Source organism: Acomys russatus, chromosome 8 (genome assembly GCF_903995435.1).
Source record: "Acomys russatus chromosome 8, mAcoRus1.1, whole genome shotgun sequence".
Classification (NCBI taxonomy): domain Eukaryota; kingdom Metazoa; phylum Chordata; class Mammalia; order Rodentia; family Muridae; genus Acomys; species Acomys russatus.
In genome coordinates this window covers 71,724,082-71,796,170 of record NC_067144.1, presented here as the reverse complement: position 1 = coordinate 71,796,170, position 72,089 = coordinate 71,724,082, and positions in this window count along the sequence as shown.

The window sequence follows — 72,089 nt, the reverse complement described above, 5'->3', positions numbered from 1 at the left end:
GTTGTCTTCTGCCCTCTACAAGCACACACACACACACACACACACACACACACACACACACACACACACACACACACACACGCAGATTAGCTAACCCTTTATCGTACACATTGTGCCCTGTTTTTTAGTTGTCTGGTCCTTTGATCATTGCCATCTGTACGGAGCTGTGGGTGGAAGTCAGGAACTTGTCTGGAGAACCTGCGCCCTTTGCCTCCTCCATCACCTATTTCCTCCCTGATAAGACGTGTGTCTCGCAGCAGCGGAGGCCGCACTGTGTCTTTAAGGCCCTCTTGAAGCATGGGAGCTTTCATGGGCTCTAAGAGGACCTGATTAGCTTGCCGTTGCCCGCTGAGAAAACACTGTTTATATAGAACCAGCTTGTTGCTAACAAGAGTATATATTAACACATAGCCCGGGAAAGAGCACGGTGTGGGTCTTGTAATTATTTTCTCTCACATCTTTCTCACTCCAGCTGGTGCTACGAAGTCAGGACAGGACACACAATCAGTCACTTCTCTACTTACTGGAAAAGGCAGCAGATTTTTATGAAGATTAGAAAACTTCCCCCGCCCCATTTGTCTCTCCTGTCCCACATCCCCCTTGCAGTCGCCCCTGCGATGGTGAGATGGTAAAGAGTTCAGATGTTTCCCTCTTCCTGTAAGAGTCATGCATATGCCTGGCTCGTGTGGCTCCCGAGCCTCATGAATTTGCAGAGTGGCATTGCGGAGGCTCCCTCTTGTCTTGGGGACAGTTGCCAAAGTTGATGACCCTAGGAGAAAGAAATCACGGAAGAGAAGGATCGCTGTGCATCATCTAACACATCCTGTGCTGGTAGCTTTTGGTCACGTGCCCCTACATCCTTGTCCTTCGCTCTTTTTCTTACGCAGTGTGCCCTGACCATTGGCTCATCCTCACGGGCATGCCTCTTTTTGGATCAGCACACACCTTGTTCTCCATGGCTGCTGAGCCCAGCTCTGCCGTGTTAGTGGGGGGTGACATGGGGTAGTGGGCAGATCTGGTCTCCACACTCCTTTCTTGGTTTTCTAGGATCCAAGTGATTATTAGTGGGTAAAAGGCAGAGGGGAGAAGAGGACTTCAGACGTCGCTCTCTCACATCTGAGAGCACCAGGTTAGGGATCCCAACCTGTGACGTGTCAAGTGTCAAATGTGCAAGAATGTCCCCAGCTCTACCGTCCTGATGTCTGGCTGCCTGTACGTATGGGTGGGCACAGAGGGATTCCTCCAGGCGCTGGTCTTCAGCCTAGGCAGAGGCCCTTCTTCACAGGGAGGCCCTTCCAAAGGGGCTGATGCATCTCTGCTGGGCTCGATGCCCTGGAGCCTGCATACATTGGTAAGTAGCCGAGTGGCTAGTCTCAGTTTACCTGACAGTAATTATGGATTAGGGTGCCAAGGGCAGCAATGATCCAATGGTCCTGGGGGAAAATCAGCTGTGAATCTCCATGCTCCCTTTTCATTTGGCAATGTCTAAATAGGCAAAGGAAAAAGGCAGCAGAGGAGAGGCAGGCTCGGGAGTCCGGGAGACCATGAGGATGGCTCTGATCTGCTTAATGTACTCTCGCCAAGGTCTTCACTGTGTGCCTGACCTCCTGGGAGCCTCCCTGGCTTGCTGTCCCAGCTTTCCCACCATGTCTTCTTCCTGGAGTTATCTTTGTCACCAGTCCCTTCACAGTCATCCTCCCACTGCTCAGTGCTCCCAGCTTTGCATCCAAGAAGCCCTTCGTCGTGCTAAGCTGAGAATGGCCAGAGTCTAATTTTCTACAGAGCATCAGTCTAACATCTGTCTTTGTTATCACTAAAAGTCCACGATCAGCTATCACAAGTGGGACTCGACTTCCGTAGTCTTGGGAGTGAAGGTACCTTAAATGCCTGCCGTCATCTGTTAGCTCTCCAGCTGCATGCTGGCCTCAAGATGGGCCTTCCCCATTATCTCCCAGATATTTTTCCTGTGATTGGCCACTATTAGAAGTAGAAATGAGAAATAATTACTACCTCGCAGGCTTGAGCTATGCCTGGGATATATTGACAGAGTGAATAATTTATTTGTGCCGTCATCGGAGTGTGCAAGAACAAATATCACAAGCTTCATCGACAACTGAGATGGTCATAAATGAGAAAGTGTATTCAACAGGCTGGCCCTGATGCTCGCTCACATTTGTGCGACATTTGATTGTGTTTTGGGTTTGTTTCAGTAGATGTTTGATGGAATGCCCTGAAATCTACACAAAAGTTCAGTGGGGGGGCTCAACTGAAACAGAGTTAGACATGGCTGAGAGAATAGCCCATTGGAAAATTCCTGTTTGAGCCTTTTGAATAGTTTGGTTTGCCTCTCCCAGGTGTTTTGTGTTTGGTCTTATTCTACAAGCAGCTCCCGCTTCTCCTACTGCCCACTGGGAGCAAGTCTATGCCCACAAAGCCCTCTGTGACATGGCCCTTCCCTCCCCCATCTTCTCTACTTAGAAAAATGGGAGCACTGTAGGGCTTCGAGGAGTGAGTCATCTCAGAAGCCACCCTGTCCCATCCGCATGGGTGATGCTGGGCACTAAAGGATGTTGACCACTGGGTGGACTCGAATGACTTTACGGAGAGTTTGGTTCCACAGCTACTCTTAGATTTGTCAGCTATGAGTGTAGAGCATGTGAAACAAGTGGCCTAGATATTATCACTCAAAACCAGAAAAAAAAAAAAAAAAAAGAAAAAAAAAGAAAAAGAAAAAAAGAAAAAAGAAAAGAAAAAGAGGCAGAAGTCTTTTACTTCATGAACCTGAAGTAAAAATATTTTAATAAAACTTAGTTATTTTATAAACAGAATTTAGGCAGATACATTGTTTCTACTCTTCCTGGTGACCCTCAGTCTATGAAGCACCACCTGGATACATCTAGGGCCAGCATCTCTCTCTCTCCCATCCTCCGGCTCTGGGCTGCCTCTGCAGGCCTCAGGGCTGGGCTCTGCCCCCTGGTCTCCTCCGTTTTTTGAGCTCCACATTAACAAGCTCTGGTTCTCATCTAATGACCCTACCCTGCGGGCACAAGGAAAGCTTAGGTCCAAGTTTTCAGAGAGTAGGCAGCAATAAATTTCGCAGGATTTTGTTGACATTAATTGGCTTGAGTTGGTGTGAAACACTCTAGCTCCTGGCTCATTCGTCTTCTGCAGTCTTTGAATTGGTCAGGTCTCGGGCCAGCCAGTCATGCGGCCATGCAATCTGGGGCTTAACACTATCTCAGAGTTGTTGGTGACTCCATCACACTTTCAGTTTATTGCTCAATTACATAACAAATAACAATAAGTTTAGAGTGTTAACCAGGCTGCTTTTCTCCAGGGAGAATATAAAGCTTTCAGAGAACTGAGTCCAGCTGCCCTCCAGCTCTAACAAGAGGCTCTTTCCAGAGGTGCAGCTACCCACACCCCAGGGCAGCGCTAGGAGCTAGCTTAGAGCTGCAGACCAGATGCAGAGAACACGGGGTGGTTGCGGTTCCTGTAAGGGAGAGACGCACATATGCAAATACAATCACTTTGTAGCTCTAGTGTTAGCATCGAGTTTGAGTCCACTGTTGTCCGTGATGTCAAGATGATGTGTGTGACAAAGTCTTCATATTGCAGGTACCTGTCTATACAGTGTGTCTCTGTCCATCCCACCCACCCACCCCTGCCATGTGGTGTGTGTGTGTGTGTCTGTGTCTGTGTGTCTGTGTGTGTCTGGCTATACACAAAGCTGCAAACTAGTTTGCCTGGGCCCTTTATATCTTTGAATTGGTCACAAAATCATTGCTATCTGTAGTGGAGGGACATTAAAAAAAATGACAGCAACCGAGAACCGGAGCTTCCTTAAGGAACAGTGACGAAGATTAGAAACATCACTCAGTTAGTAGAGTCCCTGCCCTTCATGCAGAGTGCCTGAGCTCAATCCTTAGCACAGCTGACTGAGGATCGTGGTAAGGGCCGGAATCCCAACACTCAGGAGGCAGAGGCAGGAGGATCAGAAGTTCAAGGTCATCTTCAGTTATACCATTAAGGCCAGCCTGTCCTGTACGACCCTGTCTCTAAAAACTAATTAGATAAAAGAAAAGAAAATCCAAAAGTAAGATTGGTGTGGTAGTGCTCGTCTGTAATGCTGACACTTGGGAGACGGAGGCAGGGAAGATAGGAATTCAAGGCTGCCTTGAATCTGCCAGCTTGTAGTCTCTGTTTCTTAAAAAACAACAACAACAGCAACAAACAATACAAAACAAAAAACAAAAAACAAAAGAAACCTTACATGAAACCAAACCAAATGAACAAGAAGGTCGGTGACAGTGACTAGAAAGCACTCTCGAACTTAGATCTCATGCCAAAGTCATATTGCTGTCAAATTTCCAAGCATAAGACTTGCAGTCTTCGCATTTAGTTGTATAGACTAGTGATACATAGTTGTGATCACACCCGACACAGGCTCCTTTTCACCCACGCCACAGCAGACTGCTCAAATGCAGTACAGCAGCAAAGGCAGCTGCCAAGGGTCCTATTACATAGTCACCTCAGGAAAGTTTTCTTCCCAGACAGATTTCACTACAGGTGACTGTCCCATGTGTGAATGGATGGTGACTGCCTTCAACATCTAGTTTTTTAAAAATCCCCAAATTTCTTCTTAAAATCCCGCGAAAGGTGCCTGTTCTGTTATACCATGTCGTCTCCTCACACGGCTCTCTAAACCGTGCTGCTTGGACATCGCTCTTTACGCTCTCCCTAAGAGTACCTGTGCAATGCCTGCCAGAGCTCTGGGAGACATTGGCCACCCCTTGTATTTTTGACTTTGCTTGTGCTGAGAGGCTGGGCCAATGACTCTGGTTTCCTGAGCATGTTGCTTATGTGTTTAGACCCAGAGTCAGTGTGGATCTCATATTAACTGTTTTGTTCATTGCTGTAACCAAGAAAAACAACGTAGGGAAGGAAGAGGTTATTCAGGCTTACATTCTGAAGTCACAGTGGGAAAGTCATGGTCCCAGGGATGGGAAGCGCCTGGTCACATGGCTCCAGCCATCACTAGGCAGAGAGACGTGAGTACTGGCTTTCATCTTGTTTTCTCCTTCTCACTCAGCCCAGGGATCGCAGGCTAGGGATGGTGCTGCCCACAGTCAGAGTCTGTCTCCCCTCCTTGGGAGACCTCCCTGGAAACCTTCTCATGTATACACCAAAAGATGTGTTTCCATGGTGATTCTAAATCCCATCGAATTGATGATGGCAATGAACTGCCCCAGCCTTTGAGGCACCCAGGCATCCAGTGATGCTCTGACTTCCCAGAGAGCAGTTTGGTCCAGGATCAGTAACAATAGCCTTGCCACTGTGAGCCATGGGACAGTTTCTTAACCAAAAATGAAGACAAAAGGTTTAGCTGGTATTTTTATAGATCTAGCCCTGAGACCCCAGGACACCTGTTGCAGTTTCTAGTAAGCTGCACCAAGGACACACCATTAGCTATAGAAAGAGAAAGACTGTTTATTAAGTAAAAACACTTCTGAGAGAGGAAGTCGCTGGCTACTGAGTGGGGAGAGAGCCAAGTATGGCTGCAGGAATGACCCAGTAATGGAACCCAAGAACCCCAGTCAAACCACCACCAGGGAAAGAATTCCAGGTGTCTTTGCATATTTATCCCAGAATCACATCTTGCAAATGAACCCAGTACACTTCCCTGGTGACAAGTGGCTTGGGGGCAGGGTGACACCTCCCTCACTTTCTCCAGCCCTCCCTGGATATTAAGGAGAGTGAAGTTTTTACTCCACCCACATCTCTCATGGTCTGCTTGCCCCAAGGCCCTTGGGCAGCTCTCAGACACCTATGCATCCACCCTGGCTTCTTGTTTCCTTTTCTTTTCTTGTCTGGGGAACTGTAGGCCATGCTCCTCTGAGGGTGAGCCTGTAGCCAACAGAAAGCACTGGGAAGGTTCACCTGCCATAGAGAGTTGCTTCTCGGACTACACCATAGGCCGTGGTAGCTACCTGCTGTCAGAGTGGAAGCAAGGGTCTCTCTCTCTCTCTCTCTCTCTCTCTCTCTCTCTCTCTCTCTCTCTCTCTCTCTCCCCCTCTCCTCTCTCTCTCTCTCTCTCTCTCTCTCCCTCTCTCTCTCTCCCTCTCTCTCCCTCTCTCTCTCTCTCTCTCTCCCTCTCTCCCTCTCTCCCCCACACACTTCTTTCCCCTCCTCTCTTTCCATCTTCCTCTCTCCTTTGGCGTTTTATAGAAACTTTATTCATACAACATACCTACATGGAGGAGGGAGAAGCCAATGGCCACTGCTTGCAGAGACTCCTCCCCACCAGCGAAGAGATATACTGGGGACACTGGTGCAATGAGGCTTTTGCTTAAACTTTTGGTTTGGCCTTGCTTCTTTTTAAAGTTTAAATCCTAGATATCTTTCAGGATGGAATCTATCTTCAAGCAGGAAGTTATCCTGATGTGCTCCAGGAAGCTGAGAGGTCAGACTTAGAGGCCTTGTGTTGGCTGCACATGGGAAAATCCCACTGAAAGAAGCATTCAACTTTGATGAGAACAGAGAATCAGAGGGCACAGGAGGAAGGAAAAGGGGCCCAAGAGGACAGAAATGACCCGAGAAGTCACGAGCAGGCCTGCTGCAGCCGTGCAGCCGTGCAGCCGTGCAGCCGTGCAGCCGTGCAGCCGTGCAGCCGCCACTCCTACGCTTTCAACAAGGACGTTTTGTGATATTAGATTAGAAGGTGCAATTAGGTATCAGGAAGCAAAGCTTTTCCAGAAGAAACACAAGCACTAGTCATGTGACTCAGTTGGTGGAGAGCTTGCCTGCGACAGTCAAAGTCCTGAGTTTGATCCCTGGCTCCGTATAAACTGGGTTTGGTGGTGCACACCTGTAATCTCAGCACTCGCCAGCTGTAGGTAGGGAAATCAGAAGTTCAAGGTCATCCTCAGCTAATATACAGTTCAAGTCCAGCCTGGGATACACAAGGCAAAGCTCCATAAGCAAAGGATGAAAGATATGCACACACGTCTAACGCTCAGTCAAGATGGTTGCATGGCTGCCACATGCATGGCTGAAGTGTGCTTGGCTGCAGTATGCATGGCTGTAGTGTGCATGGCTCCAGTGTGCATGGCTGCAATATGAATGGCTGCAGTGTACAGGGCTGCAGTATGCAGGGCTGCGGTATGCAGGGCTGCAGTGTCAATGGCAGCAGTGTGCATGGCAGCAGTGTGCATGGCTGGAGTGTGCATGGCTCCAGTGTGCATGGCTGCAGTGTGCATGGCTGCAGTGTACAGGGCTGTAGTGTACAGAGCTGCAGTATGTATGGCTGCAGCATGCATGGCTCCAATGTGCATGGCTGCAGCGTGCATGGCTGCAGTGTACAGGGTTGCAGTGTGCAGGGCTGCAGCATGCATGGCTCCAAATGCAACCCCAGAAAAGGCAGTTTCAGGGGAGGATGAGTTTGTATAAGTGTTCTCTCAGGGTGGGAATCTGGGAAGGAGTGATTTTCCATGCTTGGGTTACTGTAGAGTGGATGGACACAGTGCACTCTGGGGCTCAGAGCTGGAAGAACACAGAAGAGAAGACCTTGCAGAACTTGTAGAAACCTTGGGGATACTGGTGATTTATATCCTAGGGGTTTACCTCGATACTTATAGCCAGGAGTGAGGTTTCCGTAGAACAGTTTTCTACCGTATTTCTTGGTGTTGACAGTTATGGCATGTGACTCTCACAGCTGTGGATATACTGTCCTCATTCGGCTTATCCAAAAATACATTCCTGGGAATAAGAACTAAATATTTGCAAGGAGAGAAAAAAAAAGATTAGATGGTCAAGTACATTTTAGGACAGAGTATAAACCATCCTGTTATGCTCTATAAAGAGGATGTGGTGGGGTGGCACCATGACGGGCCTATGCCAAGGTGTACCCCCTGAGGAGTTACTCCATGTAACATATCTGGTATAAAGGAGGTTTGCTGGCGGCAGAGGAGAGGGCCTAGGGAAGAGTTAGGGATGTGAGTGAACCATGAGGGCAGAGAGAGGAGGACAGAGAGGGAAAGAAAGAGAAACAGACAGTGGGGAGGGGGAGGGGGCGTGGAGCAGGGGGGCGGGGAGGGCTGGCTGGAGTGTTAGGGATCCTAATATTCAGCAGGGATGTGGCACACCTGGTGGCAGTGGCAAGTGATGATGTAAGCAACTTGCTAGGACCCTGAAAGCAGGCCAAGTGAGTTGCCTGTACACTAATATTTATCCCATTTTGTTTAATTAAAAACTGAGGAACTAAGAAAGGATGGTGAGGCAGGAATGAAGGTGTCCCTGTCTTCTTTAGACTGCTTCCTCTTCCTGCTGGTTAGGGATGAAGACATCTTTTGGGGGCCCTGAGAAAACTGGGATGCTAGCCAAGTCCTGGGAGAGCTGCCTGTTTCACTGCTATCCAGGACCTGTGAGAACATCTGTGGCTAGGAAGGACCATGCAGGCCCAGCTGCAGCAGTCTGTGAGGCTGGGCCCCAGCACCTGTGGGTAGCTGCTTTGGAGCTGTCCTGGATCCAGGACACACCTGGGCTTGGAAGGATACTGGGAAAGATATATATTAAGGGCAGAAAACACAGTTAAGTAGGTCATGGAGGAATTTTTTTCTTAGGTGTATATTTGAAACTTTTAGCCCCATGGTCTTGATAGTTGTGGGGAGGGGAATCTCAAAACCAGGGAAAGGGGGAGAAATCCCACCTCCTAAAATTGGCAACAGGTGGGAAACTGAGGCTGTTAATTGACAGTACTTACCTGAAATGCATTTTACCTGAAAGGTGGATTCAAGTGTAGTTCAAGTAACTAAGACATGTGGAATATAAGCATGTAATGGCTACATACTAGCAAACACATAAATTAGCTTGTTAATCTGAATGGACATTTATAATCCTGAAATTTAATCATCATATAAAGAATATTTTAAGCCAGGGTTGAGTCACGTATACAGTATGTTGTAAAAATATAACTTTGAATGTTTATAAAAACCCATATAAATTTAAAATAAGACTTGTTGCTTTCTTAGTCTAAAAGGAGATAAAATAATGAATAGAGAGATCATTAGGACCAAAAAGTTTTATAAATGTTGCTTTATGCCACATGGTCATCTTAAGATGGTGAGATCACATGGCAGATTGCAGGTCATGTGGTTGACATGGTTGCTGTTTAAAAACATTTATGTTTTCATAGATATATGTCTTTAAATGTGAGTTGCATTTAAGTTACATGCACATATACACATATGGAGTTAGAGTTACATATACATATCTATGCATACGTATGTCCTAAGCAAGAGTTGAATCATATATACATATATGTATATATTTTAAATTATGAGTCTTTTGTTATAAATTTATACTCAATTATTGCTGTAGATTATATAGATTTTAAGCCATACCCAATGAGCAAAGCATATAAATCCTAAGATAAGAGTTTACAGTATAATCTTAAGATTTCTTTTTTGAGAGCAGAGTGCAAAGGAATCAGGATAAAGGGTTTTTTGAGAATTGGGAAGTAGAGCCTTAGAGACAAGAGACTTTGGGAGCATAGAACAGAGCAAGATTAGATGTTTGGGAGTCATTTATCTGTGGCGGTGAGAATTTGGAAATCTGGTGTGCCAATTTCTAGCCCATGAAGGGAGGGGAGAGAGTGCTTGGCTTCCTGGAGGGGTTTGCAGGAGGAGGTGGGGGTGAGCCATCCACAGGGGCAGGCCGAGAGTGAGAGCCACGTGGAGGGGTCGGACTCTAGCTAGAATTTGGAATCACATCCACAGACTAATGGTCCACTCAGGAGTGGGCCTGAGAGCAGCTGTTTGCAGCGGGAAAGATTTGTGGGCACATTGCAGCTGCTGCCTCACCCGCCCTGACCTGTTGTAACTTACCGACAAGACAGAGGGCTAAGCAGCGTAGATAGGAAGACCAGAGAGAATGAGACAGAATTTTGAGAAAAAGAGGAGAGTTCTGGAATAATATTAGAAATTTGATTAGAAAGGCCCTGCAGGCCGGTTTCAGGAGTAGAGAGCTGGAGGTTTCCCAGCGGCATGAAGACAGTGTTCCTGTGGAGGAGGAGAAGAAAATTGTACTGCAGCCTGTACGGACTCTGTGTGACTCTGTGGCACAGTGCTCACGCTAACCTTCAGTTTGTAACTACTCACTTCTCTCCTCAGGTTTGGCGAGCTTTTGGCTTTAGTCTCTCTGCACTATATGTGAGTGGTCCTGTCAGGATCCGGGAGCCTACGCTGGCTTCTGTTTGTCAAAAGCAATAAAAGATTGAGTGATGATCTCACTCAGCAACCACAAGATGTGTCCAGGGGATTGGCACTGTCAGACCAAGATGTGAGTCTTGGTGGCCTCGCTGTGGTAATTAAAACCTAGTGCTAATGCAAATGCTAATGAAATTATCTAGGAGGCTGCAATTAACGTGGCTCATGCACATATCCACAAGCCTGTTGCCTCTGGCAAAGCATCTTAGTTAACAGCAGCCTTTCTTTAGAATACTAGGTACTGTGGTGGGGTGATTTTTCTAGGTGGATCCCTGCCTTGTGCTTAGTAATGGCTGCTGTCACGGAACCATTGTGAGCTACTCTAGTATTGACTTTTGTGACTTCTAAACGATTGTCACAGATACAACCAGTGCTTCAAGTTGAGTGGAGGGCTAAAAAAAAAAGTAGCATGGGGTGTAACCATAGCCAGTGAGTAGCCTGGCACCAGCCTGGAGCCTGGAGGAGGTGGATATGCAAATCTCCAGAGCGTGGAAATCTGGTTCTCCTCAGTCGGCCTGTTACCTGTGTTTCTTCCTGTCACTGAGGCCCAGATCATATTAAGACGTTACCGCTTTGTGCTGTGAGTCTTCTGCAGTTCAAGCAACACGTAGGCTGGTGGGGGCTGCCCGTGGAGACGGCCACTGGGACATCTTTAAATGACAGGTGGCATGCAGGAACATTCTCTGGTCTCTTCTTAGCCTTTGCCTGGTCCTCACCACTCTTGGTCACATTGTTAATCTCTCCTCTAGAGCTCTCCCCACCTCCCCGCTCTGGGGGAAGCTCCGCAATGTGGGTAGGACCTGGATGTCTGATTAGTCCATGTAATTGTTAGTGCGTTTTTTTTTTTTTTTTTTTCATGAAGAGGTTAGATCAATCTTTCGAAGTGTGGCATTATTAAGATGACCTTTCCTGGGGAGGGGTGGGGGGAGAGAAGGGACCACAGGGTGGGCTCATTAGGTGAGCAGCGAGGAATGGAGCGTCTCCTAATGGCTTGTGTAATGGAATCGTTTAATAAAAATAGGTACAAAATACTGGTGTAATTAGACGAAAAGGTCGCAGAAATCATCAATTTAGATGGAGGTGATATGAGAAACAGGACTTAAAACTTCCAGGAAACTCTCTCCTTGAGATGATTTGAACCACAAAAAGTGGTTTGCATTCCCAGCTTAATAGCCCTAGGCACAGTGCCACCTGCGCCCTGCAGGAGTGACTGCCCAGTGAGCACCCCTGGCCCCTGTCTGGAAGTGCGCACAGTGGCTCCTTCCCTTGTTGGTGAGACAGAAGCTGGGGAGCTGGAGCCCCCAGACAGCTGTCTCCTGACACAGTGCAGCTGAGTTTCTTTGCAGAATTGTCCTGATCAGTTCCAAAGTCAAACTGGTCAACTTTTCTATAACTAAATAAGTAATGGGATGGTTTCAGCAAGGGGTTCCTCAAACTGGCCTTTAAGGGAAGGGCTTTGCTTTGAAATCCTTTCCCAAGTTGTCTGCCCAGGTGGCAGCCCCCTATTTCCTTCTGTCTCTTTCTGACCATAAAACTTTACCACACCAGAGGAAACCAGGGAAGCTGCTTCCATGGGAAGAGACCCCCAACCACCCCAGATGCCACTTTTCACTCAGATTCTCTCTGAGAAGGGGCTTGTCCGTTTCTGCTGAGGGCAGACAGCTCTGTGCTCAGTTTCCTGCCTGTCCTTCTCTGCTGTTGCTTCTCTGCAGCTGATATGGTCCAGGCGGCATAGCGTGTCCCTCACAGGGTCTTAGGGATGGAATGAGAAGTGAGCAGAGAGCAGCATTGCCTCTGAGCACTGGGAAGAAGAGCAAGCAGGCCTAGGAGGTCGCTGAGCAAGCTTGAGCCTCTGAGTTTGAATACTGGACCATATGTAAAAGTCTGGGCATTGCTAAACATGCCGATAACCCCAGACAGTGGTTGGTGGAGACAGGAGCATCCTTGAGGCTTGCTGGCCCTCACCATAGCTCCAGGCTTAGTGAAGTGACAAACCCTGTCTCAATGAAATAGAGTAGAGACTGCTACAAGTGGATACTTGATGTCCTCCTCTGTACTACACAAACACACATAGACACACACATCCCAAACATATACACCATACACACACACATACACACACACCATACACACATACACACACACACACACCGAACACACACACACACACACACCATACACCCACATATACCATATACACATACACACACACTACACACACATACACACACACCATACGCACATACACACACACACCATACACACACACATACTGAACACACACACACCACACACACACACATACCATATACATATATATATACATATGTAAGACACACACACACACCACACACACACATCGAACACATGCACACCATACACCCACATATACCGTATACACACATATACACCATACACATATACACACATTATGCACTTACACTGAACATGCACACCATACACCCACATATACCATACACACACACACCATGCACACACACACTGAATACACACACAGACAACATATATACACCCACACTCACACACCGAGCACACACACACACCATACACTCACGTACACCTTACACACACACACACACACACACCATACACACATATACCGAACACACACACACCATACACACACACCACAGGGACATGCACAACTGCACATGCATGTGTGTGGTATGCATTCACACCCCCCCCCACATACATAAAATGTGTGAGGAATGCTCCATGTATCGGGCAGATGAAAAGAACACATGAGGGCCGGGCGTGGTGGCGCACACCTTTAATCTCAGTATTAGGAGGCAGAGGCAGGCGGATCTCTGTGAGTTCAAGGCCAGCCTGGTCTACAGAGTGAGTTCCAGGACAGCCAAGTCTACACAGAGAAACCCTGTCCCAAAACACCAAAAGCAAAAAGGAAAAAAGCACATGGAAGTCTCTGTCTCAGGCTCAGCCCCTGGCTCAGGTGCTCAGTGACCTTCAAATGTCCCCTCAGTGACTGACGGCCGTTACGTCCTGGGGACGCTTCTCCACATCTCACTTTCTTATCCTCAAAGAGAAGGGTCATTGAGTGGAAATTCCTGGAGGACATGGGGCTCTACTGCCAGCAAATACAGGTACGCACTGAGACTGAGTCGCACAGTGAGTAAACATTTAGTCTACGTGTGCCCCAAGTGTGCAGTTGTGTATTCCTCAGCTGCCTTGTCTCTTGTTCTTCCTTCTGTTGGGGAGGGATGCAGTGTAAGGGGGGCACTTGTGTGCTTTGCTCATCCTCCTCTAGGTTCTGAAGAAGCCATACGGTTTGGCACAGTGAGTTATCAGTTTTCTGTAGATCCAGGGAACTGTATTCAGGCTGTGACACTGGAGAGGCTCGTGGGACAGCAGACTGGCTTGCTGTCATCAGGAGCCACTTGTGTAGTTGAGAAATAACTTTGCCTAACATAGGCCTATTATCATTCTTAAATATGTATCTAGGAGCATTTGGAGTAGCATGTGAGACATGTTTTATATATTATAGAAAATGTATTTTAATATATATTATATATTACCTGCTGCTTTAAGAAACATTAAATATCCATATAAACTATAATGGCCTATATGATAGAATTAAAATATGTTGTATTATTTTTTATTTGAACACAATATGTAAAATCATATATTTGTTTAAAGTTTTAATACTGTTTAAATGTGACACTGCAGCCAGGGGTGGTAGCACATGTCTTTAATCCCAGCACTTGGGAAGCAGAGGCAGGTGAATCTCTATGAGTTCAAGGCCAGCCTGGTCTACAAAGCAAGATTCAGGACAGCCAGAGATATACACAGAGAAACAGTATCTCAAAAAAACAAAAACAAAAACAAACCAAAATAACCCCCCTGACATTGATGATATCATTCCTTAACAATTGAAATTAATAAAAATTAACAAAACCCCACCTCAACTCCGTTGGCCCTCATGTTAATACAAAACAGTCTTATGATCCTTTTGGCTACAAGGTTATTTGAAATGAAAGCAAAAGTAATTCCCATGGGATGGGTATATAGTTAGTTTCTTTTCTTTTATTTTGATCTAGCTACAGAAACATCAGGCGTACGTAGGAGTAACATCATGGTTTGCAGGCTCATGTTCTTACAGACCCCGAGTTTCACACATTTCCTTGTTATTATAAAGGTCTGATTGGCGAGATAAAAGGCTAGGTCCTATTTTGGGATAGTTTGCTTTATAGTACATAGATATTTGGACAGAGGTAAGAGGGTACCTCAGAGCCTGCCATGGCCCTGTGGGTGGCAGAACAGGATGTCCTCTGTCACATCTGTCTGGGGTTGTGTTGACTCATCTGGGCTCCAGGGAATAATTGAAACTTCCCACCTCATCCTTCCAGTGGGAAATCAGCACACATATTACTGTGTTTGTCACAACTAGAGGGCCGATGTAACAGATCTGTGTGATCTGAGTGCTAAGACACGGAGGTCTGGAGTCATGACATGGCCAGTTGGGAATTTTGGGTGCTGTAGGTCCAGCGTCTGCCCCAGGCCTCTATCATGGCTCTTCCTGGATTGCTTGTAACTATCGGTTCCCCTGATGTATGGCTGTGTTCTCCTGCTGTCTGCTGCCTGTTCACTTGGCATTCTTCCAGCATGTATGACTCTGTCCCAATTTCTCTTTCTCATAAGAAAACCAAACAAGTTGGCTCTCTAAAGGCCTCATTGTAACATGATTAATTATGTTTACAGTAACCTTGTTTTAAAAAAAAAAAAGTTCACATGCATTCTGAAGTGCTGGGGCAGGGATGCTAAGCCTTCATGTCTGATGGGGTCAAGCCATGTCTCACACTACCCCGTCATATGTGAAGTCTTAGCGTCCATGTCCCTAGCATGTCAGAATACATGTGCCTTTTTTTTTTTTTTTAATGAGCAGTGTGAAGATGGAAAATAGATGGCTTGAGGTCTGACGTGAATCCAAGTTCTTGGCCACTCTCACTTGTGTGTTTCTAAGTCTGAAGTGCACACATACCTTAGTCTTTCAGGGGAAGGTTGCTGGGGAGCTGGGCTGCTAAGATGGGGCCTCATGCAGCTGGGGTAGCTCCTCATAGGTCTGAAATGCTTTAGGGGAGGCAGATTCCCTTCCAGCCTCTCACATCTCTCCATTGCCAGAAAACCCCTGATCACCTTGTGCCTTGACCCCCTTTCCAAGATGGGTTGTAGAGTCAGAGCCCTTGGGTGACAGACATAGTGTTTCTCGATGGATCAGAAGCTTGGCAGGGTACCTGGAGCCCATGGATGAAGATCTAGTATTCCCAGGCTAGAGCTTCAAAGACACGCACTGTATGGAGCACACACATGGATGCTACCTCATACACACAGCCTCTGTCCCAGTGTCAGGTGATGGGAGCAAAGGACATGCCGAGCTGCTGCTCCTTGCTCTGTGATAAATGTCTCTACATGAAACTGCGTCCTGTGAGGAAGAGTGTGGACATATGCAAGTGCTTTTGGTACTTCAGTCCGGGTGGCCTGGGCTAATGAAGCACAACAAGGAAAGAGGGTGAAGACAGAAACCAGGGAACATTAGAGGAAGGTTGGCCCTGACAACCCTCCACCGACATCACACCTGGCTAGCTCCGGTACATTGTGTGTGTGTGTTGTCGTAGGATGTACAAATACATCTTAGAGCCCTAAAATTTACTGGCTCCTCGATTGAGCAGAGTGTTAGGTATTTTGACATCATGTTGATAATGTACTTATTTATGGGGTGAAACGTGTCTCAGTGCCAATTGCATATTCTAATGACAGCCCCCTCAAATTCCCATTACTGCTTACAGTGAGTCATCCAAAACCCTCCCTTCTTGTCAATGAGAAAGCCATGATGTTATTGCTAGCTGGGGATCCTGTGTCATGCCACACAATAGCAGAACTTATTCTCCCTAATAGTTATGCTCTATCCAAGTCCTTGGATTTGGGTCATATTTTCAGGCAGACATAGGAGGGACTTGAGTCTCCACCTCCCATCTGATCTCTAACTTGGGGACAAACAGTCTGGGAAGACTCATCCAGGTCTTCTTTGTGTGTCTGCATTGCCAGAAAGAATGGAATATTTCTGTCCCTTGAGTCATAGACCACCCCGGACTTGCCAGCTCTGTCCCTTGTGGTCACTTGGGCCAGACAACAGCAAGCTCTTTTCTCACAGCCCAGAGCCTCCTGTCCTGCAAACTTAGCCCCTTCTGTTGGGTGTTACTAAGCCAGGAGTCTAAATATGGCACATGGCAGTTTGATGGAAATCATTTCCAGTAAAAGAGGATGTTTCCTCAGCAGTTTTCAAGCTGGCGCTGACTCAAGCATCCTCGGGGGAGCCCACTTAACTGGTCATTAGGGAGACAGCAATGAGGCATAGAGGAATTCTGTAACAAGATGCGTATCCTGTGTGGAGGGCCCCCGGGACTCTGACCTTGGCTCCCTGGGCTGGCTGGAACTGTTTGACTGATGCTGCCCGACAAAGGATTCTTCTGTGTTAGTCTACTGTCCTGTATGAGCTTAGAACAAGCTTTGTGGGGGAGCCACTGTGAAGGTGAGATGCCACCCACAGACCAAAGGTGCTTAATGCAACAGAGGCTAAGCCTTAAAACTTCAGACGTGGAGAAGTGAATTGTAGACTTGAGAACACTTGGTCTCCAGTGTTCTGTGTATGTGTAAAAATAGTTACATAGTCCTAAACACGATTTATATTCACTTCACATGTAATGAAGTATTTACCCAATTTTGACATAATTAAAAGAAAAAATGGCTTAATAGTAAGTAGAGTATTTATATCTGTGTCTATGATGGTATAAATACTGTAAAAATATGCAGGTATGCAGCTCTGAATGCAAAGCTTAGGGAATTTTGAGCCATCTGGACACCCCAGAGGGTTGGCGGCAGCTTTGGTTACTGTCACTGTTACTTGGGTAGGCTCCCTATAATCTCATGTTTTGAATGCATGTTATCCAGCTGGTGGCATCCATTGTGAAGGCTGCAACACCTTTGGGAGGTGATGTCTGGCTGACAGAGGTAGGGGAGGAGTTTGAAGGTGTTCGAAGCCCCTAACTCACTACCATTCTGCGTACGTCCTGATCCCCTCTCAAGTACACTCTTGCAAGCATGCTTGCCAACTAGGACTGCAGCCTTTGCCACCACGATGGGCTAAAGCCTTCTGAAACGGGTGCTGGAAAAAATCCTCTTCTCCAACATGATTCCTAAGTAACTAACATAGGAGACTAGTATGAGAAGTGGGGTTTCTGTTGGAGCTGACTTTGGCCGTTTGGGTCTCAGGTCTTTGCAAATGATCTGAGGGATGAACGTGGGAGGGTTTGGAGTTGTGGGTTAGAGAGGTTCCTAATGCCACAGTTACAGCTCACTGGATGGCTGTCCTGGGATCTCGGAAGACCAGAACGCCGAGGCAAGTGTGGCTGGGTAGACCGACTGGTTTTGGGGTGTTTGAGATGGGAATGAGGAAAATTTGTGTTCCATTCTGACAACAGATCCGTCTGCATTCCACCCTTGTCTGGATGGTTTAAGTGAGGCTCAATCCAAAGGCACTAGGCGAACGTAACAGGGAGGATTCAAGACATCACAGTATTCATGTAGTGGCACGGTTTCTTGTGGCAGCTTTCTGTCAGCCTTAAAGGGAGAACTGGTACCAAAACGCAGAGAAGAGGGATTTGAAACCCATGCTGTCTGGCCAGGAATGGAGCACTTCTAAGGTCGTGGGGAAGGCAAGTGTTGCTAAGCTGTCCATGGATGCTAAAGAGGGTCAGCATCGCTAAGATGTCCTTCACTTTGCTCAGTGATATTTCTAGGACAGATGAGACCCCAAAACTCCAGGATATAAAACTGAAAACTCATTTGAAAAACTTTTCTTTAAAAAGAAAATGCTTCCTAAGATGTGCCCCCCTGGGATGTGTGTGTGTGTGTGTGTGTGTGTGTGTGTGTGTGTGAGCATTTGCATTGGCAAACTCCAGAATCTGGGGCCTACAGATGGGAAATGCAAGGCAAGCAAGGTTGGTTGCTCTCTGAAAGGCAGATTGAACAAACAGGCCAAGTACACAGTAGGATAGGAGTCTTAAATCTTAAATGACTTCAAGGTATTTTATTAACTTAGCTATGAGATCAGGCAAAAGTTCCAGTCTCTTAGAAAGTAAGAGACTTTTTTAAACATAATACTGTGTTGCCACAGGGGATTGCTTACTATTCTCATGTGACAGGCTGTAGAGCTGAGGTTCAGAACACATCACTGCCGAAACTGGCATCTAAGCCACATCTGGGTCTTCAGACTTTCAGTCTAGGGCTCCATGAATGACACTGTCTCAAGTTCATGGGATGCCAGAGAGGAGTATTATGTCTCCTTTGTAAGGTGTATGCCCCTCGTGTCACTGCAGGTGCTCCTTCCCTGTGGAGACATAGACTGTATCTACTTTCTACTTACGAGGTCACAGCAACAAACTACAGTGCGATTCCACCAATGGGGAACCAATGAGTCTTGTTGGGTATACTTATGAGGACAGTTGAGGGATTGCCTACAATCCCCCACTAGACAGTGTCACCCCAGCATGAGTGACAACTTCCCCCTTGTCAGGTAGACAAAGCTCCTTCCCAACCAGCCTCCTTCAGACTACAAACTCCAGCATCTCCCAAGACCCTAAGGCCACTTGACGTTGTGGCCAAATTGCATACAAATGACTGCCTAAAATCTCAGGGTCCAAAGGCTCTCTTCATCTTCTTTGTCTGTGAAGGAGTGTCAGCAGTTACCACACCTAACGGCCTTCTGCAAGAAAGCACAGCTGATTTGATGAAGGTGGAAGCTATTTGTAGTTCTTCGCTGTCTTTGAAGACTTGGGAGTACCTGTGGGACAAGTGCAGTATAGTTGCCAAGGGAAGAGAAATCCTGCCACTCTCCTGAGCTAATGAAATACTGTGCACAGGGCCTCATACATCTCACATTGAGCTAACAATGGTTATAAATACATGTGGTCTAAGTTTGCTTCCTATTGCTATGGTAAAACAGCATGCCCAAAGAGGCTTAGGGAAGAAAGAGTATATTCTAGCCCAGAACTCTCATGCCATACTCCATCACTGAGAGGAGTCAAGGCAGGAGCAGGCAGGTACCTGGAGGCAGGAACTGAGGCAGAACACATGCTTCCTAGCTGGACCATTTTGCTTTCTTGTGCAACCCAGGGCCATCTGCCCAGGGTTGGCATCACCCAGAGATGTCTGGGATCCTCCCCACATCAATCAATAAAACATCCCACAGTCTTGCCGACAGACAATTGGATGGACACATTTAACAGTTGAGGTTCCTCTTCTCAGACAACTCGAGGTTGTGCCAAATGAACAAAAACCCACCAAGACTGGTGTCTCTACCAGGGTAAGAGGTGCTCTGATAGAGGGGAGTTCTCACTACAGCCTCTCTGACTTTGCCAGATGCTGTCCCAGCAGGCTTGAGTCCTGGCCGAGGGGTCCACAGAGAGAGCCCACTACACCCTCAGATGGTGGGGGAAAAAAAGGACGTCAAAGAATCCGGTGCCCAGAGAGACTGAAATGGCCTTCAGAGCATCAGAACAAGACCTCCCTTGTATATGTGGTACTCTATTTCACATCCAGAATTAGTCAGGGTTACCTGCAGCAATAGACGTTATGAAATCAATTTCTCTATATGTACACAGAGGGGATTTATGATAATGACTTGCAGGCCGTGGTCCAGCTATTCCAACAATGGCTGGCTGTGAGTGGGAAGTGTCCCTGAGGCTGAATGGCCCAGCTGGTCTACAGTACATTCCGGAAACCTGAAGAAGTAGGTTCTAGTGCTGGTGAAGGAAGGGACTTGCTAGCAAGGTGAGGGAAAGCAGGCAAAGAGCAGCGCTTCCTTCTTCTGTGTCCTTATATAGGTTTCCAGAAGAACGTGTGACCCTGATTACATCTGGATTAAAGGCGTGTCTTCCCCACAGTTATAAAGATCTAGATTAAAGTGTGTTTTCTTACCCCAGAGATCAAGAATAGAGGTAGCTCTTCCTACTGTAAAAACCCCTCACAGGAGTTCCCTCCGTTTTGGGATTTTAGCTCTCTATATGGTCAAGTTGACAATCATGAATAGTCATCACATGGGCATTGATAATATTAGTGTTATTTACTGAACAGTGGAATGGAATGAGGGGCTCAGGGTCACCTCCTTCCTGATCCCATTGTATTCTGATTCATCTGTCATTAACCCTTACTGTGGGCTTTAACCAGGTTAGAAATAATCAATACTGGAGACTTCCCCTTCCTCCTATCAAGTCCTCTAATGGGGAAATGCATCTTTACAGTGAGTGACTCACTGTTCTACATCCACTGACATAACCATCACACAATTACACTGAATTGGCAGACAAACAGCATGCTTGCACACACGTGCTCCACACAGTGTTTCATTCTATGTGTCCTCTGTAGCCCTAACCCTGAAAGTACAACAAGTCATTCCCTAAGAATAGGAAGGAGCCTTTATAAAGAGGGACAGTACCTGGCCATTACTGGGGGGTACCTGGGGGAGGGTGGAAGGAAGTGGGGAGAATGTCATCGAGGCACATTGCTTACCTGTATGAAATCGTCAAAGAATAGGTCATGGATAGCCTACTTTTAAAAACGAAATGTGCTTGTCTTGCCTTAGGGAGGAAGCTAAGAAAGTAAAGTGCTTGTTACACAAATAGTTTGATCCCAGAACTCATGTGAGAAAGAGGAAGAAATGCCAAGGAGGGAGCAACAGGAGAATTCCTGGGATGCACTGCGCAGCCAACCCAGTCTCCTTGGCAAACTTCAGGGCATGTAGAGACTTTGTCCCCCAAAACAAGATAATGTGTGAAGAACACTACTCAAAGTTGACTTTTGTGCCCCCCTTCTATATATCTGGCATATGAATTTATACCTCAAACAAAATTATAATATAAATACAAAATAAAATAATTACTTAGGCTTTTGCTGATGTTGGGTTGACCTGGCCCCCAAAATCCAGATGCTTACCCAGAGAATGAATAAATTATTGTAGACATTTACAGCCAATTGCTGAGTGCTTTTTAATTCTTAAATGTTTATTTTTAAATTATGTGTCCATGTGTGTCTGTGTTTGGATATGTGTGTGCACACAAGTGCATTGCTCTCAGAGGTGAGAAGAGTGTGTCTGATCCCCCTGGAGTTAGGGGGATTTGTAAACTGTTGTGGAGGTTTGAATATAAATGGCCTTCATAGGCCCTTAAGGAGTGGCACTATTAGGAGGCATGGCTGTGCCGGAGTAGGTGTGGCCTTGATGGAGTGGGTGTGACCTTGATGGAGTAGGTGTGGCCTTGATGGAGTGGGTGTGACCTTGATGGAGTAGGTGTGGCCTTGATGGAGTAGGTGTGGCCTTGATGGAGTAGGTGTGGCCTTGATGGAGTGGGTGTGGCCTTGTTGGAGTAGGTGTGGCCTTGATGGAGTAGGTGTGGCCTTGATGGAGTAGGTGTGGCCTTGATGGAGTAGGTGTGGCCTTGATGGAGTAGGTGTGGCTTGTTGGAGTGGGTGTGACCTTGATGGAGTAGGTGTGGCCTTGATGGAGTAGGTGTGGCCTTGATGGAGTAGGTGTGGCCTTGTTGGAGTGGGTGTGGCCTTGATGGAGTAGGTGTGGCCTTGTTGGAGTAGGTGTGGCCTTGTTGGAGTGGGTGTGGCCTTGTTGGAGTATGTGTGGCCTTGATGGAGTAGGTGTGGCCTTGTTGGAGTAGGTGTGGCCTTGATGGAGTGGGTGTGGCCTTGATGGAGTGGGTGTGGCCTTGTTGGAGTGGGTGTGGCCTTGTTGGAGTAGGTGTGGCCTTGATGGAGTAGGTGTGGCCTTGTTGGAGTGGGTGTGGCCTTGATGGAGTAGGTATGGCCTTCTTGGAGGAAGTGTATCACCGCCTCTTCCTGCTGACTATGGATCAAATTATAGAAGCCTTAGCTACTTCTCCAGCACCGATGTCTGCACATGTGCTTCCAGGCTTCCTGCTACGATGATAATGGGCTAAACCTCTGAACTATGAGCCTACGAAACGTTTTCCTGTATTAATGTTGTTTCGGTCACGTTGTCTCATCGCAGCAATAAAACCCTAACTGAGTCAGAGGTCGATACAAGGAGTGGGGAACTGCTGTGATAGGCCCATATGTGCTTTTGTTTGGAGGAATGTGGACTTTGAAATTTTGTATTAGAAAAGCAGTTGAAGGCTTTCAGTGGGGCTTAATGGGCCATCCTAATAACAGCATGGAAGACAGTGTCCCTGAGGGTAATGTGAATTATGGGGGTCTGGCTCAGGAAGTTTCAGAATATTCGTATGTGGCCTAAAGACTGTTCTTGTGGTATTTTGACAAATAATTTGGCTGCTTTTTCCTTTGTTTGAAAAATCTGCCTGAGGCTAAATTGAAAAGTTTTGGATTAATAACACTGGCAGAGGAAATCTCAAAACAGCCTAGTATTGACTCTGCCATGTAGTTATTAGAATTCATTCTTATAAAGATCTATAATAGGGGCTGGAGAGATGGCTCAGTGGTTAAGAGCACTGCCTGCTCTTCCAAAGGACCTGGGTTCAATTCCCAGCAACCACATGGCAGCTTACAACTGTCGGTAATACCAGTTCCAATGGCAACACCCTCACACTAAAATAAAATTAAATAAATTATTAAAAAAATTAAAGATCTATAATAAAAAGGAGAAAGATGAGCAAGTAAAAACACAAAGACGTGCAGATTTGAGGAGTAAAGGGGCACCAGGAAGTAGAATGAAGCTAAGTCCTGTGTTTAAGGAGATACACAGGTTTATTGGTTTATTTTTTTAAAGGCTGATATTAAGTGGAATAAAGGGAGCGGTGATGCCAGGGTAGGGCCTCACCCAGCTAAGCTTCCAACTTGTGAAAAGGAATTAAGGAAAAACTTAGGGCCAAGTGTTGTGGTTCAGGCCTTTAATTCCAGCTCTCCAGAGGCAGAGGCATTCAGATCTCTAACTAACTTCAAGGCCAGCCTGGTCTACAGAGTGAGTTCCAGGACAGCCAAGCTTAGACAGTGAAGGGAACCATAGAAATAGAAAGCTGATGAAGATGTGTTTGAGTGAGGGGCCATGTTCCTACCCCAGCAACCAGCAGAACCTGGCAGCCTTGGCCAAGTGGTTTTACTTAAGTCAAGGATGAAAGAAAAGGGTTATGGAATCTCCCTCCAGAGCTAAGGAAATCCACCGAGGCCAGGCATGTGTCAGGGATGTCCCTGCATGGAGGCCCAAAGAGACCATTCTGTGAAGCTATGAAGGTGAAGCCCAGATTGCCTTGGAGACCCCAAGAGGTTAGAGATGCCAGAACTGTGGGATACCTGACCAGAAAATCTGCTAACAGGGAGTGTATTGAGCCTAAGAGAAAGAAGTGTGTTGCAGTTAACAAGCTGAAAGGAGTTAGAGCTTTGAAGAGTGTTCTGACATCAGATATAGAGATGCAGAGTTTGGAGTTTGTCCAGCTGGTTTTCTGTGTTCTTGTTCCACTATTTCCTCATTATATTCCCCTTTTTTTTTCTAATTTGTAATATCTATCTATCTATCTATCTATCTATCTATCTATCTATCTATCTATCTATATCTATCCTATGCCATTGTATGTTGGAAGTACATGATCTGTTTTTTGATTTTGATTTTAAGAGAGTATAAGAATCTCAGAAGAGACTTTGAACTTTTAAACAGCTTTGAGACTGTGATAGACTATTCGGACTTTAGTAGTTGGACTAAATGCACTTTGCATAACAATATGTATGCAAGCTTATGGGGGCCAGAGAGTGGCATGTGGTGGCTTAAATAAAAACGGCCCTCTGAGGTGTGTGGCGTTGTTTAAAGTGCCTCTAGTGTTGGAGTAAGTGTGGCTTTGTTGGAGGAAGTGTGTCACTGTCTCTTCCTGCTGCCTGTGGATCAGGAAGTAGAACTCTCAGCTCCCTCTCCAGCACCATGTCTGCCTGCACGCTGCCATGCTTTCTGCCATGATGATAATGGACTGAACCTCTGAACTGTAAGCCAGACCCAATTAAGTGTTTTCCTTCATAAGAGTTGCTGTGGTCATGGTGTCTCTTCACAGCAACGAAACCTTGACTAAGACACTGCTCAACATGGGTGCTGAGAACCAAGCTAAGCATGTTGGTCCATTAACCACTTAACAACTGAGCCATCTTTCTGACTCCACGTGTGCCAAGAGCTCATCTAGTTGTGGTGGTGTTGCTTCTTTTATTACTGTTGCCACATAGACGTGCTAACTGTAAAGGCTCGTGCTCAACCAACGCTCCTGACTTAGTTTTAAGCATTGACAGGTCTCTTTAGAATGGCATCTGCCGTCACTCAGAATCTATTCATCCCCCAGTGGCTCCAGGAGCACCTCCTGCGTTCACAGCTTTGGAACACCAAGATTGTAAGGAGAGGTGATGAGCCACCAGGGAGCTGTTAGCATGTGTCAGAAGCATGGGGTGATGGAGACCCGTGGATGTCAGAAAGCACCGAGAACTTCAAGCTCCAGAGGAAAATACCAAACAAATAAAGAGTATTTCCAATAGCAGCTGCACTTTGATGTTGGGACCACTCTGAGGAGGGAACCAGCATTGTCCTATGGACATCCTCCATTGGATAGCTCCCCATCCTTGCTTTTTTAGGGTGCACTGCATAGGCTGGCTACATCCCAGCTACCCAGACAGGTCTTGGAAACTTGGTGCAAGCGGAGACTCTCAGTGCCCCTTTCATACCTAGTCCACCTGAGCCTGGAGTTTAATGAAAGCTTAGACAGCATGCAATCTCTCTGCATGTGCCGCGTCAGGTCACAGGAAGCCCGTCCTTATCTGTAAGACTCTGACACCTTTCTTTCATCATGTTGAAGTGAGATTCTCAAGAGTCCAAGTTACTGTTGGCCGGGGTAGGCAGGAGTCAAAGTGGCTCCTCGGCTGTTTGTTGTGTTTAACTTGTAACAACAGGAAGGCTGACCACAGAGGCCACCGCTTTACCGCCGTGGGAAGCCACCAGTGGAATGTCCTAGTTGAGGCCAACCTTTGGTATTGATAGCTGCTGTTGGGGTTTGGTGAGGGCTGCTGTGTCAAATGTTCTGCTAGCTTGTGTTAAACCTCAAATGAAGGAGGACACCTCAGTCCCCCACGCTCACCCCCACCCCCCAGGGCAGCAGAGGTTTGACTTAGTCTGTTAGGCTAAGGAATTCATCCCAAGAAAGGACCTGGCTCATCGACCCCAAAGTAATTTCATATTTTCCCTTTCACGACAAGACAATGTGGAATATGTCAGCATTGGTGTTGAGCAACCGAGGTACAACCCTGTCCTTGCTCAGTGGCACAGCCGCAAAGTATTTGGAGATCTGCCCCAGTCCACAAACTGCTAATGGGTCCGGGGTGGGGGCGGGGCAAAGCCATTTGCTGCCAACCCACTGTCTGAGGTGAGTTTCTATAACCACACTGGTGATCCGGTGTAAATGTGGCCACTGTTCCCTTGTTTGCTGAAAGGCTCTCCTTGAGCATAGCACAGGTAAGGCTGGATCCTCAAGCTGCTGAGCCCATGTGCCCTTTGTGAGAGAAGCCAGCACCCTACCCCCTGCCCGCCCCATTGCTCAGTAGATGCCTCCATGGGGCTATTAGGAGGGGGGGGGGCCTATGCTTGCTCTCTGAGAACCTTTAGAGTGAAGTATTTTGCTGTTCTTGTTGGCATTTTAAAGTGACCGCTGGGTGTGGGCAGCTGTCCAGGTTCCCCAAGGTATTGTAAGCCCCATTTGTGGGAAAGGCATTGGCTTCAGAGTCGAAACCTCTTCAGATGACAAAAAGAGGAGCAAAGAACAGAAATGTTGGCTTGACCAAAGGACTCTGGGTAAGTCCTTGGAGGTCTGGCCAGCCCTGCCAATTCCTGTTAGGGCCTGGACAGCTCCTGGGGTTTCCAAGATGCATTCCCCTTGTGAGCAGGCCTGCACTGTGGACAGAGTTTCCCAGAAAGTCATGGCAGGCGAAGTTGGAGACAGACTTGTATTTCACAGCAGCTCTTCAGCAGAATTTACATCACACGGATGACTCTTTCCACCCTCCACAGTGAGAGGTTCCTGCTACACCTAAATGGCGTGTTCTGAACCTCCCCAGAGTCAGTCTGTGCTCACAGAGAGAGGGTACAGTGGACATGAAAGGCCTTTGCCTACTGCACAGCCTGTGCACGCAGGGCCCAGGGACTCAGAGTCTAGGTTTTAGGTGGTTTTGATGTGATGACTGTGTTTCTCTTTTCGCAACTGCATCCTTTATGTTTGATTCCTTCATAGCAGCCTCTTGTCGGGACGGTAGGGCCACTCCTGGATACAAGGGGGTGCAAAGATACTCAGACAAGAGCTGTGTAGAGTGATGCGGTCACCTTCTAAGTTGCTCCTATCCCAGCACACTGTCACTTTGGGATCATGGGGTCCAGCTTGGTTTCTCCGTGGAGGGGGAGGTAACTTGCATCTTATGTGACACTTCACTCAGTGGCGCTAAGAGGGGTGTATTTGGCAGGTTCTGGAGAAGGAGGGGAGTTGCTACAATTAGGTGAGCCCAACTTTTAGAAGGTTGAAGGCAGGTATAAGTATGAACAGAGATATTATAGAATAAAGGGACTTAGCTCCAAATTAAAATCACACCTGGGCAAAAGGCTAATTCAAAGTTACTATAAGATACAATGTGTTCTAGCCACCAAGCCGTGTCTCCAGTCCCTACAGCTTTATTTTCAATGATAATATCAGTAGAACTGTTTTGAAATAATTGCATAAATACGCAGGTATGTATGTGGCAAGACAAGGGAATAATTTTGTTAATTATGCTAAGAAAGCAAATTTGAGCATAAAGATACAAAAAATTTTAAATGAATCAACTAAAAATCCTGTACTTTTAAATTTTGGATTTAAAATAATCATAGGATACCCTAGTTATTTCTCTTTTTCTAAGGATGCACATTTTTTTACTTCCCTCAAGCTGGAAGCATCCTGGTGTCTGTCAGCAGATAGATGGATAGAATGCTGGGCATATTAATCCTACATTGAAGTGTTGCTCAGCAGCAACAGGAGAGGACAGTTTGTACAATGGCGTGCATACATCTCAGAAGCACTCTGCTGGAGGAAGGGCACCAAGTTCAGAAGGCTATGCATTCATCCTAAGACAGGAGAGACTCAGAGAAAGTGGGTAAGTGGTTGTGTAGGGGTAGGAAGGATTGGATGCAAAGAGATGAGGGAAGTTTCCTCATCACTAGAAATGTTCTTCTTCTTAATGGGGCATGTGCTTCATGAATGTACGTTCTTGTCCAAACTCATTGAAATAGCTATTTATTACTATCTACCTATCATCTCTCTCTCTCTCTCTCTCTCTCTCTCTCTCTCTCTCTCTCTCTCTCTCTCTCTCTCTCTCTCTCCCTCTCCTCTCTCTCCTCTCTCTCTCTCTCTGCATTTGATAGCAAGAGATTGATTTCTTCCTACATTTGATTTAAACAAAGACAACAAGCCAAGCCAACGGGCAGGGGCTATGTCTCGAGCCCTTTTTTTCATTTCCAAGAAGTGGCTGTGGCTAGTTACACAGTGAGCAAGTGAGTGAGCAGCGAAGCCAAAGGCAACGTGCACACCCTGTCACCCTGTCTGCCGTCAAAGGTCAACCTGGTGAGCTCTCCAAGTGCTTAGGAATGAGCAATGAGGGAAGAAAAGCCACACAAAGCAAAAAGGCTTCACAGAAAACTTTGTAGAAAGAGGGCATGGAGCATTGTGATACCAAGCCTCTGATGGTTTTTCCCTCAAGTGAAAAAGAAAACGTGGTGGCTGGAGGGATGGCTCAGAGGGTAAGAGCCCTGGTTGCTCTTGCAGAGGACCGAGTTTGGTTTCCAGCACCCATAGGGTGGCTCACAGTGGTTTGTAACTGCAGTTCTGGGGCATCTAGTGTCCTCTTCTGACTGCTGTGGGCACTGTACACATATACACACACACACACATACCTGTGCATGCACAGACACATATGCACATGCACCTATACGTGCCCGGTTAAAACACACACACACACACACACACATACACACACACACACACACACACACACGCGCGCGCGCGCGCGCACACACACACACTATCTAAAAAGAAAAAAGAAGTCTTTCCGTGTTTTATTGGCACAGGAATTGGGAGGCAAGGCTCACCACAGACCAAGGCATACTCAGGGTACTGTCCAGGTGCAGTGCATCCTTGTTCCCTATATCCATCTGCCAGAGGAAGCATGCATTTGAGCATGACAGATCAGACTATAAAGGGCTTTTCAGACACACTAAAGACTTGCCTTTTTATCTTTTTGTTTCTGGAGTTTTGTTTTAAACTTGGTGAATGTAAGATGATGGGTCAGGCTGTGTGTTCAATGTGGCTTATCTTTAACTAGGGGCAGGGACAGCTCTGTGCATGGCAGGAGAGGGGCAGGACAGTTGCATGTTGTCTGGCCGAGAGACAATTTGATTCTGAACTGAGACAGTGGCTAGAAAAGGTAGACTGGATGTAATGGAAATCTCTGGTGTGGAAATGGAAGAAACTGCACACGTGTGAGGAGAGCTGCGTGAGGGAGGGAGGAAGAGTTTGGAAGGGCAGGTGCAGAAATGGGAAAATTAAGATCTCTGGTGATTCCACTCAGAATATGGCAGAGAAGATATAGGTTTCAGAGAATCCATGTATACTGGTTTAGAAACTGGAGGCCTCAAGTTTCCTGTGCCTGAGGGTGACTTAGGGGCTATAAGCTAGGTGTATTATGGGATGCTTTCAGCAGTAGTTGTGTTTATGGGGATATTATTAGGCTTATGTGGATCCAGGTGTGTGTTATAATAAGCTCTTCTGAACAGACACCTGCGGTTTTTGCCAAAAAGTTCATTTTACTCCTCATCATTTTTAAGATCACATTGGTGTAAAACTACTCCCAAAAAATGTGATTTAACTTTTACCATCTTTTAAATCTCAGGATTTAGCATCTCCAATTGAATGCAATAATTCAATCACTCATAAGAAGGCTTGAGTGCTTTTTGTGCATAGGAACATGTGCTGAGTGCTGTGAGAGGTACAGAAATCATGCCCTGTGTGGACTTTAGTAACAGGCATCTGGAGAGGACACTGCTTAGAGAAAGGAATGGCTCTGCATTCCTAAAAAGCTGAGGTTGGTGGCAGGGGAGGAGCCCACTGCATGGACTGCACTGGTTCTGAAGGTGCCATTTTTGCAAGATGCCGCCCCTCCACCCCCCACCCCATGAGCTGATTCTGCAGCAGGTTTGGGCAGGACGTGAGCAGCCTTGTGCTGCTGGGTTCTCTGTTGAGGTACACGTGGCCTGGACACCTAGCCGGGACAACACTTCTTCTCCATGCCTCTCAGCCGGCATCATCCGACAGCGCATGCTGGGGATTAGTGTTGCGGGGACTTGCAAATGTTAGGTGGCCACAGAAGGAACATCCTGCAGGCTTTGTGATCCAGGACACCGTTCTTAATCAGGAGGTCTTTACTGGGGGGAAATTTATGCCTTCAGGATGTGATCAGAGAAACAGTTTAGGGATAATGATATTTAATGGCTGTGGCTGGAATGTAATGGAGATGGTAATTTCATGTAATTTTGGGGGGAGCTTTGGGTAAGTTAATGCTACCAACTGGTACTGCACTGGGGCCTCCATTGGGGTCAAATGTGGCCTCCTCATTTCTATTTTCCCTTGGAGAAGTTCTGGAAAGATCTTAAAGTTTTTGATCCTCTCTCTCTCTCTCTCTCTCTCTCTCTCTCTCTCTCTCTCTCAAGAAAACGTGGTTTAGCTACAGGCATTTTTTACCCCAAATTTCTCTTTTAATAACAACAACAGCAGCAGCAGACTATTTTTCACAATGGATTATGTAAGTAAGCCAACCAGGGAACTTGGCATATAGGTGTGAGATTACTGATTTCAACTGTGACCTTCACTCCTGGAGTAGATCGTTGTTGGTCCAAGGTGCTCTTTTTGCAAACTATGACGATGTTGTGTGTCTCAACTGCAGTTACGAGTGCTGTGGCAAACACCATGATCAAAGCAACTTGGGCGGAAAGGGCTTATTTCAGCTCAAACATCACAGTCCATCCCTGAGCGAAGCCAGGCTTTCCTTTTGAACCTGTGAGGCAAGCAAATAACTCCTGTCTTCAGCTGGTTTTGTCAGGTAATTGTGCCATGGTGACAGAAATCCAACAATCACAATGCGCTTGCTGGGTTTATATCAACTTGGCACATGCTGGAGCCTCCGTTAATAGGTTTGGTGCCCCTGTAAGGATAGATGCCTGTGGATAGAGGAGAGAAGAGACGGCATGGACCATGATGACACATCATTTGCTTCCACTGTGGAGTACCAAAAATGTTGGGTGCGGGCAAAATCTCTGGATAATGCTCCGAATTGTTTAATGATATTCTTACCCCCTTTGCCCACAAATGTGAAAGCCTAGTCAGAAAGTGGAGTCACAGCAGTGATCCAGTCTCAGGTCCCATAAGTTTCCCTTGCTACCAGACTCATCTGCCTGTGTGACCACCAGCTCCTTCCAGCTGGAAGGAACAGCCTTTCACAGTTCATTAGGAGCCTCTAAGGGAGCCTCCAAGTGGACTACCTACTAAGTCATCAGGCTCATGGATAGGTACTTTTTACAAGGATGAAATATTGGTGGGTGAGCTGATTGCTCGGGACTGTGGGCTACAATGAATTGGTGTTAATACATTTTCATGGGATAAAATCCCAGATGGGACGCCGAAAGACTCAAATGTCTCCACGAATAATGCCTTGGACTGCTACAGTCATCACTTGGTGTTTTAGAGTTTTATGCTCTATGATCTCATAAAACCAGAGATAAGGAAGGGTGACTGGACACCCTCAGTCTTTTCTGGAGGTCAGGGGTGGCCCTGGACCATGTACTTTGATGTAAGTGCATTCTAAGTGTGCTTTTGCACCGTTTCAATGGGGTTATGGAGCTGTCGGTCAGTGGAGGAGTGATGTAGTTGTTACTTCCTAGCCTAAAATAGGGCAACGGTTCTGCTGATGGTGCTGATGGTGCTGGTGGTGCTGATGGTGCTGACCATGGCAGTGGTGGTGATGCTGATGATGGTGATGGATTGGAAGTCACTGCAGGCGTGTGCTAGCATATCCACCAGTCAGAGCCACTTTAAAGCTCAGTACTAGGTAGTACTGAAAAGCAAAGAGTACTTTTCTTTCTGTGGGACAGGGAGTCAAGCTTCACATTGCCTACAGACACGGATTGTTTCACGGTCTCCAGTGGAGATTCTGGCGGTGCCTGCAGTGGGTTGGGTATGACTTAGGAACGTTAGGTTCCTGGGTACCAATGTTTCCATTTCCGGTCAGGCTCTGCCTACTTGCTGTGTTGGTTGGCTGATGGTAGAGTCAGCTAGTTTCCCTGAGACAATACCAGTGTGCCCACGAGGCTTATTTTGGGGCTCACTAGAAATCAGGACTGTTTTTGAGGAAGTTCCAGAGGCCTCTTGCCCATCATCAAAGGAACTAAGGATTGAAACTTTCAGGGTAAACCCAAGATGACTTGCACCTCTGGAAGATTATTCAAAATGAAAGAAACTCCCCCAGTGTCAGGACTGCTCAGCTTCCTAGGGCCTGCTCATAGAAATTCTGCATTATGCTGTTCAAATCAGGTGGCACAAGCACAGCAAGGGTTACAACGAGGATCACAAGTCTTTCCTCAACACTTCACAAATTCCCTCATCCTTCGAACACAGCAGCTTGGTTAGTGGCCGTGGCAGAGAGTCTCGAGGTACCCTAGAAGGAAGTAAACAGAAGTAGGTCATCAAATACTGTTTGAATGTGCAATGCCCTCTACAGGCTCATGCATTTGAAGACTTGGTCCCAGACATAGTGGTGTTTGGAGCCTTTGGAAGGTGGGTCACTGGGGGCAGGTCTGGTCCTACTTCCTGTTCCCTCTGTTTCCAAGATTGAGAATACAGTGCAACCTTACCAGCCTCTTTGTGCTTCCCCCTATGATGGAATGGTCCCTTTGAACTGTAAGCCACAATAAACTATGCATCTCCTGTAGCAACAGGATGACTAATATGCTCCAGTGACTGTGATGGTTGCTACTGCTTGTCAGCTTAATAAACTGACTCACCCAGGAGACCCGTGGCCTGCAGCCACACCTGTGAGAGATTAGATTAGCCCCTGGCCATGCCTGCGAGGGATGGTCTTGGTTACGTTAGTTGAGGTGGGAAGATTTACCCTACAGAGAGATGGTGCCTATCACCAGCTGTGGTCCTGGGCAGCATAAAAAGGAGGAAGTGAGCTGTGCAGGAGCACTCACTGCTCTCTCTGCGTCCTGAAGAAGATGGATGCTGTGTGACCAACTGCCTCAAGCTTTCTGCAGCCTTGACGTCCCTTCCATAACGGACTGACTGTGCCTTGAACCCTGAGTCAAAGCAAACCCTTCCTTCTCTGAGCGGCTTCTGTTGGGTGTTTCGTCACAGCCACAGCGGCAGTATGAATGACTAATCCATCCAAGAACACAGACAAACCTTGTGAACAGAAACAGCAAAACTGATTATCCACATGCACCTCTGTGTATTGCACTGCTGCTCATAATTAGCAAAAGTTAAGCAAGGCCAAAATATTAAAAAAAAAAAAAAAAAAAAAAAAAAAGGACGTTAGTGATAGTTAAATAAACCAGTGTTAACTTCCTTTAGAAAGGAGGAAGTGGTTCAGGAAGTGCTCCTCCAGCTGCCCCTGGTGCTTAATAGCAGTCTGTTGTAAATAGATGCCTCCCGCTGAGGTGTTGAGGATGCTCTGGCTTAGATGAGTCAAACTTGGGCTGAGTGATGTGCAGCTATAACCGAGTGTTTGCATCGACCATGTGTATGAGGGAGGTGAGCGTGGAACAAATGTGAGATCTGATGGGCTTGCTGAGGGAAAAAAGCAATTAAAATAAAAAATAAAGTCAATGGGCCAGTCTGGATGTCACCTTTCATGCTTAGTATCAAAAACCAGAGGAGGGAAAGCCGAGGTCCTCATGCGAAGACGAGGGGTTGTTGCTTCCTAGGCAGAAGCCTTGAGGAGACATTTGCTATGCTCCTCAAAGCCCTCCCCGGGGCCTGGGGTGAGTGGCGTCTAGAGACTCTCCAACTGGGTGTCCTCTGAGCACCTATTTTCTATTTTACCCTTCCGAAGCATTTACACATTCAAGCGCTTGTGAAATTATACTCTCTTAAAGGCACTGTTTGATGAAACTTGCTTAATGTCCTGAGGATTTAGAAAGAGACTGGAGCCTATTGTAGCATGAGAAATGCTCACATGAGAGAGGAATACGTAGATATAAAACCACACACGGACTGGACATCAGTGACCTTCTGTCATGCGCACATGTGTCAGTGAAGAGCAGGAAGCTGGTCTGCAGGGAGGGAATGGATAAGGGATGTCCCTTCTTCCCCCACGGTTTTTAAAAAAGATTTATTTATTATTACTTTTTATTAATTTATTCATATTACATCTCAATTGTTAGCCCATCCCTTGTATCCTCCTATTCCTCCCTCCCTCCCGCTCTCCCCCTACTCCCCTCCCCTATGTCTGTGACTGAGGGGAACCTCCCCCCCATATATGCTCTTAGGGTATCGAGTCTCTTCTTGGAAACTTGCTATCCTTCCTCTGAGTGCCACTATGCCTCCCCCACAGTTTTTTTTTTAAAGATTTATTTATTATTATGTATACATTGCTCTGCCTGCATGCCAGAAGCGGGCATCAGATCACATTATAGATGGTTGTGAGCCACCATGTGGTTGCTGGGAATTGAACTCAAGACCTCTGAAAGAACAGTCAGTGCTCTTAACCTCTGAGCCATCTTTCCAGCCTCTTCCCCCACAGTTTTATACCACAAACTGTAACGTTTTTCTTAAACACAAAGATGGCAAAGCAAGATTTCTCTTCTCAGCAAGCTTTTGGCCAGGCCAATGTTTCAGATTTTGTTTTGTTTTGTTTTGTTTTACTTCATAGAGGCTTTGCCAGGCATCTTTTAAATACCAATCTCCTGCCTCCTTGAACTTATGATGTCACAGATAATGTGTGCATGGAGTTAGACACCATGTGTGCATCCATGTTGCTGTGTATAGATTTAGAGACATCTATGTTCGCATATATAAACTCAGAGACCATGTGCGTTTCTATAGATTGGACAGAAAAAAGTGATGATGCTTTTTGCTGTCTCCCTCCAAAGCACCATTTCTCACCCCTGTCAGTGTTTAGAATTCAGGCTTGAGACAAGCATCTCAGGAGACGATGTGGGGACTGCAAAAATCACCATCATGTGAGCAGAAACAAGGCTGTCGGTGATCCACGGTGGAAGAAGACCAGTAAATATGTTGGATCAGGTTTGGGATTCATGGTGTAAATCTAGAGCTATCTGAGACATGCCAATGGGTCTAACACACATTCTTTGCTAGTCAGGAGAAAGCCCTTTGGTCAAAGCAAAAAGCTGTTCCCCCCGCCCAGCTATAATTTAAGACTAAAGCACTGTCATAGAAACATAGCCGGTCAGTGTGCTCAACACATCCTGGTCCTGCAAATGTTAGGAACATATGCACCGTTGACATGGGCTTCACGCTCTGCTATCTAAGGAAAGACATTGCACTCAGTGTTACGGACCTGGGTTGCCTTGCTGCAGTGAGCCCCCACTAATTATGTTGCACACACTCAGACTCTTTCATCCTTTCACTTTTTAGCCAGTCTGAAAATGAGGCCCCAGAGTGCAAGAGGATCTGCATAGAAGGAGACGATGCTTATCTTTCCAACTCTTTTTCTTCGGAGGACTTTCGAGTCTGCCTCTTGTGGCAAGTCTCTTCACACAGGGACTGATGAAGGGCCATGGGGACACTGAGCACGATTTTGAGAATCTCATCTCGTAAGTGTTGACAGAACTTAGCGAATTTACTGGATGGAACCAGTGCTTGTCAAGGAGAAGACCTAATTGGGTGGTGTTGGAACGGAGCAGCTGAAGTTTGGAATAATGAATGCGCTGCCTTTGTGTTTTTCAGACAATAATAGGAGTTGTGATATGTTTTTGCAACATGGTTTGGGGCTGTGTTTTCCTATGCTTTTAGTATTCTCATGTTTTGGAAGAAGGATCTTTCTGCTTCTAGACATTTACTCAACATAAAGTTTCCCTTTCCGGTGGAATTAAAGCACCCTGTATTCCCTCGGCTTTACCTGGGGAGAACACGAATCAGGAAACACAACATTATCTTTAATGCTGTAAAAATAATTGACCACAGAATTTCCTGTTGGGGTTTTATTTCTAGAATTAATGTCCTCTCAATGTTAGATTTGCCTTTCTGGTTTAACTCCTGGGATATGGAGGACAGGAAATTAGTCATGCCCAAACCATTTGGGAATATCTAAAATAAAGAAGAAACCTGAATGAACAAAATTATGTGTTCCTGGAGACTGGCCAAGATGAAATATGCAAGCCCCTCTATAAAATATATTTGATATATTTTATTTATTTTAAATATAAAAAGGCAATTCAGTTGGGTGCCCAGATTATCATGGGCATGGTATACACAGTCAATAGCACAATTCTAGAACATTCTCTAAACTATGGTCATGTAGAGAGTACAGTTATTGAGTTCTTACACAGAACAGAGGCAGCTTCAGGTGGGCCCCTGTACAATCACTTGCATCAAGTTTTATTTCTCTATTGTCTGGGCTTTAAAAGTTGTCTCTTCTTTGTATGATTGTAATCCATTATGTCATCAATGGTGAGTGGACATGGACTGGGGTGTATATAAGTTGGAGGCTGGCCCTAGCTTGGGAAAGTCTACCAAGATAAGCAGATGGCATCCCGATGAGAGTCAGGCGCCATGAGTGGCTCGGCTATGCCTCAGGCCATGAAAAGACCTTGAGACCAGTAGATGTGATTATGAGGAAATCTCCATTCTGGAGGATATGTCTATAATAGATATGTAAACACACTCATGTGGCATAATTCCTGGTAAAGTCATAACATACTAGAAAAAAAATACCCAACCTTCCGGTGAGATGAAAAGATTTATCATGCTAAATTTTAAAGGGTTCTGAACCATTCTTGGCAGTTTATAAACGTTTCATTTCACAGCAAGAATAAAACAAAAGTCATCTTCCTGTGCCTTAAGGTGGCAGCTCATCTCCCCAGGGTTGACCCTGGCAAGAGGTCTTGATGTGGAGACCTCGCAGCTCCACATGGATGGGAGCGTGTGCAGCGCTGCAGTAGGACCACATCTGCGCCTGATGGGAGCGTGTGCAGTGCTGTGGTGGGGCCACATCTGTGTCCAATGGGAGCGTGTGCAGCGCTATGGTGGGGCCACATCTGTGTCCAATGGGAGCGTGTGCAGCGCTGTGGTGGGGCCACATCTGTGTCCAATGGGAGTGTGTGCAGCGCCGTGGTGGGGCCACATCTGTGTCCAATGGGAGCGTGTGCAGCGCCGTGGTGGGGCCACATCTGTGTCCAATGGGAGTGTGTGCAGCGCCGTGGTGGGACCACATCTGCGCCTGATGGGAGCGTGTGCAGCGCTGTGATGGGGCCACATCTGTGTCCAATGGGAGCGTGTGCAGCGCCGTGGTGGGGCCACATCTGTGTCCAATGGGAGTGTGTGCAGCGCCGTGGTGGGGCCACATCTGTGTCCAATGGGAGCGTGTGCAGCGCCGTGGTGGGACCACATCTGCGCCTGATGGGAGCGTGTGCAGCGCTGTGGTGGGGCCACATCTGTGTCCAATGGGAGTGTGTGCAGCGCCGTGGTGGGGCCACATCTGTGTCCAATGGGAGCGTGTGCAGCGCCGTGGTGGGGCCACATCTGTGTCCAATGGGAGTGTGTGCAGCGCCGTGGTGGGGCCACATCTGTGTCCAATGGGAGCGTGTGCAGCGCCGTGGTGGGGCCACATCTGTGTCCAATGGGAGTGTGTGCAGCGCCGTGGTGGGACCACATCTGCGCCTGATGGGAGCGTGTGCAGCGCTGTGGTGGGGCCACATCTGTGTCCAATGGGAGCGTGTGCAGCGCCGTGGTGGGGCCACATCTGTGTCCAATGGGAGTGTGTGCAGCGCCGTGGTGGGGCCACATCTGTGTCCAATGGGAGCGTGTGCAGCGCCGTGGTGGGACCACATCTGCGCCTGATGGGAGCGTGTGCAGCGCTGTGGTGGGGCCACATCTGTGTCTGATGGGAGCGTGTGCAGCGCTGTGGTGGGGCCACATCTGTGTCCAATGGGAGCGTGTGCAGCGCTGTGGTGCGCCCGCTCTCCAGCAGGAAATGCTTTCAGGTTAGCACGATGACTTTTCACTGTGAGCATGCCACTGTGTCTTACGCTGTAGAATTTAACAACTTACTGTTTGATTCCTGGTGGACTTGACATTTATCTGCTCTAAACTTAAAATTCTGATCCTTCTACCTGTTCTTCAACTTATGTTTCCTAAAAATATTATTAAACTAACTACCTTTGGGTCTTCATCCGTATTTCTAGCTCCTAGTATTTAAAAAACACTCTGTATAAACCTATGCAATTTTGATAAATACAGCAGATTCATCCTTGATGAATTATAAAACATCAAAAATGAAACAAAAGTTAGCAGAGTTCCGTCATTCATACATTTTTTCCCCACGCAAAAATGCAAAAGTAAATATAGAATTAAAATTGTGATGGCAGCTGCCAAGAATATATTGGAACATGGACCAAATCACATTGGGGTAGACTTACTGGAGGGGCTAGTGAACCCCAGTTCTAAGGGAAGTGGTGATCTTGCCAGGTATATAAATTGGGGCAAAACTGGGGGTAACAGGACATGGAGGGAAAGAGCTCCAGAGAAAGGCAGAGAGAGCAAGGCATTCCTTGATTTCTTACGGCTCTCTCAAAAAACGTTAGATTTGTATATGTGAAGACCAGGCTAGCCCCCTGGAAGATAAGGGAGACTGAGGGCCATGGGAAGCCAACTGGCTTAGGGCAAAGGAGAGTGGGAAGCTCGTGAGCTCTGTGTTGGGTAGGGTAGAGTCAGAGAGGCGCATTGTTAGAAACGTGACCTTCTTTTGCACTGTCACTTTGGTCAACACAGTGGAGAATTGCGAGTCCAGGTCTCAAAAGTTAGTAAACAGAATGTTGTCCGAGGAGCCAGCCAGCCCTTCCTCTGCTTTTCACCAGAGTGACATCGATGATCATGTTTCATCTCTCTTTTCAGGCTATTCATGACTTTAATCTCCCTTCTAACATGTCTTATGCCGCACCATAGGGGTTCATTGGGTGGGAGTTCAAGACAAATCACTTTAAACACTCATGTAGCCAAATAATCTCTCTCTGTCTCTGTGTCTCTCTCTCTGTGTCTCTCTCTCTGTCTTTCTCTGTCTCTGTCTGTCTGTCTGTCTGTCTGTCTGTCTCTCTCTCTCTCTCTCACACACACACACACAAATAAAAGAGTCCTGTTTGTAAAAACTACATGCACAGCAGACCGTCTACATTGCAAACAAAATTATTACAATGGAGTGCTATACAGACACAAAAACAGATGGACCAGCGCTGTGGGCAAACTTGCTGTTGATGACTGCACAAATGTGTAATATGGAACAGGCAGCAACATCCAAGAGTGTGTCAGAGATGATTCCATTTGTGCGGCAACCTGTAGTGATTCATCAGGACAGTGGTGTTGTCCCTCAGGGGACAACAACACTGCCAGGAAGGTCTGTGGGGAGTTCTGGCACTTGGCTATGAGCTTACCACTGTTTCCCATTGTCCTTAGACAGATGGAAAGGAATCTGAGACTGTCCTAGGCAGCCTCAGGGCTGGCATCTGCTAACTAAACCCAGAGCCAGAGGGCGTCATGTGCCACCTACCCTGCCTCCTCCTCACCCACACCATAGGCCCAAGACTTGTTGCGTATAGGGCAAAGACAGAGGCTTTGTGGTGGCATAGCCTGCCAGGGGTCAGGCGGGTGGGTGGGTGGGGGATTCTCAGAATGTGAAAATGCTGGGCTAACTCCACGGAGGGACCAAAGCAAACCTGAGTAGGTTCACTAAGAGCCACACTTCAAATCAGCGCATTGTTATTTAAGGTAGAAGGGAGACCTTTCCATCTCATGGCTCAGTCTCCAGGCACCCCGTCTCAGTGGGTTTGTAGCAAAGACAGTGTATGTACATGCGTGTACATGTTCATGTGAATCTGTCTCTGTGGAGAACATATGTCCAGATGATGTGTCTCGGTATTGGTTCTCAGTCCACCTTGGTTCTTTTTGAGATGAGGTCTCCCCTTTCCCTGGAGCTCAATGATTCAGCCAGGCTGGCTGGCCAGTGGGCCCCGGGGAGGGGGGGCGTTCTCCTTTCTTCACCTCCCCAGAGGAAGGCTTGCAAACTCCCTGCTTCTTTATTTGGGTTCCCAGGTCTGACTCAGGTCTCCCTGCATGCACTTTCCTGACTGAGCTCTCTTTCCTGCTCATAAACATCATTTTAAAAACTTCAAGTTCCATGTAGCAATTTTTTTCCTTCAACCAAATACACACTAAAACTAGAAATGATATTGCTGTGTTAGAATACATAATTTATATAATTGTGTTCAGAAAAATACCCGGGAATCAAAGAAACAAGCAAACAGAAAGGGAATAAAGAACAACAAAGCGTGGCACACACCTTTAATCCCAGCACTCTGGAGGCAGAAGCAGGAGGATCGCTGTGAGTTTGAGGCTAGCCTGGTCTACAAAGGGAGTACAGGACAGCCAAGGCTACACAGAGAAACCTTGTCTCAAAAAACAAAAAACCAAAAAACAAACAAAAAGGAACAACAAAGCATGGTACTAGCTAAAGCCCCTAGGCTCTGTCTCCGCCTCAAACTGTGGTCAATAGTAATGGATTGCTCAGGTGGTCACTATGTTCGCTAACGCGAAGGAGACCGGAAAAGTGACACACAGTAAATGTTTTATTTATGAATGGTTACAATTTTTTACAGCTGTAGATCACTGTGCATTTCAATGCTCAAGAGTAGTTAAAATCAACTCCAAGGGAGGAGACTAGGAGAAAGATCTGCTTCTGCCGGCCTCAGGTTTGACTTTTGGGTGTAGCTGAGTCTAACTGTGCGCATGCGCTGTTTGCTTCGTGGCTCCAAAAGCCCAGTTTATCTGGGATTCTGTGGCAAGCGCGGCCATAACAAATCTTGACAGGCTTTAATGAAGAGGTATAGAATGTCTCAGATGTATTTGAGGGAACTTCGATGTTGTGGTTTGTATATGGTTATGGTAAATAACCAGCGCACTGATTGTTGCGGTCTGGCCTTTGCTGGGAGCCCCGGACCACTGGAGACCCATTTAGCTTGCATCACTCCCACCTGCAGAGATCCCTGCTTCGTGAGCAGAGCAAGCTAGATATGGGAAGAGAGCCCCATCTTGCCTCACAGGAGAGCCGAGAGCTGGCTCACTCCAGAAAGCTGGGAAGTTGACAAGCCCATGGTTGGAGGGGGCAGAAGGGGTGTGTGTGTAAGCTGTTTTAGGGTTGTCACTCTGTGTTTCCCCTTTCCTCATGACCGACTCTTGGAGATTCTCACTGTAAATGAGCCCAACTGGGAGAGCTGGCTGGCTGCTGAGTTCTGAGCTGCTGCGATGGCTTCCCGGAGTATCCCAGGGGGACCCACAGCCGTCACATTCTGACAGAAAGTGTTCAACCAGAACTAGAGCTGCCCCGGAGTGGTGGTCGCGTTTCAAATTAGAGCGGGGCCTCCAGAGCTCAGTGTACCTACTTCCTCTCTTTCCCCTTTCAGCTGGTTGGTATCTTTTCTTTATTAGGACATCAGCATTCACAGAGAGAGCGACTATAAGGCATAAGATGAGTACAGCCATTCCGTTTTCAGAGTTCTTAGCTCTCTAGAGATCTTAGTGCTCTCCTCTGTCTCTGTCTCTCTGTCTCTTTGTCTCTGTCTGTCTCTCTCTCTTCTCTTCCTGTCTCTCTCTGTCTCTCTCTCTCTGCCTCTCTCTCACTCTCTCTCTGTTTCTCTCCCTGTCTCTGTCTCCCTCTGTCTCTCTGCCTCTCTGTCTCTCTCTGTGTCTCTGTCTTTCTCTTTCTCTCTGTCTGTCTCTCTGTGTCTCTGTCTGTCTGTCTGTCTCTCTCTGCATTTATACAGGTGTGGAGGACACGTTCCCTAGTCACTGCCCACCTTCCTTTTCTTTCTGAGACAGAATCTTCCACTGGAGCTTGGAGTTCACCCATTCAGCTAGGTTTACCAGCATACACCACAGCACGGCGTCTTGACATGGATCCTAGGAACCCAACACAGGTCCTCACGTTTGAGCAGAAAGCAGTCCACTGATGGAGCCCGCTCCCCAGTGCCGTGTTATGGCTTTCTGATTTTACCTCATTCAGTAACTGAGGAGGAGAGCTCACTTAATGTCCACCTCCACTTTGCCTGGTCATTCAGCGGCCACTTCCTACATATCTCAAGGTCTTCAGAGCACGAGGCAAGCCCTAGGCTTCTCCTCCTCTGGTATGCGAAAGGTGAAGACCGTATGCTTGCTCTCCCATGCCCTCCGAAGGGAAGCTCCCTGAATTAAAGGGCTGGACAGGCATTGCCCTCTAAGCCATCAGCTGTATTTTGCTTTTCCAAAAGTAGAGGTAAGGTGATATTAGGGAAAGGCAAGCTCCAGCTCCTTCTGTGTGTTTCCCAGTGTCCATGAGGAGGGATGCGGTTCTCATCATCCATGGTTATGCCCCAGTGCAGTCAACTTTCTTTCTTTCTCCACATCTCCCATACCCTGCCCCCAATGTTTCCATGGAGAGCTAAGAAAGAGGTAGAGGTAATGGATACCCACTAAGTGTCCCACACTGCGCCATGTGTTGATGCACTGGTACCCTTGGTGATGGGGTTTGGAGGTGGCACCTCTGGGAGTTAGAAGATTCTGTCCTGCGGATTGGATTAGTTACTTTTCTGTTGCTGTGATTAAAAACACCATGGACAAGGCAACTTATAGAAATAAGAAGAGTATTGAGCTTAGGGTCCCAGAGAGATAAGATCCACAGTGGCAGAGCTGAGGCAAGGCAACAAGTTGCAGGCACAGGAGCAGGCTCAGGAAGCTGAGAGCTCACACCTTGAACAGCAAACACCGGGCAGAGTGAACTAGGACTGGCATGGAATGTAGAGTCATTAAACTCTCAAGGCCCACCCCGAGTAAGGTTTCTCCAAAAAGCCACACATCCTAACTCTCCCCACGTGGTCCTACCAACTGGGAACCACATGCTCAAAAGTCTGAGACCATTGGAACATTCTCATGAGACCAGGAGAGAAACGACCTTTCCCTTGGTCTATGAGGAACCAGGAGACAGGGCCTCACCAGACACCAGATCTATCCAGACTGTGCTGCCGTAGTCTGAGCTGATGGTGATGAAATCTCTCCAGGCTTTTGCCATAGACAAAACTAATTATTTCCCTGCTGCTTGCATCTGTGGATCAGAGCAGCAGAGCCTCTGAGGACGCGTCCCTGCACAGGATGTGTTATTGCTTTATCTTTAACGTTTCCCCTTTTCTGTCAATAGCATTTGGCCTTGAGATGCTTGGACCACTATAACGAAAGTATCCTAGAATGCTGGGTGTGAGCAGTGGGCCCTGACACTCTCATTTCTTGGTGCTGGGAAGTCTGGGATTGATGAGCCAGTGTGTTTGGTATCTGGTGGGCCCACTTCCTGCTAGGTGGTCTCCTCACTGTGGCCTTGTGTGGCAGGAATGAACAAAGTTCACCGGAGCATCATATAAAGGCATCGGTCCCACTCAACTCCAACGGTGTCCTTCTGAAAGTGTCACTTGTGAGGGCAAAGATTTCAAAGTATGAATTTTGGAGAAAGTCCAACCAAGGGACTGGGGGAGGTGAATCAGTTGGCCAAGGACTTACAGAACCTGTGTAAGAATGCCAGACATGGTGGTGTGTCTGCGACCCCAGTCCTGGGGAGGCAGACAGGTAGACCCCTGGGTACTCTGACTAGCAGACCTAGCCTCATTGGTGATGGTGACGGTGATATGTACATTCAGACTGGGAATCCACTCAGTTGCTGATACTTTCTGAAGTCAAGCATCCTTGTGCTTCTAGAAAGTTGTAAACTAAGAATTATCTTGTAGGTGAGACTTCTTCAGCTGGATATGATGGCCAGTTAATTTTGTTCATCAGCCTGACCGTGCTCAGGAATGCTCCCGTGTTTATAAAACATTGTGTTTGAGCGTGTCTGTGAAGCTGTTTCTGGAAGAGATGAGTGTCTGGAGCAGTAGAGAGATAAAGGTGGCCCTCACCAGTGTGGGCAGTTTAGTGAGTCACCAAAATGTCTGAGGAGAACAAAGGTTGGAGGAAGGGCACCGTTTTTCTTTATGAGATGGGACATCCACCCTCCTGCCCTTGGACTATGAGACATCCACCCTCCCTGCCCTTGGACCATGAGGCATCCATCTCTCCTGCCCTTGGACTATGAGGCATCCATCCCTTCTTGCCCCCGGACTATGAGGCATCCATCTCTCCTGCCCTTGGACTATGAGGCATCCATCCCTTCTTGCCCCTGGACCCTGAGGCATCCATTCCTCCTGCCCTTGGACTATGAGGCATCCATCCTTCCTGCCCTTGGACCATGAGGCATCCATCCCTCCTGCCCTTGGACTATGAGGCATCCATCCCTTCTTGCTCCTGGACTCTGGGACATCCACCCCTTGCTGACCTTAGATCCTCAATCCCTTAGGTCTCAATCCTGTGGATTGATCAAGTTATGCAGCAATTTTCCTGGCTTTCCACTTCCTTATGGGAAGAAGAGGGACTGGTCAGCCTCTGCAGGTGCATGAGCCAACCCCCTTTTAAGACTGTCTTGTAAAGATGCATGTCTCCCACCAGCTCGTCTTCTTCTTTGGAGAACCCTATTGCAATGGAGTTGGGGCCCTGGGTGGTTTCTCTGTGTTCTTAGATGAGCATTTAGGGACTCATTGCTTTAAGTCAAATAAGTTAAAGTTTAAGTTCAATATGTGTGCATACACAGATACAGAGACACACTTATTCAATCCCACACACACTTGTACACATGTACAGACACATACACAACATCTCGTTATGATCATCTATGAAGTGGCATTTCACTTGGTATCAGACTATTAAATATTGGCATGTTTTATTGAGAAATACAGAAAGCATCCTAACATTTGCCCTGTGAGTTCTTCTGGGGCGGTCATGGCGGGCAAACAAGATCTGTCCTTTACAAATCCACCTCAGGCAGCTGAGAAAACCGGCTCTTTAACTTTGATAACCTACATGCTTACGGCACAATATTATATACTCATAGGAAAGATGCCACAGTAATTATGCCATTATATAAAGCATTGTATAAAGTATAAGCAAAAGCAGCAAGTCCTTAACCAACCAATTTTATAAATGCACACATGCGTAGAATGCATATGCGGATGCTAAGTGGGCAATCTATGCAGCAGATGATCTGAATTTTCTCTCTAGTGTTTGTACAAAGCTTCCTTCAAATAATTTTTCTGAAATATCAGTGAGCCAAAGCTTTCCTTAAGTGTTTTTCAGCAGAGCTACTGTCACGGACAAATCACACACAAAGATTTAGCGCACCCACCCATTTTCAAAAGGACTGATAGAATCCCCCAAAGGGACAGAAAGTAAAGACAGTGTGACGTGTGGCCCTTGGGAAGACCTCACGCAAAACCAGACACTCTTGTACTGAAGTGGGACTTTAGCAAAGCGGTCGGGGAGGAAGATGTCCAAGGGGCTTTGTGGTGGACACAGTGGAGGGACAGGACAGAGACGCAACCTGCGCGCTCTGACACCTTACCACCGCCAGGATGTAGTCCGCACACGAGGATCCAACTAACACCTCTTTGCTCAGCAGATTAGAACAATCAAAGGCGCAATAACCTTTCAACAAAGAGTCCCACCACTACATGGTGTGTTGCCACCTTCTGGCTCTTCACCCGGCTTCCTTAGGAACACAAGGCTGTGAACCCCCGGCTGTCTTTGCAGCTCCCCTGATTAGAATCGCGAGCCTGAGCCCTTTGCTTGAAAGCTCTTACAATCTGAAGCTATGGCTTCCCTCCTGGGCTCCTCCGAGGCTACACAGAAGAGTATTGGAAAGTGTGTCCTATTGGCGTCATTAAGTCACGATTCTCCCCGCCCCCCCCTCCGCCCCTATGGTGTCACTAAGCACCAAGCTGTCCTGGCGCCAAGGTTGCCAAACGGTCTCGTATCCAAAGTGCTAAAAGAGTGCTAAGTGCAAGGTCTTATTTTGAAAACACCGAGTCTGATAGAGTATGTAGCTGTTTAGATGGAAAGCGGAGACAGCTAAACAGCTTGTTTACAAAGAAAGACGCAGATAGGTTTTCACGTGCCTCATAAATCCTCTCTCTCTGACCACAAAGAACAGTTCTTCCTGGCAATCAATTAGCTTGGGTGGGGAGCCCGGGCTCCTTGGGGCGTGTACTTTCCCAGGTGGAATGGTCTAGGAGGAAAGCTGAGTTGCATGGAGTCCTGAGGATGCACTTAGAGGGCTGCCCTGGAGGGGGCTGGGCTTGGGGACCTTGGGAATGGCTGTGGTGTGAGGGCACGCCCCCTACTGGAAGGCTGAGGACATACACCAGAATAGAAATCCTTCCACCAACAGTTCTCAAAACCTCAGTCTCCCCCCTCCCTCCTCCTTTTAAGGACCCAGGGTCTTGTGTAGTCCAGTCTGGCTTCAAACTCACTAAGTAGCCAAGAATGACTTTAAGCTTCGATTCCTCTTGTCTCCACCTCCCAAGTGCTGGGATTACAACTGTGGGCATCACACAGGCTTTCTGCATACAAGGCAAGCACTGTCCAGCTTTCTTACTGGGCTCGCCCTGTGTGCTCGCTGTTAGTATTCAGTAGGATCTATCCCGCCTGCCAGATGCTGGCGTGAGAACAGAGAGTCTCCATCATTTTCCTGTTTGGGAGCCATCATTTTAGCAATGATATTCCTTCATTTTCAGATGTAGTATTTCAGGGGTTAATCCTTTTTTCCCCCCTAAATGCAGATTGACAGTTAACTATCCTTGCTTCTCCGGCTCAGCTGAGTGCCAGCTATAAGATTACATATTGGCTAATACTCCCATCTCTAACCTGAAGCTTTGAGAGGAAACAGCTTTTATCTTCTCAGTTACATCGAGGGGAGGGGAGGGTTTGGATCTCCATTGCTTTGCCTGCAAATTTTAATCCTTCAGTCGCCTTCCCACTCATGCTGGGGAGCTGGGCTGAGAATCCACCTGCTCTCCTAGTCTTGACCTTAGGTCTCTGCCTGCTGGAATCCTGGGAAAGCTCACTTCCTTTCTGCCAGCCACAGCGACCAGGTTTTGGGCAGAGATAACTTCAGGCCCTCTCGGGATTGTAGCTGAGAGGAAGCAGGAGAGCGGGCCCATCCATCATCCGGCAGTCTCCCCTCCCGGCTACAGAGCAGGTGTGAGCCAACGCTCTTAGTTAGAATTTTCATTTTGTCCTCAACAGAACTAAATTATTTCTTTGGTAGGAACTTTGCCTGTTTTCTTTTTGTTTCAGCCTCAATGAAATAAAAGGAAATAAAGTGAAAATTAAAAAAAAAAACCAACAATAACAGTATTTTCACAAAATCAATGATGGAGCGAAGGTGGATAATCTGCATTTTTAAGTGTGTTCACTAAAAAGGGGTCTTCCTTTGGTTTTCTTCAGAGACAAGAGAGAAGGTCCCGAGCCTTGTGTTGTGACATCTGAGATTTGTGTGGGGGGGGGGGGGCAGTTTCCAAGGCAGTTCTTATCTTGGGGACACGGGTGTGGGAACCCACCCTGCTCACTGCTAACACTAGGTTGTAAATTATCTGGCTCCACCTCTCTCTAATTGTTTCCCTGGGAAACAGTCCCGCTATGTCTTGGCCCTCAGTGAGTGAAAACATGCGGCTGTGCAGTGTGCTGACAGGAGAGTGCATTTCACGTGCATCTCCCAGCAATCGTTCCTTACCCGTGGACGGTGCTTCTCCACATGAGACCCACAGACAAAACCCCCTTCTCACTCCAAGGGGAGAGCAAGCGGCTCGGCTCTGAGCCGATTTTGAGTGACATGGCCTAAGAACGTGGATTCAGGTTGCCTCAAGAGGTGCTTAGCCTCACACTTGAAAAACACATGTCACAAAGCCAATTAGAAAGGTAGGAGTTAGGACTCTATACATTTTGGGGGTTCAAATTTCACTAAAAAAATTGTACAAAAAGATACAAAGAGAAGCATATTTTTACAATAATTTTCTTTAAATAGTTTTAATTATCAATGGCTGTCACCTTTTGAATTTGGAGCATGTCCTCCCACTGGCTGTATATTAGGCACATATCTCTGTGGCAGAGCGCTTCCCCAGCATACAGGACGACCTGGGTTCTCTCTCCAGCACAGGACAAACCAGATGTTGTGGTGCAAGCCTTCAATCACAGCGCTTGGGTTGGAGGCAGGGGAATCAGAGGTTCAAGATGATCCTCAGCTAAGTGAGCTTTAGGGCAGCCTGGGCTACATGAGACTTTGTATCTGTGATACATTAGGGGCACTTCGTTTTCATCCCATCCTTGCAGAATGGCAACCGTTGCTGGCAATTTTCAGAGAGCAAAGCTAATCCTCTCTAACACAGCAGTGCCGTGTGCACCACTCCACCCCACAATGCATAGAGTGTTCTAACACAGCAGTGCCGTGTGTACAACTCCAACCAACAATGCATACAGTGTTCTAACACAGCAGTGTCGTGTGCACCACTCCTCCCCACAATGCATAGAGTATTCTAATACACATGCCGTGTGCACTGCTCCCACCCACACTGCATAGAGCGTTCTAACACAGCAGTGCCGTGTGCAACACTCCACCCACAATGCATAGAGTGTTCCTATCTTTGGTTGGTCTTGGCCTGGCTCTCTGGATCTCCTCCTGGAGGAGGTGTAGATGTGGCTTAGTCACCAGTAGTGGCTGAAATGGTGGCGTGATAAGGAAGCCAGGTGTGAGGCAAGGAGAGGGGTCAGGGGAAAGGCCCCCTTGGACAGTGGGTTCTAGCTACCACCCACTTGTCTCCCTCTGTCCCTATGCCCTTCTGTTCCCAGTGCTGAGTCAGGGTCCTCAGATCTCCACTGGGGTTCAGCAGCAGCAGCTCGGGTTCTCGGGTCCTCCTAGGTGATGGGGCAGGGCAGCCTCAGCGTCTCTCACCACTGCCTCCCTGGCCAGCAGATTTCACCTTGAGCAGCGTCCTTTCTAAACAACAGTTTCTCCATTGTACTGGAATCTGATTTACTGCTGAACTGGGGCGCAGGCACATAGGCTCATCACGCTGCAGGTTCTTGCCTCATCAAATGAAGCAGCTGACCCGAGAATGACCCTGTCCCAGTGCACAGCCCCACGGGGCACCGTTGGCTTGGACTCTGCAGAGTCTGTTCTGAGGCTGCCATTGTGCAGTGCAATGGCCCCAGCTTGCCACAGTGACCTCTGCGCTTCCTCGTGTCCAGATGGAGATGTACTCAACAGAGCTGGTCAGTTAGTGCCAACGGGTTTCTAGAGCCTCTGCCTGCCTGCCCAGGCTACCTGTGTCCTTAGAGTAGGTTAGACCTCCTCCTCACAGTATGCACAATGGAGCCTGGTTTCATTTATTATTATTATTATTTATTATTATTATTATGTTTTTTGAGATAGGGTTTCTCCTGGACTCACTCTGTAGACAAGGCTGGCCTCGAACTCACGGTGATCCTCCTGTGCTTGGATTAAAGGCGTGCACCACCACACCGGGCAGGCCTCATTTCATTTAAGCTCATGCACTCAGGTTAGATTTTTTTTTTAATAATTAATTTATGTGTTTGTGTGTTTGGATATATGCTACATTGTCTACAGTTTCCCTGAGGTCGGAAGTCCCCAGATCCCTTGGAGGTGGAGTTACAGGGGGTTGTTAGCCACTGGGTGGGGGCCAAGCCCAGCTCTTCTGCATGAGCAGCCAGAGTTCTAAAAGGCTGAGCCACCTCTCCAGCATCTGTCTCACTGTTAGGTTCATATCAGTCTTAGCTCAGCCCAGTAGGCACGGGGATGTGGGATTTGCCTTTAAAACGTTCTCTGGAGAGTCTGCAGAGATGCCTCAGAGGTTACGGCTTTCACTGCTCTTGTGGAGAACCTGGTTCCACTCTCAGCCCCACCTGGTGACTCACAGCCATCTGTGACTCCATTTTTAGGCCACCTGTCCCCTCTAATGCTCTCTGAGGACATCAGGCATACATGCAATTCACATATACATATGTGCAGGCAAAACATCCAAACATATACAAAGTTTTAAAAATGCTTCTCTTTGGGACTCCATTACGTTTCTGTCATTTTGTTTCTTTAAATCCCCAAATAGCTTATAAACCCCTTAGTCATCAAAATGCCATCTTATGCTCTACAGCCAGAAGACTCTGAGACAGGAGGAACAGCACTGATAAATGCTTGCTTTCTGACCAGTTTTTAATTTTATAGTAAAACTACTATTTTTGAAGCTGGTATATGGTCTGTATTATTTGATTAAGGACTAAAACTTAGAAAACAAAATGAAGTGAAGAACCAAAAAGCAAGAGTTCAACTTACTTAATTTTCCATGCTTATAAGAATCTATATGCTGTGATGATAGTAAAATCATTTTACAACTCTTTTCCTGTTGGGTCAAGGTCTCGTATATCCCAGGCTAGCCTCCAACTTGTTCTGTTGTAAAGATGGCCTTGAGTGTATGTACCATATTACAGGTCTGCACCATCACACCTGTTATATGCAATGCTGGGATCGAACCCAGGGCCTCATGCATGTCAGGCGAGCACTCTAGCCACTGAGCCATTCTCCTATCTTCTTTGTACATTTTTATCTTGTGCAAGATACAATTTGAGAAACCGGACTAGTACGCATATGGTTAATGATCCTTTAAATAACTGGCACACGTCTGTCACAATAACAGCTCAGGCTACAAAACATTTTGTAACTACCTTCCAATTCAATATTGGTTTCCCCCTGGGGAAATCCAAATTATTGAAGCTTTACTATAAGCTGAAGTTATGGATTCCCACTGGCTATTGGTGGCAGTAGGATCATTTGGCCATGTGGGAGTGAGAGCTGCTTTCTCCACTGTCTAGGGGAACAGGAGCCAGAGCAAGCCCTGAGGGATAGTCCTCGGGAGCAGTGTGCCTTGTGTTTCCCACCAGAGAAGCATCTTGCGAACCCTGGTGGCACCTCCTTCACCTTATCATTCGGTGCTTGCAAACTCTCCTGAAAAACATAAAATATAGTGTGGGTAGAATTTGCCTTCAGAGGAATTTTTCATCTCATAAAACTGACACTTTTTGGACTAAAAATGGGCTAGAGGGATGCTAGGAGCTGAGGAAACCCCCAAAGCTATATATCTTGTTGAAAAGGGAGTTTCACCTCTGATAATTTAGGGGGTCAGAGGTCAAGTCTACATTCTCAGCCTCTGGACACAGGAGATGGCTGAGAACAATTGTTTGTGTGTGTGTGTGTGTGTTACATTTAAAATGCGTTGTCTCTCCATTGTTTCCAAACACTTAAAAACACATTTTACTTTGCTGGAAAGAAAGATAGGGGGAGAACGAAAGGCTCCGCGGTTTTCATGAATAGCAGTGTTGAAATGTTCAAACAAAAGAATTCAAGGTGTTTCCCGTAACCCTGCTCCCTGGGGACATCTTGGGTTAATAAAATAATCAAAACCAAGTGTGGACCACAGTGGAACTGTCTGGGATGGGGCCGCCCTGGATCTAACCATGCACACTGACTTGAGAACATAGGAGCAGTCTGAAATGAGCTCAGGCTGAAGTTAACCAAATATAACGGAACAAGTGACTGGCAGTTTGGAAACTCCCTTGGATGAGAGTGGCTAAAATGCGACATGGACCAAGGATGCTCAGAAATGAGAGAATAGAATGAAGCCGTTTCTCAAGCTGATTACATAAACTATGCATCAGAGTGCAGTGATGAGATATATAGTACATGCTATATGCCATACTTGAGTTTACTGATGAAGGAAACAGTTTCTCAGGTTCTTACCTTTCAGGCATTCTTTCCTTCTGAAGTTGTGTGTGTGTGTGTGTGTGTGTGTTTCAAATATAAATAGTAAAAAGTGTATCTGAACTTGAGTGCAAGAAGTACATTTTCCATGCATTCAGAAACATGTTTGTCCCCCAACCCTGAGGACTGGGGTTCCATCCCCGAGACACATGCTTAAAAGCCCAGGCCTGGGGCTAGAGAGATGGCTCAGTGGTTAAGAGCACTGACTGCTCCTCCAGAGGTCCTGAGTTCAATTCCCAGCCACCACATGGTGGCTCACAACCATCTATAATGTGATCTGATGCCCTCTTCTGCAGGCATAGCACTGTATACATAATAGTAAATAAATCTATTAAAAAAAAAAAAGCCAGGCCTGCAGTGTGCACTTGGAATCCTAACCCTGGGAAGGTGGACTTGTGGATCCCTGGGGCTTGCTGCTAGCTAGACTAGGCAATCTGGTAAGTTCCAGGCCTTGCTCCCCATTAAGAAGGGGGCCATCACCCAGGGATGACACTGAGGTTGTTCTCTGGCCTCCAGTTCACACACATGTGTGCACAACTTGCTCATACATGCATGTGCACACACACATAGTAGCTTCTCCCCTCCAGGCTATATGCTTGTCTTCCCTGGAGACCCAGTGACAAGCCAGCTGCCTGACATTGATTAATATACATTAAACGAGATGCATCATTTGAAATCTCTGCCTTAGCTGGTCCCAGGCCAGCATCCTGTCAAACCAGGGTCTGCAGGGTTGATCTCCCCTCGAATCCGTATATCTACTCAGGGACACTTGTTTTGCTAAGGCTGTCAGATAAAACAACCCACCAAAGGTGAAGCCTTTATTTTGGTCTGTAAAGAAATGCCAGCACTTCAGCAGATGGTGGATGTGTGTAGTTGTATCTGAGAGAAGAAAACAATCATAGTGAGTGTGTATGTGTGTCTGTGTGTGTGTGTGTGTGTGTGTGTGTGTACATGAAGTACATGTGGTCTCGTGACGCAGTGTATGTGTGGAGACTGGGGGACAGCTTCGTGGAGCCCAGGGACTGGACTTTGGTCAGTGGGCTTGCCGGAAGCACCGTCTCCTGCTGAGCCACTTCTCAGTCATCTCTAGATTACTAATAACCACGCTACAGCCTTAGTGCTACATCAAAGCTGTGCTGTTGACCGTTTAGGGAAGAGCTGAGGAAATCGTTGAGGAAAAAAAAAGATAGAGCATGACCAGCTCAGATGCAATATTTTCCCCACGCTTGTCTTGGTTGGAGGCTGGATGAAGCTGAGGACTTTAAGAAGACCTGGTTGCACATGAGCACCAAGAGGCTTTGTCCATAGGACACTGAATGTCACCACATTAGGAAGATATTTTATTGTAGTCTTTTTAAAAGATTTGAGATGGGCTCTTACGTAGCCCAGGCTGGCATTGCCATATGGCAAAGGATAGTCTTGAAGCCCTGATCTTCTTGCCTCCGTATTACCAGCACTGGAATGACAGGCTACGTCACCACACTAGGTCTGTTTATTGTAATCTTTTAGCTTTTGAGGTTAGCTTTTCATTTATGCAAGCAGAGAGCGTGAGCTGTAACCCCCTGCATCCCACAGATACATTTCTGTGCCAGCCACAGATGGGTTCTGAGCTAGGAAGCAGCCTCTGGCCTGCAGGCCCATTGACTGGGAACACACACTGCAGTCTGCCAGGGCCCAAGAGTACAGCTGGGGCATGGGCTGGCAATGCACAGGGCAGGTACCTAGTCCCAAATTGCAGGAGCAGCTGGTTGTGAGGTCTGTACTTTTCTTCCTCCAGGTTAAAAGCCATGTCTTGGCTGCTTTCCCCAGCATCCTCTTTGTAATGGAAACCAGAGGCCTTTGAGGGCAGCTCTGCCATCCTATGCTGGGTCCAGTCCTCACATCCAACACCAGGCCAGAATGGAGGGGGCGACAGATGGCTTTTCACTGCTGACTTACTGTAGGGACTTCCTTCTGGCATGCCATCAAAGAAGCTGAGGCCTACTGTGCCTTATAAAGAATATTGCTGGGCATGGTAGCGTATGCCTTTAATCCCAGCCCTTCCTCAGGAGGCAGAGGCAGGTGGACCTCTGTGAGTTCCAGGCCAACCTGGTCTACATAATGTTCTAGAACAGCCAGAGCTATATAGACATTGAAATGCCCAAGAATTATTCCAATTAGGAAAAGGACGGAGACATTTTAATTCCAGTGTAAAGGGGCTGGCTTTTATTTGCCCTGTAGGAAAAGGAAGAGCAAGTCTAGCTGTCTAGTTTTAAGTAAGTGTATTCTCTCACAATTTTACACACTCAATACTTTGAGCACGTTTATGCCGTCCCCTTGTTATCCTCCGCTACTCTCAGCTGCTCCCACCAAATTCCTCTTCTTCTCCACAGGTCCCTTTGTGTCCATCTTTATTTTATTTAGTGTTTGGCTTTGTAACCCCTGTATGTAATCAGGGCTGTTCACACGAGCATGGGCAGGGAGATCATTTACTACAGCGAGGGCAATGTGCTACTGACAGGACCATGGACTAGCGGTGGTGATCCCAGCCACCATTAGCTGCCTGTACCTAGGGAGAACACGGTCCCATGAGCAGCTGTCCATCCATGACGGCTTTCTGACAGGGCCAGCACTTGAAGGAATTCATTCACAAGAGACACAAGAGCTAAGATGAATGGTTTCACAAGTCTGCATTTCCAGGCAGCGTGCCTTTGGGGACCCAGCTTCAGAGCCCCCGTTGTATTCTCTGAACACACATGCCATTTGTAAGTTCATCTTTAGTGAGGCCTTCAATGTCCAGTGTGGTCTTTCCTTTTGGAATGAGCCTTTCCAGGACAGAAAAGTTGTTGTTGTTATTATTATTATTATTAATTGTTTTTATTATTATTATTATTATTATTATTATTATTATTATTATTATTATTATTATTATTTTGTCACATTTCCACAAAGCCATGGGCCTGGTGGGATCCTTTGCACTCTTTCCTTCTGAGGTTTCACAATATCTCCAAGGAGGGATTTATGGATTCTTGGGAGCAGAAAAAAGAGCCCGCGGGATGCATGGGTGGCTTGTACTGGAAGGAGTTAGTCTAGCCTGGTAGTGGTTAGGTGATAAACTCAGCTCTGCCTGACTTGTGTGGGTCACATTGTAATTCCCATGTAAGTTTGTCCACCCACTGCAGAGGTAGGCAGTGGTGCTTCTCACATTCTGAGAGGAGCAGCCCCAGAGCTGGAAAAGGATTCCCGTCTTCCTCTCCCACGGGTGACATATGCTGTGGCTTTAGCTCTAGACTGCTCGGACCGTTTAGCAAGCTGCAGTTTTGTTTGTAGTCATGGCTTCAGCTTTGACCCTGAAGGCAAGCTCCACGATCAGCCAGGCCTCACCAACCTGGGTTCAGAGCCACGGGATAAATGTGTCTCACTCAAGATGGGAAGAAAAGACTGTCCCTGCTTCACATGTCCTGTGTCTGAGCAGCTGGACCCAGAGGAGAGTCTGCTCAGCAGCTCTCTGAAGCAGCCAGCAGCATCCACACCCTAAGGTGACGACAATTCCAGGGACCAGCAGTGCTTATTCTGCAACCCAGGAAACAATCAGGGGGACCCCATGCAGCACCCACTCTCAACCGAATTCTTCCCTTCAGTCCCTCCTCCTGCTCCATAGCGTTATCTCCGTGGGTGAAGCCAGACCAGTGTGCATTGCACAAACTCCCGAGCACCATGATCCTCAAGATGAAGGCCAAGTGAGAACAGGCACCAGAGACCATTGCGCAATCAGGCCATTTCTTGTCACATTAAACATAATCTACCACAGGAGGCGGCAAGAGTGGTCCCTGCTGCGGTACTTACCTACCTTCGTGTGCTGGAGACCTCTGTCCAAGGCTGTACATCCACCCAACTGAATAGCATTCAACCTTGAAAAGGGCTGAACTATCATGGCATGAAGAGCCAGTAAGAAAGAGACTCGAATGTGTATCACCTGAGGGTGTGAAGAGGTGAAGGTCTCTGGGGGCTTTGTGGGTGGAGAAAGTCATAATGATGGTACATAGCGGACTGTCAGGGCAGCGACACTGTCCAGTAACAACATCCATCTGTGGGTTGTCTAAACTTATGAAACATTCGTCACCAAATGAGAAACCTAACATACACTATGGACTTCAGTTGGTCACAGTGTGACTATCCGGTTAGGGATGACAAATGTACCACAATAATAAAAGGTATTAGCCATGGAGGAGAAGAGGTGGGGTATCGTGGAAAGGGTTAAACTTTGTCCACAACGCGTCTAAAGCCTAAGATGCTCTAAATATTAGTCTATTAATGTAGAAGAAGATAATTTTGAAGTAGGGTAGTCTGTGCAGCTGGCGTTGGTGTCGGGGCAAAGTGTTCTGGTCTTTGAGGACTGGGGTGTGCACAAATCTACGCTGATCCAGAATGTTCCTTGGGGTACATTGCACAGGATTTGATGTCACCCCAAGTGTCAGGATTCCAGTGAAGTCAAGAAGCAAGGAGCCATTTCACAACTCACTTCCCCGACTCTCCCAGTTTCCAAGGCTCAGCGGTGACAGTGAGTGTGAAGACCCTCTGTTCTTTTTCTACTGGGACCAGCTCTAGCAATTTCCAGTCACGTGCTTCATCTCCTGTGTTCCACGGCCTCCACCCAGCTCACACACATTACTCAGCGTCTTGGCAACTCACCTTTACTCATGGCTGTTGGCATGTGCCTGTGAACATGTGCTAGGTGATGACTTAGCTCAGTGACAGGGCTCCCAGACAGGTGCCTTGAGCAGATGTTTCTCACTCACTGATCTGCAGGCAGGGACACCAGTACGGCCCGAGGCCATACTTCTTAGCTTGCAGATGGTCACCAGGCTCCCTGTATCCTCTTTTCAGACAGATTTGTTTTGTCCTTTTCTTCTTTATAAGACAGTGATTCTACCATGAAGGCCATTCTATATGGCCTAATATAGCCTCCTCCTAAATCTTTCCTCTTCAATTCTCAGCCCGTTAGGAGATAGTGCTTCCACAGGCAACAGTTCTGAGGCCCTAATAGTGTCTGTGTGTGAGGACTGAAACCCAAAAGCCCTTATCTGCCCCCACCACTTGCAGTTTGTGTTTTGCTTTTGTTTTTCTCTCTTTGTCTCTCTGTCTCTGTCTCTCTGTCTCTGTCTGTCTCTCTGTCTCTCTCTCTGTCTCTCTTCTCTCTGTGTGTCTCTCTCTGTCTCTCTGTGTCTCTGTCTCTGTGTCTCTGTCTCTGTCTGTCTCTGTCTCTGTGTCTCTGTGTCTCTGTCTCTCTCTCTCTCTCTCTCTCTCTCTCTCTCTCTCTCTCTCTCTCTCTCTCTCCCCCCGATTTCACACACACAGGAGTTTAAATTCCTCTGGGAAGTGCCAGCTCTGCATCTCACTGTCTGATACGGACACTTGCCTTGCTCTTATGGGCTTCTGTTGTCCATCTGCAAAAGGAGTATTAGAAAGTCCGCATCACAACATTGGCGCAAGGACTAAATCAAGCTGAAGGCCGCACAGTTCACTTGCCCGGTGCTCATAGGTGTGTGCCTATTTAAAGTGACCCACACAGCGATGCGCCATGTATGGAGAATACACAGGTTCATGTGCATGCATGGCTGTGGCGTGGGAAAGCCTCAACATGGAGTTTAATGGTAGAGAGCGATCCATTAAAGAAGGGGAAAAAATCAATAGCCCAATTAGGGACCATTTTGTCCTGCAATGACGCCAGCTGCCCTAAAGGACACTGCTACCAAGTGCTGCCTCTAATGGTGTGTGCTGCCTCCCATTCGAGCCATCCCAGGATGCAGTGCCCTCTCAGGACCCCTTAGATATGGAAAGTGCCGCCGCCAATGCAGGCATATGCACCCTGTCTTAATCAACAATGCAGCACAGTAACTTAGCAAGATGCGCCGACTCCTCCCTCTCCGCTGGACCCCCATCAGGGATGGAGTTTTGTTTCGCACATTTCTTCTATTTATTTCGTGCTCTTTGTCATCCCCTTTCTCTAAGGACCAACTTTAGCACCAGAATCAAGCCAGTTTTGTGACGTTGGCAAGGAAGCTGCAAGAACTCATGAACATTCCTTGTGCACTAAGAGTGACTTAGGCCTAAACTACCAGTGTGTGTGTGTGTGTGTGTGTGTGTGTGTGTGTGTGTGTGTGTATACAAAATAAGCCTCAGTCCTCCACGTTTGTGTTTGATTGTCATTGTTAAACACCTCATGATAATTTGCTCATAGACTCATCTAAGAACCGCAGTGTCTGCTCAGCTCCAGGCCATATGTGGAGAGTTAGAAAGTTGCTTTTTGTTTTTGTTTTGTTTTGTTTTTAATGCAGGCTTCATGGCCAATGAGATGGCTCACCTTGCAAAGGTGCTGGAAACCAGCCCCAGTGACCCGAGTTTAATTCATGGAGCCCCCACATGGTATAAGGAGAAAACTGACCACAACAAGTTGCCCTCTGGCCTTCATGATCTGTGTCATACATGCTCCTGCATACTCTCTCTCTCTCTCTCTCTCTCACACACACACACACCTCCACATAAATAAATGAAAAAAAAAATAAGCAAATAAATGTAATAAAAATTAACACCTGTCCTTGAACCAGGCTTTTGAGCTTCAAAGTCATTTCCCCTGGTGAAAACCCCGTCTCAAGACAAATGCTGAGCACCCTTGTTTTAAGGCCACTTGAAATATAAGATGGTATTTTTAGTTCTGCCTGGAACAAAAACAAAACTGAACAGTAATTTAATCTCTTTTCAGTGGAAATGGTCTCTATTAATTTCAGAGTAATTAAAGTGTGTGTTTTATGACTGAAAGGGGAAAAAAAGAAGAAATGGGATAACGTGGAAGTGAATAATGAGCCTGAGGCTCTTGCCTTGGTTCTGCAATGCGTCTCCTCCCAGCCTCCGTCCCTCATGAGAGAGCCCGCGCACGCACACGCAGGGCTCAGTTGGGGCAGAGAGCTCAGTCCGCCCTTTAGCCTCCCCTCTTGTTTTCCACCATTGCTCAGATACCCGGGGACAAGCAATCATTTATTAAATGGCTCCCGCAGGCTAACCACCCAGCCCCCCGCCCTCCACACACTCACCAGCCCTTCCTCCTCTCCTCTCTGTTCTCAAGGGGAAAAAGCACTTAAAAGTCCATCTTTCAGGGGTTCAGCCCTTGTGCCCCTGTCGCATTTCCTAATGCCCTGGAGGAGGAAGAGGACGCTTGCATAGACTCTGATGGGGGGGAGGGGCCTCTACATTACTGTCTCTTGAGTTGCTGCTGTTTGCCCCGAGACCCCTGGACAGGGGGAGAATTCACTCTTTGAGTTTTCTGAGAAAGAATGTGAGGACCATAGATGCCCACCTTCCTTTGTATCATCACTGCTGCCACAGGGCGATGGTCACAGGCGATGGTGTCAGATCAGAAGTGTCTGGGCTGGGGAGATAGCTTAGCTGGTAAATCACTTTCCAGACACCATCAGCATCAGTTTGACCCACAGAAGCCATTTTTTCCCCCAAAGCTGAGTGGTGACAGCTTTAATCTCAGCACCTGGGAGGCAGAGACAGGCAGATCTCTGTGAGTTTGAGGCCAGCCTGGTCTACTGAGTGAGTTCCAGGACAGCCAGGGCTACACACCTTGGTGTGTTCCTCATCCCTGGGAGACCCTATCTTAAAACTAGCTAGATGGCTCCTGAGGAACCCACACACACCTGCACACACATGTGTATACACATATGACATCTGCCCTTCCAGTTGAGTTTTGACTTGCCTGTCCAATGGTGAGTCATCTTGCTTTTGCTCTGCATTGAGAAAGGACCCACTGTGTGCATGAAGGCTGGAAACTGAAGCCTCATCTCTCACGTCAGAACTGTGCTATGGTCAGTGGCAGCATCTGGGCGTCCCCCTTCATGACATGTATACATTAACTATTGCCCAATGCAGGATGCACGAACTCTATTCCCTGGTCTGGTCATTCTGCATGTTCAAAGGTGCTTTACTCAGCTTGTTGCAATGGGTTAAACTTCCATTTCTGCAGAAAACAAGGACCATTCCTAACTACTGTTCTCAGCATGGAGGCAGCACAAAGCAATCCCACTTCTCAGGCCAGGTGCCAGTCAGCATACTTTCACATCAGAGACCGACTTTTCTGTGCATTGGTACAGACTGCATGTTGGTTGAACACTGGGTGCATCTGAAATCAACTGTAGGCTTTGCCTGTGCTTATGCAATACTAGTGACTCTTGCATTCTTACTTTTGACTCACGTCTTAATCAGGCTTGATAACCAAAATCAATATGTGCTTGGTAAACTAGGAAATTTCCTGTCACACTGTCTATTCACATGTTCATGTTGTTCTCCTGAGCTCAGTGGAAATGATAATAATTTCCCGTTTCTGGGTGTGCTGTGACCTTAATCCAGGACTCTTCTTCCGTCGTTAGGACGGGCAATCACTGGGCTGTGATTGTAGCACTCAGAACAGCGGCTTGTTTTCAACATTCTCAGGACCCTGGCCTGCACACAGTTCTGTTGCATGGGGCCCTGGCCTGCACACGGTTCTGCTGCACATGGCCCTGGCCTGCACATGGTTCTGCCTCACACGGCCCTGGCCTGCACACGGTTCTGCCTCACAGGGCCCTGGCCTGCACACCGCTCTGTTGCACAGGGCCCTGGCCTGCACACCGCTCTGTTGCACACGGCCCTGGCCTGCACACGGTTCTGTTGCACACGGCCCTGGCCTGTACACGGTTCTGTTGCACAGGGCCCTGGCCTGTACACGGTTCTGTTGCACGGGGACCTGGCCTGCACACGATTCTGTTGCACAGGGCCCTGGCCTGCACATGGTTCTGCCGCACAGGGCCTTGGCCTGCACATGGTTCTGTTGCACACGGCCCTGGCCTGCACATGGTTCTGCAGTGAGACTTGAGTCACAGAGTGCTGAACTTTGTCGTGATTTCCTCCAGCTTGGTTTTGTTCTTCTGAGTTGGTTTTCTCCAGAGCTGAAGGCAGACTGTTTGGTAGTCAGGAAGACAGAGGGAGATAGATAGATTTTGAGAACCCACCCCTCCCGTGGAGGTGAGTTATGAGTGTGCTACCTTTATTTTTAGGCAGGACATGAACAGAAAGAAATGAATAAAGTTATTAGTAATTGGCAATATTTACTGCCTAGCAGGAAAAAAGAAAAATGTATGTTCAAAGTGTAAGGGGCTGGGATGTGGCTCAGTTGGTGGAGTGCTTGCCTGGAGTGGAAGCCCTGGGCTCCATCCCAGTACTGCATACAGGATGCAAAATCGAATGCTTAGGTTTCCAGGTGTGTAGCAAGTTTGAGGGCAGCCTGGTCTACATGAGCCAGTGCCTCGAAGCATATATAAATCAAAATTCAAAGAAGGAGGCAGCACATGGGGAAAGTAATGAAAGCCACTTAATGCCCAAGTGACTATCAACTCTGTGTGTGTGTGTGTGTGTGTGTGTGTATTTCTATATGCACACATTTATGTCACTTTTTAGACACATATGTGTGAAGGATGATTTGGCAGACAAGGCTTTTTGTACCACTAAGGACTATTAAGACAGGATCTCCGTAGCCTAAGCTGGCCTTGAACTTACCATGTTGCCAAGGATGAGCTTGAACTTCTGACCCTCCCTTATGGAATATTGTTATTACAGTTTACTGTGAAGCTGGCTCCCAAAGCACGTATAGTAGCTGCCTCGTGCCTCTTCGTACAGATGCTGTAAACTTTATTTCATTGGTGTCATTCTGTGGGCAGTTTAAATGTTTTTCCTTCCTGAGCATTACAGCACTGTGCATTTCTGCTTAGCCATAATCATGGTGTTGAACTTTACTTTTTCCCTTAATATAAATTCCCAGAAATCGAATTACAAGGTCAAATGCCATGCATATTCATTAAGGATGTTAATACCTATGGTCCAGAGGGGGAAATTATTTACAGAAATAAAGACAAAAAAATCAGGCATAGTAGCTCATGCCTAAAACCCCGACATTCATGATACAGACTCAGAAGAACCAAGAGTTCAAGGCTATCCTCAGCTAGATCCAGGCTAGCCTGAGCTACATGATACCCTGTCCCCCAAATCCTCAAGCACAATAAATAAAATAAACATAGGTAGCAGCAGTTTATGAGGTGATTTATGAAAATGCTAAATTTCTGATACTTTTTTTTTCCAGGAATCACTACTAAAGTTAGCGCAACTGAGAGTGCCCTCGTTGGCTGGATCTCTGCACATTTTACTCTTTCCACTGAACTTCACTCTTATTTTCATCTTGATGCATTTCACCCTTTATTAGTTATCATTACATAAATTTAAATCTTCTCATAAAAATTGGTGAAAAAAAAAGAAATAAAAACAGGGTTAGGTAGCTCAGTTGGCAGAGAACTTCGGTTCGACGGTGTGAAGTTTCCATTTCCTCACCAGCACTACATAAAACAGGCAGAGTACCACACATCTGTGCTCCCAGGACTCTAGGAGTGGCAGGAGTACCAGAAATGAAGGGTTATCTTGGCTATCTGCAGAGTTTAAGATCAGCCTGGGCTACTGACACTCTGCCTCAAAGCAAACTTTCCTACCATATACCAAGTGCTAAGCAGTTGGATTCCAAGTACATTTTAACTTGACTTAAGTCTCACCATCCTCCTACAAGGAGGTAGCAGCCTCTCACTTACATCTTATGTGCACAGTACTAGGCCCAGAGAGAGTCTGATGTGAATTGACCAGAATCACATAAGTCCAATATCAGCATTACAGCCTGACTCATAACCAGACTCTCAGTCTTTCAGACTAGAATGAGCTTGCTTTGTGAACATGAGGACCAATGTTCAATCTCTAGGACAGACATGAAAAAAACAAAAACAAAAACAAAAAAACCGCAGGCATGATGGTCCTAGCCTTCAATCCCAGCACTGGGAAAGAAAAGACAGGTAGGTCCCTGGCACTTGCTGGTCAGTCAGCCTGGCCTTTTAGGAGAATTCCAAGCCAGTATCAAATAATAATAATAATAATAATAATAATAATAATAATAATAATAATAATAATAATAACAACAACAACAACAACAAGCAAAAAAATTTTAAGAGAATGGAAGCCACCTGAGGAACCTCATCCACAGTTGCTCTTTGATTACAAATGTGTATCTCCATCCCTCCTGTCATAAACCCATCAAGAAGAAAAGGCTCAGTATAGAGGCAGAAGGGAAAGAAAATGAGGAGTTACTCCTTATGGCCTCTGGACTTGGGTAGAACAGAGATGCAGTGATCCAAGGAGCATCAGGGCCAGGGAAAGGGTCAGCAGAGAGCTGAGGGGAGGGTGTAGGGCAGGCGTGTTAAGGGATGCAGCCCAGTGCACCCTTTGCTTGCTCATGGCAAAAATAAGCAGTGAGGGACCTCCATCCCTGAAGCGTTCACATCTGCCTCTATAAAACTCCTGTGTTCAGTCTTCTATGGGACCTCCCATTCCTGACTCTCTCACTGAAGGAAAGTGTTAAGGTACCACCCTGCCTGCTATAAAACAGTGCACAAGGACACACAAGAGTGTATGTGTTTTCTACGTTTTCAACTTACCAAGTGGGATTAGATTTGCATGAGGAACCTGAAAGTGTGATGTGTAGCCCAAAGCAATTACACAAGTGATTCTTATTCAGGCAAGTTATTTTCCGCGGTCCCACACCCAGTACTGTGCTTCTGACGCTATAGGTTTTTTGTTTTTTTTTTTTTTTAAACACAGGGAATGCTCTAAAGCTTAATATTTTAAGTATACAGTTTGCTGAATACTTTGGCACATTTGAAGTCTATTTCAGCGCATGCCTTCAGAGACTTGTGGGTCACACAGAGACTTCTCTGCTGGTGTTGAGCTAATTCTATGGAAGCTCTTGACTCAACTACTCATGACCCATTCCAGGAAACACATTAGGAAGGAGCCAGCAGATAAGAGCTCTCCAGCTTAGGAAGGACTGCTTCTGGAAACTGCAGGGCATGAGATAAGGCTTGCTGTAGGGGAGGTGACTACCCAACCGCACGCTTGGGTGACGGAGCAGCTCTCAGTAAGCTTTGTGCACAGGCTGATAAACTCTGCACCAAGTGAATCAAGAATCCCATCACATTAATAGCTTGGCCTCCAAGGCCAGTGACCAGTGTGATCAGTTATTATGGAGGCCACCAAAACATGAGGCATGCAAATTTTATAACGAGGGTTCTGGTCACATTAAATCACCTCCACATGTTTTTGACACTTATGGTATCCCAAGGTATGCTGCACAGAAGTGATGGGTTGGGGTGCACCCTAAACAGAATGATAGAGTTTGGAGTTTGGGGAGTGCTTGACCATTCGTGTGACCTTTGACTGCAGTGACATATGCTGTTTACTTAGGTTCCTCGTTGTTGAAGGAAACTCACAATAGCTAGAGATATAGTGGGGGATTTGAACTTAAGACTTACACCGAGAGACCAGAGAGGTGAAGTGACTGCACTGCCAGCCATGGATAAACCCTGGATCAACCCTGGCTAGCACTCGGCCACTGTGTCTATTAAATAAAAGACAAGAAATGAAGACGAGGCCATATGTACAATGCACGGTGACTCACATTTACAGTTCCCTAAGCACTTCTGAGATGAGGTAAAATAACACGGAGAAAATAGCCGCTCGGAGGCGAGATCAGGGTGAGTACATGCATATCTGCACATCCCGGGAAGACTGTTCTCTCAGCATCAGTTTTGGCCTGGACCGTCTGTTCTGCTTCTCACTGCTGGGGTGAGATTTAGCTCAGGGCTCAGTAACTATCTTAAGTCGGCTTTCTCCCCTCTTTTTCTCCATTTGTCTCCTCATCCCTCTCTCCTCTAGACGATTCTCATAGGGCGTTGGATAGTACAAGAGTCACTCTACCCTCTGGCTAGCCTTCTGTGGTGAGGCTGTGCCCTCTGTCCCAGGCATGGGGCACAATCTTCAAAGACAGAGAGTCTTTCTGCCTAGAAACTGGAGATGTACGCCACCCCACTTAAAAATAACCCTGAGCATTATAGGGTTATCTTCTCTTTAAACATGACAAAGGGCTGCTCTGGGAATAAATTCTCATCTTTTTTGGGGGGGTTGGTATACTGTTTTTTTTCCTGTGTCATAGGTGCAGTAGTGGGGTCCTTCATGGAAACACTGTTGTTGTTGGACTCTTAAGGGGGTTGAAAAATTGTTCCCCTAGTCTTGGGCCAGGATGCCATGCAGCCCCCAGAGCTGTCCTTGGTTTCTGGTTTCCTACGTTTCCTCATTATTACTGTACGCAGCGGATCACTGCCTCCCTCCCTGGCAGACTGCATCCCAAACACTAGTTGTCATTAGCTTATTTAATACATGGTGGTTTCCAGATGTGGTCATACAGTTTGTAAGTGGAGTCAGAATGTGATGACCAGCCATCTGGGCCCCTGAACTCGCCATCTTGCCTGACCTTATAGAATGCTTCTCAGCGTTTGCTAATCAAGGGCTTTATTATTTATTTATTTATTTATTTATTTATTTATTTATTTATTTATTTATTTATTTATTTGTCAAGGAGATGGGTGTGGAAAGGTCTTGTGCTATTCCCTTAGCTTGTTTGTGCATCTAGACTAAGAAAATGTGGACGAACAAACTTTTGTATATTTCTCCCCCACGTGTATTATTTTCTGTGAATTGCTGATCCACCGATTTTGTAGATTTTTCGCATTGAGTTATTTGTTTTCTTCTTGAGCTTGGAGAGGGGCCACTTACGTATTGTTTATTCAAAGTGTTGTCTCACAGTTATTATCTGTATTACACGAGCAACCTTTTCCCCCCCAGGAAATATACATGTACAGTGAAGGACATGGCTTGAGAACCAGAGGATCACAGCACAGAGGAGCGGTGAGGGTTGCCTCTTAGCCCCGCCCCAGTGGTTTAGTTCTAAGACTCTGTGTGTCCTAGCAGGGAATCTTTCATACAGAGATAACTGAGAAAGACATGAATGATAATGACGTATCAACATAGACTTTGGACATAAACACGAAACTTAGATTATGAATTCATTCCAGGCCGGACAGGTCACCCCAGAAAAGAACTTCTTACTTTAGCTGTCTGAATAATTTCACTTATTGTTCATATGTGTGCACGTGTGTGTGTGTGTGTGTGTGTGTGTGTGTGTGTGTGTGTGTGTGTGTGTGTGTACTCACGTGTGTGTGCTTGCATGTGTGTTAGAGTGTCCCATTCAGCAAGACTAACTTGCTAGTGAGATCGGGGACCCTCCCACCTGCTTCTCTAGATTTAGGGTCTCAGGGGTCACGGCACCTGGCTTGTGGCATGGGTTCTGGGGACGGGAACTTGGGTCCTCATACTTTCCCAGCAAACACTGTACTCACTGGGTCCCTTCACCAGCCCCCTCTGCTGCTAGCTCCTCCCACTATACTTGCCTTAGGCTTTCGAGAGGATCCACGCTGCATCTCTAGGCTTCCACTCTGATTTTGGCTGCTGCCCTGAGTAGAGAGCAGGATGGTAGCTGTAGGTGCCATACATGTCAGTTGCTCAGCAAGATGCTCACACCTCCGAGGCTCAGAGGAGGCTCTGCAGTTTAGAACACCCAATGATGGGAGCCAAACCAGGCTAGGCCCCAGGTTCAAATCCTCATCTCTTGAGCAAGGGATTGTAATATTGACATATCTACCTCCTAGGAGTGTCATGGCCTTTTACTGAGATATATTTCTTCCCCCTGTCATCCATCCATCTACCCATCCACCCACCCACCTTTCTTTCTTTTCTTTCTTTCTCTTTCTTTCTTTCCTGATATCTATTTGTTCATGAAAACTGTAACGTTCCATACAAGATGTATCAAGTTACTGTTACTGCCTAGAGCATGATTCCGACTTTTAAAAAATGTTATTTCTGCTGAGACTCCGAAGAGAAAGCCAGGGTACATCTGCTGTATGGGCTGCAGGTGTGAACTAACTGTCCGTACTCAGGTGGCCCGTGTGGCATTCATAGACACAGACACTATGTCTGCTTGGTGACAGGGGCAGGAGCTTTCTTGTCATATGTAAAGTAAATATTCATTTCCTTTATTCCAAAATGTTCTGATGAGAATGACCAGTCAGTGGAAAGGTTCCAAGCAGAGTTACTCTTTTTGAGTAGATCTCACCAGCCAGGCACTCTCGGGACTTTTCAACTTATCCACATGAGTTTTTATTTATTTTTTTTTAATTTTTTTATTTTATTTTTTTATTTTTTTTTTGGTTTTTTGAGACAGGGTTTCTCTGTGTAGCCTTGGCTGTCCTGGACTTGCTTTGCAGACCAGGCTGGCCTCAAACTCACAATGATCCACCTGCCTCTGTCTCCCGAGTGCTGGGATTAAAGGCGTGCACCACCATGCCTGGCTCCCACATGAGTTTGTAAAAGCACATTGTACTCCATCTGTAAGTGGGAACCCAGCAAGTCTGCACATCCTAGGTCTGCCTGGCACCTCGGGCAGTAAATACTTCTGTCTTTGTTTGTGGAAGCCATTGGAGTCATCCGACATGTTTGATTTAGGCCCATCTCCTTCAGAACAAAAGATGGCCACACTTCCCTTTCCTCTTATTGCTATCATGTTTTTTCAAGAAGACAGGCTCGCCCCTACCCCCGCCCGTTCCCAGTGCTAGCTTGTTCATCTCTCTGGCAAGTCTTGTGTCTCAAGTGAACAAATGAGTCTATGAGAAAAAGCACGTTCTGCCCCGGGTAGTATTTGTCAGTTCATGTGTTTGTTCAGAGCTCCAGACATCCAGCTGACCCACACTCAGTGCCAGTCACGAGCTGCCAGCCAGAGGGGTGCGTTCAAGGACTTTGCTTTTTTTCTTGGAGGAGGAGGAAGACGCAGAGGACAAGGACACTAAACCAATCATTGTTTGCATTGTTTTCTTAACTAGGAACCCCTTGCATGTCCTTGGTGTGGGTGCAATGGGGTATTTGCTGGAGTCCTTATCATGGGAGCTTGTGTGCAAAGGAGTGAACCACTTTCAGTTTGGGGAGTGACTCACCGGCAGGGGTCTGTGGGGCTGGGCTGTTTCATAATGAGCTAAATTGTTTGTGCTTCGAAGCACTAACTAGAGTCTGGCAGAATTTGGGTTTTCCTCTTGCAGCTCAGATGGGAAACTGGTATTGACGTTTATGAAGGATTGGCAGGATAGCGTGTCTAGACATTCCGAGAGAAGTGCCGGGCATCGTGTTGCCCACGCAGACCCTGGGGCTGGTGGGTGGTACACGAGTCCCCTGGCTTTCTTAGTCTCCTGTCATCCATTCCCTTGTCCCACATTAGAGCATAGCCGAGCCTCCTCCAGTTTAGACGCTCACTTCCTTTAACAAGGCCTGCAGCTGGACCTTGCATCTTGCCTTTCTTAGAATTTTTTTTTCACATTTTCCAGTTTTATCTCTTAGGATCTATCTCTTCCTGTCATAGCCGGAAACACGATAGCAGGCTTAGGCAATTCTCCAGGCCCTTTCTCGTGGGTGAAGTCTGAAACCAAATCACCCCGACCCATCTGCCGTGTCTGCAGCCTTCCTCATTTTCTCTGCCACCTAACAATACCATTCTTTGATTTTAAAAAGTGACACTTTTATTGACAGTCTCACCTGTAGGGCGGGGATTTTGGTCCTTATGAGAAGACACACAGTGCACACTGCTGACATGCATTTCAGCTTTAATTTTTAGCTTATTAGTTTTATAACCTGTAATTTTTCTGTGTTTTTTCCCATTTGTTGTCTTTGTTGTTGTGAGAATAGCAGTGGGTTTGTATCTCAGGCGCTCCTAGCCCTGTAGCCTTATTTTCCTGCTTACAGTAGGAAATAACCAAAGCCTACAAAGGCACTAGATTTTGGTCTTCTTTCAAGAATATGAGGGAAGTGTTTGAATGGCATGACAATGCCCAGGCTGTGAAGGAGGAAGATCCGGACTGGGTTCCCCCTTCAGAAAACAGCACCGAAGGGCAGTGCTTTGGGGACACGTGTAGGGCAGTGACGGTCAGAGGACAGCCTCCTGTGCTCATCCTTACACTCCACCTTATTTGAGACAGGATCTTTCTGTTTCTGTTTCTCATCTCACCACTGGAATGCTGGGATTTCAGGCACGTGCACCCGTGTCTGTCTCTCATGTGGGTTCTTTCTAAGGATCCAAATTCAATCCCTAATGAGTGTACACCAAGTGTTTCACCCACTGGGTCGTCTCCCCAGACCTCATGTGCCACTCTTACTGGGCATTATGGACACCCACAGAAAACAAGCCTCATTTTAGAGTTGATAAGCACTTGGATTCGTGGGTACCAACTGTAACCTCGAGCTAAACCACTGAATTTCTATTACTACTTTCCTGAAACTCTGGGTATCAAAAAAATGAGAAAAAATATTTTATAACCTAGAATTCTTAAGCAGTATTTCCAAACAGTAGCATCTCATAAAGTACATCATAATGTGATTTTTGCATAATCCCAAAGCTGTGGGTATTTTTCTTTGTAATTATAAGGTGTCATGTTTTGAGAAACCGAATCTTAGGGAGAGTGTTCACTCTGAATTCTAGGATTGTCTCATTTCCAGAGAAACTCTCTCATGCACGTCATGTGAGAAGTGAGTGGCGGGGACTCTGGGAATCATTTCTGTGATGCAGAGCAGTGGACACAGAACTCCTGTGAGCTCGGGTGCCAGGGAGGCAGGCATGGCACTGTCTCAGGGCCACCATGCACCTCCGTTGGAGCACCTGCACCCCCAGAGGTTGTGAAATGTCAGAACCTCTAACAACTGACTTCCCACCCTGGTTTCTAGGAAATGTTTTTGTTCTCTGAGGAGAACAGATACTCTATGGTCTCAGGCCCACTCTCTTCCCCTTTCTCTTCCCCAACTGCCGTTCTCCCTCTAAAGAGCCCAGGGTATGCAGCTCTGCATCTCTCCTCCGCCCTCTTCAGACGACTTCCTCTGCAGATGTCACACCATTGTCCGACTCCTAGCCAAGTGGCATGCTTACAGGTGCAGCCCCACTGATGCGCACGGGCCATCTCAGTGCTCTTTCTCTGACGTCGAAGGGCAAAGAGCATCAGCAGCTGTGATGACGCACAAGAAAGAGCTTGTGGCTCTGAGTGCTGGTCCTAGAGTGGCCAGTCACGTGGGGTACAGGAGCATCTCTGTAGGCAGAACCATCTGTTCATCTGGGGTGCCCATGGCAGAGAAGGAGTGGGAAGATTCTGAGAACGGGTGGGTGCAAGCAAATATCTGAGTATTTCATCTTCCAGGAGAGAGTACAGTCTTACTTGTGCTCATGTGGGTGGCCTGGAAAATTATATGAAATAAGGATTTTCATATTACATTTGATTATCTAGTTAGTGTTTTCCTTCCTAAATATATATTTTGAGAGGGAGAGAGAGAGAGAAGGGGGGCGGAGGGAGATCATCAAGGGCAAAATTATCAAATAGGGAGGTAGACAATCTTTGTTTTAATTCTGGGAAATAAATTGCTATTAAATTCCTTCCTTCCTTCTTTCCTTCTTTCCTTCTTTCCTTCCTTCCTTTTTTCCAAGACAGAGAGTCTCAATGTAACCTAGGCTGGCCACAGAATTCTCGTATAGCTGGGGATGGTGTTGAAGTAACTCGCTGCCTGTTCCCCACAAGGGCTAGGACTATAGGCTTGCACTGTCCTGTCTAGATCATGCCCTTCTGGTGGTGGTGGTCAGGGCCCCATGCATGCTTGGCCAGCATGCTAGCATGTGACATATATGCAGGGCCTGCTTTGTTCCCCTACATGGAATGTACAAGCCAGCTCTGGAGGTTTGCCAGCATCTTTATAGACATTTGGATAATTACGGGAAGGGACATGGCTGTACTTCCAGTTGTCCAAGGGCCTCTGCATTTGGGTCAGCTAAGGCCCTACAGGGTCCTGGTCTCTTCATCCTAGAGGGTTCTTTACACAGTCTGTAAATAATTTACTGTGGTGCATGGTTTAGTGTGTGTGTGTGTGTGTGTGTGTGTGTGTGTGTGTGTGTCTGTGTGTGTGCATGAGTGTGTATGTCTGTATGTCTCTGTGTGTGTATGTGTCTGTATGTGTGTGTGTGTGTGTGTGCGCACGTGTGTATGTATGTCTCCCTCTGTGTGTGTATGCCTGTGTGTCTATGTGTGTGTCTGTGTGTATGTGTGTGTGTGTGTGTGTTGGTGCATGTTAGGGATAACATAAGTCAATTTTGAGTGTATTTCTCAGTCCTGCCCCACCTGAGCTTATAGCTCACCACTTTGCCTAGGATGGCTGGCTAGGGAGCTTCTGGAATCCTGAATCTCTGCCTGAGATAGCCCCTGTACAAGAGCCCAGAGGTCTGGGTTCCAGCCCTGCTTGCTATGCCTGTGTGGCAGGCTCTTCACCACTGAGCCCTCTGTCTGGCTCCAGCTGCTGACGTCTATGGACACAATTCTCTGATGGTGGTGTTCTTCGACTGTGTGCCTCAACAGTGTTCTACAGAGGCAGGTCAATACCAAGGCCATGTGTCTCAGTGACGGAAACTCCCCTCTGAGTAGGAGCCAAGACCATCAATGGTGTTTATAAGAATAGAGCAGAGATGCAACAAAAAACAAAATAATGGAGCCACTAGAGCACTGTATCCAGTTGCATCTTAGACTGGAAGGCCGGCTTGTGTGTGATGGGCTTGCTCCATTTAGACAGGCCGCCTGCAGCCCTCTCACAGGCATCTGACTCACGGCCGTTTACTTGGAGCCTTTTGAAATAGTCTTTTGTACAGATCTAGAATTTCCAAACTTTGAAAGTGCAGTGCTTGCGAAATCTTAAATATTTGTGATTCCTTGAAGGCCAGAGTGGTTGCTTTTGATAGTGCGAAGAAAGACAGGACTAGCTTTGTGGGAAATTTCAACCAGGACTAACAAGTGTCTTACACAAGGGTGGGGTGATTAAAGACAGAAAGGGAAATGTTTATTTTATATACTCACAGCAAGAGATACAGCTTGTCTGTGAATGTCTGCTTTTTAAGTGGGAAGAATCTGTAGTTTGGGAAACAGAAGGAGATCGGTGACTTACGCTTGAGAGACATTTCATTTGCTCAAAGTGAGAGGCTCTGTCTACACCAGAGAGCAAATATGAGAAGGGCAGCATGCTGCTGCGGCTTCACAGGCCTTTCTTTGCCTCCTTGGTGTAAAGCCATCATAGTGCCATTTGGGACCAGTAGCTCCAACTCCAGTGGCATCTAGGATGGTTGTGACCCAGGAGAGAGATTCATTTGTAGCCATCAGCCTTCCTTATAGCTGGGTCCACCAAACCTTTTGTGGTCATACTCAAAAGCATATCCATAGTTTGTCTCAAGTTTGAAGGGGGCTGGACATATGCTGTCCTTGGAGCCTGCTCCTTGGAGAAGGGACCTCACATGGTTTAAGAAAACTCCCTTCTCAGTGGTGTCCCCGTGTCATCCTCAGGACGGAGGCACTAGCTCTCTCCACTATCTGGAAGATCTCTGGATCACCACACATACCGTGGGATAGGGCCACCCTCCCAGCAGGCGTGGTGTGCTGGGCTGGACGGAGCTGGGTCTAGTGGTCAGTCAGTCCCACTCTCTAAGGCCAAATCCATGAGATCTCTTCATTGGTTACATGCTACAGGTTCTTCTGACAAAACTAGAGCAAAGGACAAACAGATGGCAAGAGGGATGAGGGGTGGCAGGGAGAAAAGAGATCCATTAGAATGCATCGCATATATACGTAAAACTGTCAGAGAACAAATTTAATTAAAGAAAAGAACAATATG